Below are 72,089 nucleotides of genomic sequence, written 5' to 3' on the forward strand. Positions count from 1 at the left end.
TAAATGTAACCTTTGGCCCAAAACTAGTCGTTCATTTCCCACTGTAAATGTAAACCGTTTTTATATGCATGTAATTCGAAGTATCAAGACAGTATTAAACAAAGAACTACTATTAGCATGAAACAGTTATTAATTATTTCTATGGTGCTGCTTTCAAAGTGTTCAAACAAAACAAAAAGCTTTGGAATTGGACAATGAGAGAGCTATTTTTAATGATATAAACGACTCATTATTAATACGATTTTGTGGGCACTTTTATGCTGATCAATTGATATTACGGACTTGTAAAAATCAAATAATGTCAAAGTGCTGATCAAATGGAGATGGGGTTCAATTAGAGAGTAGCGATCATTTTTCAACCCTTATCGCAGGGTGGTGGTCAATTGGAGGTGGCAATCAACTAGAGGTGGCGTTCAATTAGAGGTTTTACGGTATGTTGATTTACTGTAAAGCAGCATTGAAGAGTGCCATATGGTAACTAGGTGAAAGCTTTCAAAATATAACTAAACAATGATGATTTGTAAGGAGAGAGAGCCAAACCAAGCACCCATTTTACAGCTGCGCAACTCCTTGCAGTTTTATCAATAATTGAATCAACTGTTTGTAAAGTAAATACTGCATCTGTGAACAATAACTTTTTCAATTAAACCTGAGATTTGGTTTTGCTTCGCTGCACAAAATTGAATACTAAAAAAGCCATTTATTTCTACCTAACCGACTTTAGCAGTTTCTTACAACAATAGCTTCTTTATCTGGTTGCGCAAAATTGAACATGAATAAAGCCATTTATTTCCAACTAACCGACTTTAGCCATTTCTCACTACAATAGCTTCTTTATAATATCATTAGTACCAGCAAAAGTATACATATATTTGTTATTGGCAATGAGGTAGGGTCCTGGCATTGAGCCAGGGTACTGCAGGAAAGTTGTTCGTAAAGCCTGGTTCAGAAGCCTTTGCAGCATTTCTGTTGCCACATAACAGCCAGACTTAAGTTACCAAGGGTAAGAAGGATTGACAAAAACAATGTTGCAAGGAGATGAAGATTAACTGTACTGATTGTAGATCCAGTATCTAATCTGTATATTACTCAAACCTAATGCATTTCAAACCAAATATGATGTACCCGCCTCCTAAAGAGGACATCGACAATGGTAGGAGACTGCATTGTTACATTCATTTTATTTTTAGAATATGTTCATATATTGGAAATTGCTTCAGAAAGCAAGATTCTCAAAATTTGTATTCCTACCAGTTTATACATATGCTAAGTGACAGAAATTGATATGTAACTGTATTAAGAAAACAAACACTTATCAAGCAGAGACAAATAGTTAAAGCAAACGTCTTTGAAATGCTACAGAATCGTCAAAAGTTAGCGAATGAAAAGTCTCATTCTCTTGATGAAAATAGTATTAGCAGACCTGCTGATATATGAGCAGCAGTCTGTCAGCGAGGCAATGCATATGCGATACTAACATACTGTAAATGCGCTACTTGGACAAGCCATGATCTTAGCAGGTGTATCTGCGAGTGCCCACCTTGCTAATGAAATCTGGACTGTCCTTGCCTTGTACTTACTGTATACAATCAATCCGCTCGCTCGTAAAATGCTGCAGCCATAAAAGCAAAACTAGCTGGCATCTGATATGTAATAAGCATCATTTATAATAAGTGTATAAATAAAATTTGCCGACCTTATTGAAACCTATCATTACATGTAAATGTGTGCACATCTCCAAAACAGGATATTATATTGAAAATGTTCAAAATTGAGTATAACTATCCGTTCAAGTCAAACTTAAACGAATCCGCAACATATTCAAGTGATTTAAGAAAGAGCTTAGGAAGATGGGAAATAGTTCACTATCTCACAAGGATCCTGATCTAGCGCGATCACCAAGTTAAATCAATCTTATGTTGGTAAGTTCTGTTGCGAGAATTTTCCGAGTAAAATTGAGCATACCACCTCCGAAATCTGACAATCAATTCGTCTGTACCAGCTAAATGGTTCATCCTCTTGCTGTACAACTTATTATTCCAAATACAGATGTCTCTCTCCACCTGCAACATACATGGTTACCAGTCAACAGTACCTGACTGATACTAACCACTAGTCAACAGCACCTGACCGATACTAACAACTAGTCAACAGCACCTGACTGATAGTAACCACTAGTCAACAGTACCTGACTGATACCAACCATTAGTCAACAGTACCTGACTGATACTAACTACTAGTCAACAGTACCTGACTGATACCAATCACTAGTCAACAGTGCCTGACTGATATTAATCACTAGTCAACAGTACCTGACTGATACCAACCATTAGTCAACAGTACCTGACTGATACCAACCACTAGTCAACAGTACCTGACTGATACTAACTACTAGTCAACAGTATCTGACTGATACCAACCACTAGTCAACAGTACCTGACTGATACTAACTACTAGTCAACAATATCTGACTGATACCAACCACTAGTCAACAGTACCTGACTGATACCAATCACTAGTCAACAATACTTGACTGATACTAACCACTAGTCAGCAGTACCTGACTGATACCAACTATTCATCAACAGTACTCGACTGATACCTCTTATAAAGTCGTATCCGCTGCGCTGTTTTCAATCTGTATATATGAGTACTCACCATGCATGCCTCTGTTCTTAATATCAGTAGAGCCCACAGTTTGCTTCTTATGCCACTAGGTCCAAGAGTCAGATGCACCAATCTTGTCTTGAATGGCTCAATAGGTACAGCGAATTGTAAGAGCAGGCCTGGTTTTGAACCATTTATTCTGAGATGAACAATCCCTGGTCCGATCTACAATCATTATAAACTATTTCTTATGCGGTAAAGTTGCTCCACAGATAAATGAGGCATTAAAAAATTGCAAGACTAGGCTATTGCCTATCAAGTGTCTCAATGTTTTATTTTAGTATTCTATATTATTTCTGACTAATTGTAAATCTACATCATGTTCCAGCGTATATTATTGCCATGAATTACCTTTCTTTGCATCATTTTACTTTGCTCACGTTAAATGTTTATTTTATCAACTTATTTCAGTTTACATGATATGAACAAATTTTATACAATCTTTTAAACAATTATTTGGAAAATATTATCGCTGGCTGCTTTAACAATCTTCCACCTAATATCCGTTTTCACAACAGAGAAAGCTATTTTAAACCCTATTTGTCAAACTATTTATTTGATATCAGTGGCTAACTGTTGCTTTTTTTCTTTTTTATTTTATGATCTTGCATGCCATAATTTAAAAGACATTTTTGTTTAAAATAAAGTCATTGCCAATAAATATATATATAAATATATTTATCCATATATTACTTTATTGACGATGACTTCATTTCAAACAGAAATGTCTTCCAAATTATGCCATACAAGAATAATAGAATAAAAAACAAAAAAGGCAATAGGGAGCCGATAGTATCAAATAAATGGTTTGACAAATAGGGTTTAAAATATCTTTCTCTGTTGTGAAAACGGATATTAGGTGGTGGATTGTTAAAGCAGCTGGCAATGATGTTTTCAAAATAATTGTCAGAGGTTTTATAAAATCTACATCATATCGTATCATGTAAGAATTATCATGGCTGACACATCAAATTTGAAAAACTAGACAGTTTGCTCAGCTAAAAAAGAGTTGTCTGTACCTGCTCAAAAGCTGCAGGGAGTTTTGTGCATGGTAATCTATATCCACAAAAGTATAAATCATGGCAAAGTGTCCCCTTTGCTAAATACCAGTCCTCTTTGCTAGCCATCCAGCTCGCATCCCCAAATATGTGTTGAACTTTTTTATCTTTGTTGTCTTTGTTGATGTCTCGGATGTCTGAACCTGTAAGTGAAGCGGAGAAGGAAGGTCAAGTTTATGCTAGATGCAAATTCAGTGTTTTAATAATAGTTTGAAGGAGCCTTTATAATAATTTTATCTTTGAGCTATGAAATAGATCAAAATTGATCTATCAAATTAATTTAGTGTTTTTCAAATAGTATTCTACTCGTACGCTGTCAGCCGCTTGAGAGATCATGTGCACTAAGTATCCTCACAACTATTCCATAATGCAGTGTGATGGTTAAGGGTTGACTTGCAACAAAATTCACATTACAGTTATTTGATATCAAAAGATTAACCATGTCTTACTTTGCGTTGTAGGTGCAAAACATGTGGAAATGTGATTAAAAGCTCTTAAAAGCTCAAAAACGAACAGAAAATCGCAGCCCCACGAGACCGCCGTAGTTTGGATTCCCTTTCCAAAATGGCTCAAATGTGATGTAGTTGTGAGAGATGGTTTCTGTTTACACCTTCATGCAATCTTATTCGTTGAAATATTTTTACAAATATACTTCACGCATTCAATAAAACTATGTCTATTGTTCTTACGCGTCAGTTTTATCGTCATCGTAATGCTGTCACTTTTAGCAGTGATATCTTATAACTTACCGTAAAAATTCATTAAACATTTTAACCTTACCTCGAAGGAGTACATATTTTTGTCTGACAATCATGATGAGCCTGTTGATCATCTGTGATAATCGAAAAGTGCTGCAAAAACTATTTTCGAAGTATTGGGTTACATGATCAGATTACGACTTGCCAATTAGACTAGGCCGAAACAAAACTGTAAAGTAGCGAGCATCTATTTTTGATACGGGGTCTTCGGTAAAACCTGAAGTGTTTGTCATAAACTAGTACTACGATAAGTTTTATATTGAGCTTTGTATTGGCCTTTCAATTCATGTAAGAATATGCGTGACAAGACAATAACCAAAATTCGTGGTTACGTCATCGAAATAAAGAGATTCTAATCTACGGCGGCTTTTCGTTTTTGAGCTTTTAAGAGCTTGTAATCACATTTCCACATACTTGGCAATTACAACACAACAGAGTAAGACATGGTGAATCTTTTGATACCAAATAACTGTAATGTGAATTTTGTTGCAAGTCAACCTTTAACGGGTGTATTTGGTAGTGCACAATGCTACTGGGCCATATATTCAAGTTAAAATCCTGTGCACGACATTTCATTTTATAACATTTGAACAAGGCTATGGATGGACACAGTTCTTATTTTAAAAATGAATTTTTACATGTTTATCTTTTGAGAGTTGTCATTTCTGAATAGTGAAACAAAATTCTCGAGTCCTATAATTTGTTCAACTGCATTTTAGAAAGCTAGTTTGGTGTAGACGACCATTGTCAGCCTAGTAGCAAGATTTGTTGTGAAAAACTCACTTACTGATAGGTCAGAATACACAACCACTTTACACGACAAGTCATCACAAAGCAATAAAATATCCTAGTCATATTCTTTTGAAGCGCTAATAGGTTTCTGGAAAAATTTCATAAGGAATTATTTCATGTCGATGTGTGTAATACCGGCTGGACAAAGTCATAATTCAACAAAAGATAAAGCCACTAGATTTGCTGCCTCGGTAGATATAAACATACATGTCAGGTAAGTTTTTAATAGCATCAATCAACTGAAGTATAGATCATAAAGATTATGTGCTAAAAAACTATAACATTGGAGCATAAAACTGGTAAAAATAAGCAAAATTAATTGAATAAACTAATTATTGCACAATTAAATGCCGAAGCTTTCGCTGCAATACCACTAGGTTCCAACATGGTGAGATTTCAAGAAAGCCTTGAAAAGTTTTTACTCATATGACAACTATTTGTAGTCTGACTTGTTGTATGTAACTTACAATGATGGAGTTGTAAGCCTCTTACTTAATCTATATAAATTACCATGATGGAGTTGTCAGCCTCTTACTTAATCTACATATATAACTTACCATGATGGGGTGGTCTGCCTCTTACTTAATGTATATAACTTACCATGATGGAGACTAGCATTATGAACTGGAAGGAAGTGTGCTATATCTGCTCCATTTTCTGGTATTTCCTGCAAAAGGTAAACTGGCAGATATAATTCATCAACGGATAAGTATATAAAACTTAATTGTATATTCGTTTACAACTCCTTGCATCATCAGCCTTTGTTTATTTTTGCTTATACCACAGTTTCTTTCTACACTCATTCATATTTTCAAATTTGTTGCTTTCATCCACTTATCATTATTTTCTTTAGCACTACATGTACTGGTAGTGTAGCAAATTTCGTTATGCTTTTAGGAAATGGAGGTTCAGTTACGTTGTAATAGATTGTTCAAAGAGTGCTGCAGACTACTGCAATTTCGAAGCTTGGAGAGGTTATTAATTTTCACTGCTGTTTATTGACACCGTGAAATCTAAAATAGTGTAATACATTGTGATTACATAATGCTTTAGATAGAATGGGGGTAAAAATACGTAATAATGAGTAATAAAAAGGTACACAACTGTTGACATAAAATATCGCTATAAAATCCATACCTTTAATTCTCTCTTTTCTTATAGGTTTAAATTGCAGCAACATTTAGAAAAGTAGGTAAAGTTGTAAATGAAGAATTTGTACCGACTGATATCCAGTGATATTTCAAACCTACTAACAGGCATTGACAGAGCGCGCCAAGGTGAGCGCGCTAATAAAATTTGACGGTGCAGACCGTACTCATTGGCTGACAGATCACGATACCACTCCCGCCAGCCAATCGCGCCCACGCAGCACAAGGGCTGTCAGCCGTGACCGCCAAACAGCCCGGCAACGAACAATGCCGCAAACTCAACACAGACAACCGGCCTCCAACAACACCAATTAGTGGTTGATCCCAGCCCATAGCTAATACGAACTTGCATAATTTATTGTATATTGCTAATCTACTAGTAACTAGAAAATAAGTGGAACAAGGGTGTTGCTGATTCAAAATTATACTATATTTATTACAGGTAGTCATACAGAGATGTGACAGTGGACTACATGTACTGGTAGTCATACAGAGATGTGACAGTGGACTACATGTACTGGTAGTCATACAGAGATGTAACAGTGGACTACATGTACTGGTAGTCATACAGAGATGTGGCAGTGGACTACATGTACTGGTAGTCATACAGAGATGTGACAGTGGACTACATGTACTGGTAGTCATACAGAGATGTAACAGTGGACTACATGTACTGGTAGTCATACAGAGATGTTACAGTTGACTACATGTACTGGTAGTCATACAGAGATGTGACAGTGGACTACATGTACTGGTAGTCATACAGAGATGTAACAGTGGACTACATGTACTGGTAGTCATACAGAGATGTTACAGTGGACTACATGTACTGGTAGTCATACAGAGATGTTACAGTGGACTACATGTACTGGTAGTCATACAGAGATGTGACAGTGAACTACATGTACTGGTAGTCATACAGAGATGTGGCAGTGGACTACATGTACTGGTAGTCATACAGAGATGTGACAGTGGACTACATGTACTGGTAGTCATACAGAGATGTGACAGTGAACTACATGTACTGGTAGTCATACAGAGATGTGGCAGTGGACTACATGTACTGGTAGTCATACAGAGATGTGACAGTGGACTACATGTACTGGTAGTCATACAGAGATGTGACAGTGGACTACGTGTACTGGTGGTCATACCGAGATGTGACAGTAGACTGTATGCTCAGATCTGCCATGGACTTTCCAACCAAGCTCAGTAATCTCTTCACACTCATTGGGAAGGTACTGCGGATCTCTATCCTCTGCATGGTACCACAGCATCACAACCTCATTCCTCTCCAGTACAGGCCAGCACTTTGTCTTTACAATGTCTGGTACTGCAAGCCGAGATTACTATGAGTATGTACATTATTGAATGGAGGGTACTGCAAGCAGAAGGCACTACGAGTATGTACATTATGAATGGAGGGTAGTGCAAGCAGAAGACACTACGAGTGTGTACGTTATGAATGGAGGGTAGTGGAAGCAGAAGACACTATGAGTATGTACATTATGAATGGAGGGTACTGCAAGCAGAAGGCACTACGAGTGTGTACATTATGAATGGAGAGTACTGCAAGCAGAAGGCACTACGAGTATGTACATTATGAATGGAGGGTAGTGCAAGCAGAAGGCACTACGAGTGTGTACATTATGAACGGAGGGTACTGCAAGCAGAAGGCACTACGAGTATGTACATTATGAATGGAGGGTACTTCAAGCAGAAGACACTACGAGTATGTACATTATGAATGGAGAGTACTGCAAGCAGAAGGCACTACGAGTGTGTACATTATGAATGGAGAGTACTGCAAGCAGAAGGCACTACGAGTGTGTACATTATGAATGGAGAGTACTGCAAGCAGAAAACACTACGAGTATGTACATTATAAACGGAGGGTACTGCAAGCAGAAGGCACTACGAGTATGTACATTATGAATGGAGGGTACTGCAAGCAGAAGGCACTACGAGTATGTACATTATGAATGGAGGGTACTGCAAGCAGAAGGCACTACGAGTATGTACATTATGAATGGAGGGTAGTGCAAGCAGAAGGCACTACGAGTATGTACATTATGAATGGAGAGTACTGCAAGCAGAAGGCACTATGAGTATGTACATTATGAATGGAGGGTACTGCAAGCAGAAGACACTATGAGTATGTACATTATGAATGGAGGGTACTGCAAGCAGAAGGCACTACGAGTGTGTACATTATGAATGGAGGGTACTGCAAGCCGACACGCACTCTGTGTGATCTACGAGCAGAGAAGTAATGGTTTGATTTGATACATACTCTTCTTCGCCCCGGGAATGTGAGAGCATTTTCCATCAATACCACTAAACTCCCACGCATGAAATGGACAGACTAAACAGCTTCCTTTCACTATTCCTCCTCGTGCCATATTTGCTCCAAGATGAGGACAAAATGCATCGACAGCATACACTTCTCCACTAGCGTCTCTAAAGACAGCGAGCTCCAGACCTACAATACAAACCATAATGAACAAACATTTGAATCCGTGTTATATAAAACCATGATGAGCAAGATGGATAGTTCCTTAAATTAGCTACTAAAACATCTTTAAAAAGCTGATTCCTAAAAATGTCGCCATAGGCTGACGCATGGGTGTGGCACAGAACTATAACCGTGACAGTTAAGCTTACAACCAGTCTTCTATTTGACACTTTCGTTTCTTGTGAGTTTAGCTGAATTAGGTTACTACTCAGCCGCTACCTCTGCCTATTCTGTTCTGAGCAAAATCACAGCAACCAACCAGCATGCAGACTCTTTTCGAAATTAACATTTCGAACTCTTGTTGAATGTACAAAGCAAAAAAGTTTTAATTTTTTAATTTCAATTGATTTGACATCTGAAATATTGGAAAATCAACGTACGACTTTAATTTGTATGAAAATATCTCTACACATGCTATCAGGGTGTAATAATCAGCTCTAACATTTCAAGTCCAATGGTATCCTCACTGCTGTTAACCCTTTCGCAGGTGAGTTTTTGAGCCTATATCAGCTCGCCACGGGTGAATTAATTTTTCAAAAAATGAAGATTTTGAAACTTTATTGAAATGATATTTTTTTGCTACACTATGGTTGTATGATAGGTTTGTATCATATAACAAGGCATAGTACAAACAGTTTTACACCCTTTGTGCCTATATGAGCTATTTAAACTACCCTTAAACATGTAAATTTTTAAGAAAATTGAAAAATTTGATTGTTTTTTGCGATAATGTTATATTGTTGTATCAAAAACATATTCTGTATTTATATTACAAATAAAGCATTTTACAAGATACCTCTGGTGGAACAAATACTGGCCCAATGCGACTGGTAAAATCATTGACATTGGGGCATTTGTCATTGGTAAGGTTTCTAATTACAGTCCAAACCACATCATTACTGATTGCATCTCTTCCACCATTCCTTGGCCCAACAACAAAAGCATGGTCATCACTAGACTCATCACTTATATCAAAGTCCATTAGATTCACATCAGAAAAATTTGAGTTACTGTCTGAGTCATCAACTATAGAATCTGCCAAAACAAACTGGGCCCTTCGAGTTGATCTAGCAGGTCGTTGGGAAGATGAAGTCATGATTATAAAATGTTTTTTGTGTTTTCAAAAGATCAATGATTGGATCTCACTAAGTAAAAAAGGCACAAACAAAGGGCATCGACAACGATCGTAAAGCAAAAATCATTTCGGGAAAAAAGGCTTAGTATCCTATCGAGTAAAAAAACATATCGATATTGATAACGATCGCCCAAAACGAGTTGAAATAAAAAGATACATGTCTAAAATGTAGTTATTCAAGTCCTCACATGTGTTCTTTTACTTTAAAAGTATTTAATTTGATAGAATAACGAACACAGACCAATAGCAAGTTCTTTTGTTCACATAAAAGCATAAAATTCGATTCGGGGAAAAGGCTTAGTATCTTACTGAATAAAAAAACATTGAATGACGTTTGATTACGATCGCCCCAAAACAAGTTGAAATGAAAAGATACATGGCTAAAATGTAGTTATTCAAGTCGCCGCATGTGTTTTTTCACTTTATAACGTATTTAAATGATTAGACAAATGAACACAGACCAGTAGTAAGTCTTAATACGTAGTGCGTATGATATGGACATTAATGTCGCACCACCCACTAGGATCGATATCGCAAAACGACATTAATGTCGCACCACCTGTAAAAGGGTTAAGGTATGACAATTATATAACTGGATATATACGAGATCATGTGTATAAGTCAAGTTTCCTTACTTATCATCTGCTATTATAACCAACTATGGTTAGTAAATCAAGTGTTATCTTCGCATGCCATCAAGGTGAGACAATCACCTATAATTTGTAAGGTTGGTGTTATTTTCTCATGTTAGCAACAGATGACAATTACTTATCTTGTGGCGCTAGCAAGATATGACAATTGGATATAACTTGCCATCCAAGGCTTGGGCTAGGCTAATAGATTCTTTCTTTTGTTAAAATAAGAAACACCAGAACTGTTTCCGAACAACGAGATCATGGATATCTAAGATGGCAACTCGTTCGAGCGATTGTTTTGCGATGCAGTTATGCTCACCGCAGGCTGTGACGTGTTTCACGTGCTCCTTGGCAAGGTCTGCGCTGGCTAACAGATAGAACCAGCCATTAGGTATGGCTGGAATGTCAGCTTCCATCATCTCACCATTCTTTTTTCTCACTCGGCCATAATGCTTGTTCTTCCGATGCTGGTTTAGGTGTGGAAAGTTGGGTACATATTCATGCATGGTGAAGAGCAAGCGGTAGAGCCAGCCAGATGCCTAAAAGAGTTAAATTAGTTGATAGTTTGAAAGAAAATAATTTGGTTTTGCAGAGTTGTCCTTTTCCCATGTGTATTATTACTGGATTGTTTCAGCATTTTCTATCAACAATTTTTGAAAGAGAAGACAAAACGACCCTTAAATGATTCTCTGTCTACTATAATAAGAACAGTGTCTACCTAAAACCACTTTCAGAATGTTACAAAAATGATTGCATTGAACAGGAACCAAATTCAGAGATTCTGTTTTGCAGTCAAGCATGCTATCAACTCCCCACTCAACCACAATTTGTAAATGAAATTCAGAAATAATTTGTGCATATAGGGTAGTTATTGCACATGAAGATTTTTTCAGGCGCACTGGACTCTCAGCGTACTAGTGTATGTAGTTCTCACATCTAAGTGTTAGAAGCAAAATGCCAACATTGAAAAAATGAATTTCAGTGTGTAGTAGAAAAATGCCCTGCGTTGCACGAGTAATAAAAAGAGTTTTTGTACACAATATTCACTTTCAATCAAAATACATGTAGGTATACAACATCTACTATTCTAACTTTTAAATAAAGATGTCTGTTTATTTCTGTGTACTGTGTTTATTTCTGTGTACTGTGTTTATTTACGTGTACTGTGTTTATTTACGTGTACTGTGTTTATTTACGTGTACTGTGTTTATTTACGTGTACTGTGTTTATTTATGTGTACTGTGTTTATTTACGTGTACTGTGTTTATTTACGTGTACTGTGTTTATTTACGTGTACTGTGTTTTTTTTACGTGTACTGTGTTTTATTTACGTGAACTGTGTTTATTTACGTGTACTGTGTTTATTTACGTGTACTGTGTTTATTTACGTGTACTGTGTTTATTTACGTGTACTGTGTTTATTTACGTGTACTGTGTTTATTTACGTGTACTGTGTTTATTTACGTGTACTGTGTTTATTTACGTGTACTGTGTTTATTTACGTGTACTGTGTTTATTTACGTGCACTGTGTTTATTTACGTGTACTGTGTTTATTTACGTGTACTGTGTTTATTTACAGGTACTGTGTTTATTTACGTGTACTGTATTTATTTCTGTGTACTGTGTTTATTTATGTGTAATTCATACTGTACCAGCCGCAGTGCCTACTACAGTTCTATACTGAATGCGATAGTCTTGTTGGCCATGCGGGTTTAAATAGCTTTTTGCATGTATGGGCACATATTTTCCTTTCAGTATCGCTTCAAGCATCATGCTAGCTAAAGTGTTAAGCTTGAAGTCATGAAAGACTGGCGGGTGTGATATGTGCACAATCTATTCCATAGTATAGCCCGTTGGACATCATAGTGAATTGGATAAATTGCCCTCCTGCAGAACTGGAAGTTCCAAGTTCAATCCAGTGCAAAGTAGATTTTTCATTCCTAAAACTTATCATTATAACTGGACACACGGACAAACAGACAAACATTGAGATTTATTTATGTTGTTGTTTTAGTGTATAATAAAATAATACCTCAAAGTTGAATAAGTGAATGATTTTTGATGAGTTTACGTTTTCTTGTTTGGCCTAAAATGTATCATAGTTAGGTCAGCACTATCTGTCAGAAGTCCCACATCAAATAGAAAAAGCGCAAAGTTGACAGACCAAGAGATAGGGAGACATTCTTGCTTATTCTAGGCGAAAAGAATTCCATAGTTCAAGACATTTGGAATTCCTATTTAGGGAGTAAAAAACTTATTAAACACTAATAATTGGTTAATCGCATTATGTGAGGTCTAATTGCTGTAAAACCTCTAATTGAACACCACGGCACTCTACTTTTCATCCTTATTATTTAGTGGAAGTCAAGTGAAAAAGGCGTCCAAATAGAGGCTGACGTTGTATTTCTCAATGGCCTCGTCAGAATTTTGTCGAAGCGAATGTTGCCTATATTTTGCCCTCTTCTTCCGATGAACCGATGTCAAATCTTTTGGATGCAACAAATCTGTTAACTTATCTCTAACTTATTAAAGATCTCTAAATAAAATATACATTGGGAAGAGAAACATCTCCACCAGTTGTTATCTATTGCTCGCAATTAATCTGCATAATCTATATTATAACTTGTGCCTTGCTTTGCACTTTGTTAGGGCTTTCAACTTTTTATTTATTCTACATGTAAATTTGAAGGCATGTCTTTATGTTAGACCGATATTTAACAATGTTGAATAAAAGCTCGTTGCACTCATATGTTTGCTACAGTTTGCAGCCAAAACTTGCCTTTTATGTGCAATAGAAAAGGAATCGGGAGCGTCGATCCATTGTAAGCTGTGTTAAGATAACCATAATGATGTTATTAAATATTATGCTATAAGTCTGGAAATTCATAAGTTATACAATGACAATCAATCAAATGCTACAAATACATATTCATGAACAAGTGGAATAGACGAACCATACTTATAATACATGCAGATACAAAAATTAACATTTTCAAAACAAAAATATTTGCATCGCTTGCTCGGATAGCTGCATTCTAATGGTTGATATCGATTTAATCAACGTCTTCTGGTTGACCAATACCTTCCACAATGTCTTCTGAACTGCTGAACTAAAAATATTAGCGTCCAAACAATTTTTTGTCTGAGTATAACATTTACACGTTGCATTTAGCACAAATGCAACGCATAAAAGTTTGCTCACTAAATGTAACCTTTGGCCCAAAACTAGCCGTTCTTTTCCCACTGTAAATGTAAACTGTTTTTACATGCATCGACATTGAAGTAGGAATGACCGCGTTAAACAAAGAACTCCTATTAGCACAAAATAGTTATTAATTATTTCTATGGTGCTGCTTTCAAACTTTTCAAAAAAACCGAACCGCCATAGAATTGGACAATGAGAGAGCTATTGTTTATTGATATAAATTATTCATTATTAATGCGATTTTGTGGGCACTTTTCTGCTGATCAATTGATATTACGAACTTATAAAAATCAAATAATGTCAAAGTGCTGGTCAAGTGACAGTGGCGCTCAATTAGAGAGGAACCTCTATTTTTCAACCCTTCTCTCAGGGTGGCTGTCAATTGGAGGTGGCAATCAAATAAAGGTGGCATTTAATTAGAGGTTTTATGTTGATGTTTTATGTTGAGGTTTTATGTATGTTGATATACTGTGAAACAGCAATGTAAGAAGAGAGAGCCAAACCAAGACCCCATTTTACAGTTACGCAGCAACTCCTTGCATAGTTTTATCAATAATTGAATCAACTGTTTGTAAAGTAAATACTGCATCTGTGAACAATAACTTTTTCAATTAAACCTGAGATTTGGTTTTGCCTCGCTGCACAAAATTGAATACTAAGAAAGCCATTTATTTCTACCTAACCGACTTTAGCAGTTTCTTACAACAATAGCTTCTTTATCTGGTTGCGCAAAATTGAACATGAATAAAGCCATTTATTTCCAACTAACCGACTTTAGCCATTTCTCACTACAATAGCTTCTTTATAATATCACTAGTACCAGCAAAAGTATACATATATTTGTTATTGGCACTGAGCTAGGGTCCCCTGCATTGAGTTAGGGTCCTGGCATTGAGTCAGGGTCCTGGCTCAATGCCAGGTCAACTTTCGTGAAGAGCCACAGGCAAAACCTTCCAGAAATCCGCTGTACAGGAGAAGGTCAGCATTTTCGAAACGGCATGGCGAGTGAGCATTTTTATGTATTATTAGCGATGCAGGTTCATGTGAACAGAAGCCTCCAAGTCTGGCAGCGGCGCAAGTGTTTTGCTGTGCAAGATTACCTCCATGGTCTCGCAGTTGATATGGGAACCAGGCTTAAAGCCTGGTTTATATGCAATTCACAGCACACGCAAAGGGCATAGTAGTGGCGTACAAAGTTCCTAGGAATCCTTGTGAACTCAGTGGTTGTGAAGTGTAGCAGGCTTTCTTTTCAATCTCATAAAAGACTTCATGACTTTCATGATATGACAAGTCTACAGCATAGCCAAGTACTACAGGGAAAATATTTCTACTTCTGGTGCTCAGAAGCTTCTTTTTTTGTTAACCAGATTTATGAAGAATACTACAGGCTCTGACCAGTGAGAACTTTTCAATCATGATTATGACTGGTTGAGTAAGGTGTAGCTGATGGCAAATTGCCAAGTTTAGTCAAATCTTTTCGCATGCCATCAATTGCTTTCAAATTTGACTTCATGAGTTAGAACCTTTTTATGTTGAAGCAGGTCCTATAAGGATGCCCTGTAATTTGTTTAGTTCCTAATACAGCCTGAAAACCACAAATTACTCATTTACCCCTTCACTGCCATCTATGTATAAATTTAGCTTTCAACCTACTGCCAGCCATTTACTGAAACATGTCGATTTGGCTGCATGATACGTTCATAATTTTTTTCAATTTAAAACTGTATTTAGAGCAATTTTGTTATATATTTTATGTAGCCAACATGTTAACAAAATTCAATGCAAAATATTCAATGTATCAATAGCCTACTGTGTGCATTGCTAAAGCTATGTGAAGCTATAACGTTCCTCTACAATGTTCCTTACTCTTACAAAACTATTACTTTCAAAGCTATCCAAGTCAGTGCTGTCACTTTTATTGTCCGAGTATTTAATTAAATCTGAATCTAAATAGGCTATAATGTCACCATTATAGGAGGTACACACTGAAGCCATATTACAGTTACAAAGTTTCATCAGTTTGATGGACAGAAAAAAAATGTTCGTTTTTGATTTGGAGTTTCCTGATCAAAGATTATAATTGCTTCACGAATATGGGTTAATTTTTCAGAAAATTATTCGGGCAACACTCGTAACGCCTTAGAAATACTTATGCTCGTTGGTTATGTTGACACGAATCACTAATACTCAGTTATTCCGCAACCACAGTGAATTTCGCATAAATTCGTTTACGGAAGTCGATCATAGAATTAGCATAAACTCGCAAACAGTAGTGAGAGAGTTAATAAATGTTATATGGCATGTAATACATGCATTATATAATAACATGTAAAATAAATGTAAAACAAACAAAGTTACATGTTAACAACTAAACTACTGTTATTCACTAGTGTTACATGCTACGAATTTTTTCGTATTTTTCATCTGCGTAGCATGTAACGGTTTCAAACGTCGAATCTTTAATTCTTGGAAGCGATTCAAACCTCCGATTCAAGGGGGTACTTTTGAAAACAACGTATTAACAACAAAGTACTGCGTATCATGTAAACATCAATATTCGTATTATTGCAGAAATCTTTGTGATCGGAGGTTGGATTTTCATCGTCTTCATTAGTGACGTCCTTACAGCATCCCTCCACAGCTCTGTGTTTAATGCACGTGTTTTAAAAATGTTATCTTCGAAATGAAAAAGATCAACTCCGAATTTGAAAGAAAAATTTCCTACTTGTTTTGACATTGACATTTGACCTTAGTCGCATTTTAATCTTGTTAGCCGCAATATAAAATATGTGCCTCGCTGTAGCTGAAAGCGCAACAGGCTAATATAGAAAACGCGGAGTTGTGACACAATTTCTTCGTAGCATGTAAAATCGTCAGCTAAGAACAATTGGGAGTTGTGGGACCACTCCTGCGTATCATGTAAATACGTCCTCCTCATTACTACGATCAAAACCACAATTTCGATGCTGAAAAATTCGTAGCATGTGATACTAATGATTGTTAAGGACACAAAAACAGAAATGTTAGACTTCAAAAGTTTATGTAATCAAAGATTTGTGGTATACCTTACTCTATCTTCCCCTAGGCGAAGTTTAACCAACTTTGCTTAGACATATTTTATGCTTTGTAAGGTTTTTCACATTTGATTCGTAATGTTCACTTTTCTTTTCGTATGCACATACGGAATAGCTGAGTTTCATGAAGCTTCAAATGTTGAACTTCAATTTTCAATATAACATTGTAAAATTCCTTCTAGGTCAAAGCGATCACAAGTAGAGAATAGATTGTGTGAGCTAGGCTGAAGGCTAGGACAAGATTAGCTCACTTTGGCAGCGCTGGTTTGCTTTGGCAGCTGAGTCATAGTGGCCATGCACTCAGAGGGTTCGCTCGAACTCAATGGGTAAGCAGAAACCACCATGACTCGTCGGCTGTCATGAAAGAGGAAGAGAGTATCTCACTCATCAAGCATCTATGCACAACGTTGTTTATCATGACACACTCATGAGGAAAAGGGATGTTTTTTGGCTAAGATGATGGGCAGTTATTTACTAATACTACGGAGATAGACCGTAGATTTACAGACTTGGTATTTGAATTACAATCCTATCCCAGAACACTGTTAACTTACGTTATCTTATGTATCTAAAGTTCTTAAATAGTATTTATTAAAGTTTCGATATAGCTTTCATCTCAACTAAAGATGTGCTTTAATTTAGATTCTAAACTAGGCTATTTTCTCAGGCTTCATCATCTAAAACAGCCTGTTACTAATGTCGTACAGTAAATCCTGATGCGATGACAGCAACTCCACATGCTTGACAACCACACTTGCGGTAATCAGCAATCACTAGCAATCCATCTGCAGCCAATTGACGCATAGAGAATCAAATAACTATTGATTGAGAGATAACACATTTCTGATTTTACTACCGCTATGGACAAGCATTGAGGTGTTATTGCTTTTGGGTGCAGAAATATCAGTGCTGTTGAAAGCAGGCAGCAGAAAATGGGTTGGTTTGAAGAAAGCTAGGTGAGGGAACATACAGCCATCTGTCATGTCATAGCAACCAAAGGGGAAATTCAATGAAGCAACGACCATGATAGAAAATGATATTTAAGATGATGCTATGTTCTACATCGAATGACAGCGTCACCATCTACAGATCGCTGTAGGTTTCTCAATAGCCTTCTTTAATCATAAAGCAATATAGCCTTTCATAACAATATAGCCAAATAGCAATCTAGACATATAACAATCCAGACATATTGTAACCTAGTCATATAGCAATATAACTCTTATAGCAGTGTAGCCATATAGCAATATATCCATATAGCAATATATCCATATAGCAATATAGCCATGTAGCAATATGGCCATATAACAATATAACCACATAGCAATCTAGCCATACAGCAATACATCCTTATAGCAATAAATCCAGATAGCAATCTAGCCAGATAGCAATCTAGACATATAACAATCCAGACATATTGTAACCTAGTCATATAGCAATATAACTCTTATAGCAGTGTAGCCATATAGCAATATATCCATATAGCAATATAGCCATGTAGCAATGTGGCCATATAACAATATAACCACATAGCAATCTAGCCATACAGCAATACATCCTTATAGCAATAAATCCAGATAGCAATCTAGCCAGATAGCAATCTAAACATATAGCAATCTAGACGTATAGAAACCTAGCCATATAGCAATATAACCCTTATAGCAATAGAGCTACATAGCAATATATTCATGTAGCAATATAGCCATCCAGCAATATATCAGATAGCAATATAGCCATACAGCATTTTAGCCATACAGCGATATAGCCATAGCAATACATGCCATAAATACAAACTATAAAATTCAAAGTCTTATACAGTATTATAGGCCTATAAATTGAAATAAGCAAATGAAAATTATTTGGTGTGATTATATCTGTATAGCTTGTTATCTTCAACCATTAAAAAAATATATGTTCAAATTTGGCCAACATAATCATTTAAAAACATAATTTTACAGCTGTTTGGTTTACATATTTGGAATCAAGACAAAAGGAAGATTAATATAATATATAATTTATGTCTATTAACTAAAGTTCTCATGAATAACAATGTTGTAAATTTTAGTTTTCCAGCAACAGGGTCTAGTTTATTTTGTACACCACTTTTAAGTGTTCGGCTGGATTTTCTACACATGCCATTAAAAAATGTGTGACAAATTATCAAAAAAATACCGTGAAAAAAGGCACTTAATAAAAATTTATTTAGTCCTATGCGTATCCATAAACTGGAGTTATCCTCTACTTGCAAGTTCTAGCGATACACGATTTGAGGACACAAATGAATCCAAATAAAACATTTTTAAAGATGAACTTGTACAAAATTTAGTAGATTTAATCAGAAAGTATCCGGAATATTCTATCTGTAATATTCTATCTGTAATATTCTATCTGTAATATTCTATCTGTAATATTCTATCTGTAATATTCTATCTGTAATATTCTATCTGTAATATTCTATCTGTAATATTCTATCTGTAATATTCTATCTGTAATATTCTATCTGTAATATTCTATCTGTAATATTCTATCTGTAATATTCTATCTGTAATATTCTATCTGTAATATTCTATCTGTAATATTCTATCTGTAATATTCTATCTGTAATATTCTATCTGTAATATTCTATCTGTAATATTCTATCTGTAATATTCTATCTGTAATATTCTATCTGTAATATTCTATCTGTAATATTCTATCTGTAATATTCTATCTGTAATATTCTATCTGTAATATTCTATCTGTAATATTCTATCTGTAATATTCTATCTGTAATATTCTATCTGTAATATTCTATCTGTAATATTCTATCTGTAATATTCTATCTGTAATATTCTATCTGTAATATTCTATCTGTAATATTCTATCTGTAATATTCTATCTGTAATATTCTATCTGTAATATTCTATCTGTAATATTCTATCTGTAATATTCTATCTGTAATATTCTATCTGTAATATTCTATCTGTAATATTCTATCTGTAATATTCTATCTGTAATATTCTATCTGTAATATTCTATCTGTAATATTCTATCTGTAATATTCTATCTGTAATATTCTATCTGTAATATTCTATCTGTAATATTCTATCTGTAATATTCTATCTGTAATATTCTATCTGTAATATTCTATCTGTAATATTCTATCTGTAATATTCTATCTGTAATATTCTATCTGTAATATTCTATCTGTAATATTCTATCTGTAATATTCTATCTGTAATATTCTATCTGTAATATTCTATCTGTAATATTCTATCTGTAATATTCTATCTGTAATATTCTATCTGTAATATTCTATCTGTAATATTCTATCTGTAATATTCTATCTGTAATATTCTATCTGTAATATTCTATCTGTAATATTCTATCTGTAATATTCTATCTGTAATATTCTATCTGTAATATTCTATCTGTAATATTCTATCTGTAATATTCTATCTGTAATATTCTATCTGTAATATTCTATCTGTAATATTCTATCTGTAATATTCTATCTGTAATATTCTATCTGTAATATTCTATCTGTAATATTCTATCTGTAATATTCTATCTGTAATATTCTATCTGTAATATTCTATCTGTAATATTCTATCTGTAATATTCTATCTGTAATATTCTATCTGTAATATTCTATCTGTAATATTCTATCTGTAATATTCTATCTGTAATATTCTATCTGTAATATTCTATCTGTAATATTCTATCTGTAATATTCTATCTGTAATATTCTATCTGTAATATTCTATCTGTAATATTCTATCTGTAATATTCTATCTGTAATATTCTATCTGTAATATTCTATCTGTAATATTCTATCTGTAATATTCTATCTGTAATATTCTATCTGTAATATTCTATCTGTAATATTCTATCTGTAATATTCTATCTGTAATATTCTATCTGTAATATTCTATCTGTAATATTCTATCTGTAATATTCTATCTGTAATATTCTATCTGTAATATTCTATCTGTAATATTCTATCTGTAATATTCTATCTGTAATATTCTATCTGTAATATTCTATCTGTAATATTCTATCTGTAATATTCTATCTGTAATATTCTATCTGTAATATTCTATCTGTAATATTCTATCTGTAATATTCTATCTGTAATATTCTATCTGTAATATTCTATCTGTAATATTCTATCTGTAATATTCTATCTGTAATATTCTATCGTTTGTGCTGTTTTTGATGTTTGAGGTGATCCGACTGTCAGGATGTTTTAAGATTGAAATCAACAAAACTTGATCACGGTTCAAACGATCGGATGAAAAATACGTGCAAAATGATGTTACTAATTGATATCGTCGCTATAGTTGATATCGACTGATTCCTAAAAGTTGCAGAAGTACGCGTCACTATTGTGTCAGTCTCTTCACAGATACGGACGTCATAATCACACGTCGCTTGATCTGAGCGTCGCTTGATCTGGGCGCTTTAATCGCAATGAAGTTTTAACAAATTTAATCTTGAAACATCCTGGCAATCAGATCACCTCAAACATAAAAAATAATCACAAATGATAGAAAAATACCGATACTTAAATATAAATAATAATTAAATAAATAATACTTAAATAATAAAAATAGTCGGTCGAAGTTTACCAAAGAGGCTTACTACTACTTACTACTACTACTTACTTCAGGGCAAATTCATGTTTAATATAAAAGTCCGTTATAATGTAAGAGTTCTATTATCATAGCTACAGACATTGAAATATATATATGTAAATATATACTCAAACCGTGACAATTGATGCGTGCACATCAATGCACACATGCACTTATCCATCATCAAAACATTCTCTTCAACTCGATGATCTACCCCAATCACTCATTTAGGGTGGTTAAAAGAAAGTTGGTTTTCTAACTTGCCTATGTTGGTTTTTTAATTTAGTTTGGTTGAAACTAATGCAATTTTCCTAAAACCGTTTAGGGGTTGCGATTGGAATCTGAACGCCTGCCTCTTGTGTAACCGATAGCAAATAGCCTATGCATAGGGAACACCTCACATATACGTAATAGCATACAACCTATGCATAGTGTTCTAAAACAGTATCATAACAAAATCGCAAGAAAATGCAAAAAATTGGTTTCTATATAAATCAAAAGGTGATCCACCATATAGTGTCAACGAATGCAACCATGTTCTTCTCTTCGATATAGTCACACCTCTAGCCTTGGTGATTAAGGAGGTGGGGGAGTGAAGGTAAAGGAGAGGGCGTGCAGACAGAGGTGTCGATAGAGAGACGGAGCTAGTCTAACGACACAGTCTACACTAACTTTATATTGAAACAACTTATGTATATCTTATCTTATGTTAGATAATTTTATATTCTTTGTTTGTAGTTCACTTTCTCGTTCAGTCTTTTTTCTTCTCATCACTTTCACTCGCTGTTTTACAATAACTACTCAGCTACCTCGGATATGTTTTAAAGAAATGACCTGGAATATTTTCCGATGCTTTTTAACAATTTAATACTTCAATTCTAACTAAAGCAATCCCTGTTTTACCACTCCACTATTCATCTTAGTCGTTTTACCACTCCACCATTCACCTTAGTCGTTTTACCACTCCACCATTCACCCTAGTCGTTTTACCACTCCACCATTCACCCTAGTCGTCTTACCACTCCACCATTCACCCTAGTCGTTTTACCACTCCACCATTCACCCTAGTCGTCTTACCACTCCACCATTCACCCTAGTCGTCTTACCACTCCACCATTCACCCTAGCCGTTTTACCACTCCACCATTCTCCCTAGTCGTCTTACCACTCCACCATTCACCCTCGTCATCTTACCGCTCCACCATTCACCCTCGTCGTCTTACCACTCCACCATTCACCTTAGTCGTTTTACCACTCCACCATTCACCCTAGTCGTCTTACCACTCCACCATTCACCCTAGTCGGTTTACCACTCCACCACTCTCACTAGTCGGTTTACCACTCCATCACTCTCACTAGTCGGTTTACCACTCTATCACTCTCACTAGTTGGTTTACCACTCTATCACTCTCACTAGTCGCTTTACTACTCCATCACTCTCACTAGTCGCTTTACCACTCCATCACTCTCACTAGTCGTCTTACCACTCCACCACTCTCACTAGTCGGTTTACCACTCCATCACTCTCACTAGTCGGTTTACCACTCCATCACTCTCACTAGTCATCTTATCACTTCACCACTCTCACTATAGTCGTTTTACCACTCCATCACTCTCACTAGTCGTTTTGGAATCTGGTTGTAAAACTCAAACTAAGCGGTGTGATGCCCCGTTTAATATTATTTTAGCATTGTCGACAAACCATGTGAGGGACAACTCCATAGTTAAACAAAGCTATGTGACAAAATTATACATACACGTACATGCACTGATTTACATAACTGCAGCTATAAACTGTGCATATTGCGTATCAGAATTCACTTCTGATATTGAGTCAAATATGCCCTCAAAGCCAACGCCATGTGTGGAACAATTTGTATGTCAAGGTTGCCATAACATATCATATCCCATGTCATAGGTTTGGTTCGACATGTATGTGTTTTAAAGCCTAAGTGTCAATACATCTATTGAAACCTTAGCATCAATATATCTTTATGAATCAATGGATAATCTTTATGCAAGTACTTGAAGCCAAGTTGCAAACAATATACAAAGTAACCAATTGACATGGTAACCAATTGACATGGTAACAAATTGACATTGTAACCCATTGACATGGTAACCCATTGACATGGTAACCAATTGACATGGTAACCAATTGACATGGTAACCAATTGACATGGTAACCAATTGACATTGTAACCAATTGACATAGTAACCAATTGACATAGTAACCAATTGACATTGTAACCAATTGACATTGTAACCAATTGGCATGGTAACCAATTGACATGGTAACCAATTGACATGGGAACCAATTGACATGGGAACCAGTTGACGTGGTAACCAATTGACGTGGTAACCAACTGACGTGGTAACCAACTGACATGGTAACCAATTGACATAGTAACCAATTGACATGGTTACCAATTGACATGGTAACCAATTGACATGGTAACCAATTGTCATGGTAACCAATTGACATGGTAACCAATTGACATGGTAACCAATTGACGTGGTAACCAATTGACATGGTAACCAATTGACATGGTAACCAATTGACATGGTAACCAATTGACGTGGTAACCAATTGACATGGTAACCAATTGACATGGTAACCAATTGACATGGTAACCAATTGACGTGGTAACCAATTGACATGGGAACCCATGGTTATTTATCCTATGTTTAAAGACAAGCTTACTATGAAAACCTTACTTTATATTTTTAAGAAACATGATTTGGTTTCAAACTGTTTTAAGCAAGTTGGTACAACGAATCTATCATTACTTGTGAGTGTTCTAAATAAATTTGGTAACCAATAGCAACTATGAGTGGTTTGTACATGTTTGTTATATACAGTTAAGTTGTTTATGAGACGGCAACACTGATAGGCGTTTTATTGCTCTTTTGTTGGAACAAGCTTACGTGCCACATGGCTCCTACTACATGGCTCCTACTACATGGCTCCTACTACATGGCTCCTACCACATGGCTCCTACTACATGGCTCCTACTACATGGCTCCTACCACATGGCTCCTACTACATAGCTCCTACTACATGGCTCCTACTACATGGCTCCTACTACATGGCTCTTACTACATAGCTCCTACTACATGGCTCCTACTACATGGCTCCTACCACATGGCTCCTACTACATAGCTCCTACTACATGGCTCCTACTACATGGCTCCTACTACATATATTATAACTATTTAAAATATACTGTTCAACCCGAGTTATGATTGCCCTATTGTATAGTTTTTGCCTCGTGATATAGAACACGATGTTTTGTCGTCCCCGCCACACGACATGTTTTTCGTCTTACGATGCCAACAGAAGTTTCTGACATCATAAGTTGTTCAGTTCTAGTAATTAAAATTTGGTGGTTGCTGTGCTGAATGCGTCAAAATAACAAGGATGCACATATGCTATTCACCGAAGTTCCTCTCTTGGAAGAATGCTCACTCTCTCTCAGTTCAGCGTTATTTGTTATAAGTTATAGTGAAAATGAAACCACAAAAATAGCAGTGATAAAATTCTAGATGATGACAAAATTAAAGTATAGTTTAGCAAACTGCATACCAAAACTTAGCTCTATGTATGTGTTTAATAAACTAATTTATTTAAATTAAATTCAACAGTTATGTTATACGTATGTCTCGAAGGTAAGAACTCCCTGCGATACGTACTGCAGTTAGTACATTGTAACATTACATTTTATTGCAGACCATAACCACTAAATACATTAAATACACTGAAGTTACTGTAGGTAACTATATATAGTTATCAAAGTTAATACACTATTTTTGTTATTAATTGTTAATATTTACAGTACTTGTATAAAACTTTGATGTTTTATACTGGGGAAACGACATGAACGTCTGTATCATGGGAACCGATACAGACCGATATCTATAAATTATGATATGAAACGATTATCTGAAGGGCATTTCTTTTGCTACAAAGATTGCTGATTTTTTGCAAAAAATTAAAATAGAGCAACCAGTCAGCAAGCGAATCGGCTTTCGAAATGAAGGAGTAAAACATTTATTTGATTCTGCGGCGGTCAGCAATCGTTTGACTGATTAATACAATAATAATTAACATAGTAGTAGTGATGTCAACTCACAAACATTTTGAATATATAGAGAAAATTCATGGTTATTGTAGCTCGGACAATGATAATGTTATATCCACTTGTGTTGTTGTTTTGGATGCATGTACTAGAAAAGTGCCTCATAATAGCAACTCCAGTACAAGTGACACCCGGGCTGCTAACTCTAATACACCTGCTACTACTGGGGATCAGAAATTGAAGCATATATAATCATACAAGCTTTGAATGGTTGAAAAAATGTTGCTGACTCTAGTGGTGACAAGCCTGCATCGCTCTACAATTTTCCCCTCTCACTCACAGGACCCAACTTGCACCACCTGCTGATACTCCACCATTAGAACAATTTGATTACCTCATTCTTCCTACTGAGCAAGATAGAAGATTATAGCAGCGGCATCTAACAAGTATTACGAGTATACACTGACAGGGAGTAGAGCTCGGCAACCACAGCCCAAACTGCTTTTATGGGAAAGTGCTACCGTGGAGCGATGAAGGGCAATTATTGGACTGCGTTTGAACAAGGGTTTGTGAAACGCTTCAAACGAAGCAGGCCCCTAACTTACTTTAATAGAAAGCATTACATCCAAAAACCATCTAGTAAATATTAGCTCAAGTCATGTATGTTCATATGATACCGACTTTATTGAATTGTCAACAAAACATTACACTACTTTCAGATTTGTTTTCAGAGACTTTTACGAGGCGAAAGGGTTCAAGAGTGTTTGCATTAGATAATTACTATGGGTTTGTATACTCCTCTATATGAAATTTTCGCCTTACGATGCCAACACTGGAACGAGTTAAAACCATATGGCTAGGGTCTACTGTATATTAAGTGTATATTATATATAATACATTATATATAATATATTATAATTATATATAATACTTTATATATAATACTTTATATATAATATGTTATATATAATATATTATATATAATATGCTATAATTATATAATATATTGTATATAATATATATTATAACGTAATATTATTAATATATTTTATGTAACATTATTATGTAAGATTTTGAATGTAAATTAGATATAATCCCACGACCAAACGAGCGGAGCGAATGTTTGAGAGTTTTATGATAAATGCATGTGCACACAACTAACGAAAATTATTCATCAACAGCGTTGCAAACCCTTGTACCGAAATCTCATCAACAAATTTAACTATTTTTGTGTAGAGTCGTTTAAGTATAGTAACGATACAAAACACATAAAAACATATTTAAATATGTTACCAAGTCTTTGAAAATTGTCGACATATTCCTAAACCTTACCCATCTGATCGGATTATACCCAAATAGACAGATTAATTTGGCTGAAAACCGTTACTAAAACTTGCCAAGCCTTGCTTTTATCAAAATTAAGACCGGCAAACGAACCGCCGAGCGACAGAGAATATAACCATTAAGTCGTGCACATTTCACCAGTCTATAGCTTTGGCGAATTGCCGAAGGTTTCTGTAATTAACGTAGAAGTATTGAAATTGTTTCTTTTTTGCCGATTTCAAAGTAACTGACATTTTGGAAGCTTTTGAGTACTTTGGTATTCTAACTGATGTCCAAAGCAGTGAAAGTAAAGGAAATGACGATATTTTTTTCTAACGATTCTTATGAGATTATTACAATATTTAATTATAAGTTTGGATGACTATTGAAGTGTTATAGTCACACTAACAACATCGATGATGAGCAGTATGTTACTGTTAATATTTTTTCTAAATAGTTTTGTTAAATAGATTTTCTAAAAATCTATACAAATATCACAACTTCTTGATATTGTTAGCTATGACGTTTTGAAATGTAAACAAAATTGTGCATTGGTTTTTTTATTATTTCTGTATTACTATATTAATAATATTGGTTATTCTAATAATATCAGTGCATTTTACTTCTAATATTGCATTTCTCCTATTGCAGGTGGAAAAATATAAACATATAATCTTTTCCTTTCATTATTGCTGTTTGTTGTATATAATAACACCCACACCCAGTACATTACAGCTACCATTGCAGTTATTCTATTGCACTGCAGTGCCATTTGACTGCTAATATTGCATTTCTCAACCATCAGTACCCTTTCTTTTTTCCAATATCACATGGTCGTGGGCTGTATGACAGAGGAATTTTTAGTATGTATTATATTATATATGTTGTATATATTATTTATAATATATATTAATATATATATTATGTCTATTATATCTATCTACTACTTTCATAATGTTTGTTGCAGTGATGGAGGTCGGTAGTAAGATTGATCGAGGTAAGTGCTACAGAGTAGGGAGAGCTGGAAGGGATATTGACAAAGCTATGCTTTTGAATGAGTGCTAACAGTATATTACACACAAAGCAGTGAGCAAAAAAAACTTCATGAAAACAAAAAATGCAAAAAGTGTTGCAGCTGTTGTTGCTTATCTATGACTATAGCTGTTAAGAGATTTCATTCTATTGTTTTTCCGTAAACTAGCGAGTCATTCGAGTTTACTAGCTTTGGGCCAAGTGCTCATCATGTTTATTGCAAAAAGATGAACCATTTTTTGGTATGTAAAATAATTTACTTTCATACATGGATGTAATCAATCCTTTAGTCGATCAATCTGCATAGGCAACCAATCTCTTAACATATAAACCTGCATAAACAGCAACAATCTAACAAAGTGGACAGGTTTAAAATCGCAGAAGTTGTCAAGCAGTAGGTTTCATGTAGGAAATCAATTTTCAAGATTCTGTTCATAACGATGAGGGCCTGCCTCCCTAAAGAGTCTGAGTGCCTCCTAAAGTGTTTTCACACGCCTACAGATTCAATATCTGTTTAAATAGCAATCATCGACAGCAGCTATATTCCAGTACACTGTCAACTGGGTGGATGACTGCTGATATTGACAAGTCAACTCTGAGGCTATCATACAAGTGAACTCTGAGGCTATCATACAAGCTCTCTTTAGACAGCTGAAGTGTCAATGATTTTTCAGAGTCGTGACTCCGACCTTTGTGCATTTTGGGTTGGTTTTTCAAACCCTTTTAAATTGCAGATATGCGAGTAAGAATTATATAGTTTTAAACCGGCTATTTATAAGAGTTGCTCTTTCCTGCAAATGTTACAGACTATTGTTATTCAGTGATAAGAAGAGAATGTATGTTTATTTGGTTTGCTGACCAGACCACAACCTTTTGAATGAATTATTATCTTAAGTAGGTGTTCAAGTGCGTGTCACAATGAATAACTATCTACATGTTTGTATTGATCAGCGGTCTTGACTCACCTTGCATATTTTATCATCGAGTTCAAAATTAGCTGAGAGGCAATGAAATGACGTGATGTTTAAAGCGATGCGTGCAGGGTCTCTACTCAAGCGCAACCAATTGTTACAGCCATGTTCCACTATATTAGGTTGTGCTGTTTCTTGGATAATTATGTTGGGACTCGCTTCTCATCACAAGAAGCTTCTAACAATAACTTGGCTTCCTTTGAGCCATTATTAGCTCTGCTTTGGCATACAACCGGACATTTCTAAATAAAGATCGCCCTTTGAAACAGTTCCAAGGTTCTATTTATACAGAGAGGCGTAATTACTGTCATATTACGAGGCATGCATATGATATATACAGCAGTGTGCATAAGCGAAATTCTATAACTTACCTTGACGACAGCGTACGTGATGAGAAACAGAAATAGTACATCTATCAGGGTCCGTAAACTAACACTGGTGTCTCCGATGTAATGGTGATGTGCGAACCACATATTTGACAGCATGGCACAGGTGGTAACTGAGAGAGGGTGGTGATCTAACTGCAGATGAACAAATGAACGATTGTTATTTATGTATGGGTTGAGTTGAACTCAACGCTTGCCGTGTGCCCATTGGAACAAAACGATCGCACGAGGTGGTGATAGGACCTACTGAAAGAAAACTAGACACGTTCAAAAAGTACAAGGTCACAAAGCGGTATCAATGTGTTTCACTATTTTTGTAGGTAGGATGAATATTTTGTTCACACCACATGAAACAATTTGTAATGAAGTGTTTTCTAGTGGTCATTTTTACATCTTCGTTTTATCAATTACTTTAGACCACATATTTGACGCTATTAAAGAACTATATATATTATATACTGTATATATATATCTATATACATGTATATATTTATTAAAATTGGTCGTATGTGTATTTGTGCTTCTGATTGTTCAACTATAGCTATTATTTTAGCATTGCGCCCACGCGTGGACGATACCCCGGTTAAGAAATATTTTGTGACCAAAGTATATGCAACACGATGCTTCTTCATCTTTATTCCGTTATGGCTATATACGTTATTAGAAGATATCAGTTGCTCGTCATGGCAAGTTCAGCATTATCCGGTATATCTGGTATCCGTTATAATAAAAACTATTCGAAAACGGATAAATGATAAAATTTCAGTTTCAAGTTTACTAAAATACATACTAAAACTTCCTTCAAGTATGTGGTTTGTAGACTAAATTCATTTAAGTTAGATTCAGTGTTTATGTTACTTATCTGTCTCGAAAGTAAAAACTCTCCACGTAGTACATTATTATGTTATATTATCTTGCAGATAATAACCACAAAATGCACTAAAGTCATTATAGGTGCCTATAGTTATCAAGGTTAACATAGTATTGACCAGGAGGTGATTGAATTAGATAATAGCTATGGGTTTCTTTAACAATCTATGTACGTCTATAGCCTACGATATTTTAGAAGAAAGTTAATATGCCAATTTTTGCATGCCTACACTGAAACGAACTGAAATCATGTAATTGTATACCAAATAATTTATGATTTTAATTGTTGCGAAATAGTCTATATTTAGTCATTACATGCTAATGATTTCACATATACATTTAAACACTTTCACATTTTTATTTTTCCTTCTAATTTATTTCAACGAAACACTTCTTTCAAGCTATGAAATTTTAAATTTACAGTTGTTTGAAAACTTTAACAGCTGTTTTATTTAATTTTAATTTAGTTGTCCTGCACAAAACCTTTTTCTCATGATATGAAGTTTGAAAGTTACGGTTGTTTGACAAAGTTTGAAAACCTTTACAGTTGTTTATATTTTCTCTCTTAATTTATTTCAAATACACAAAACACTTCTCTCATGATATGTAGTTTGAAAGTTAGAATGGCAAATGTTGTTATATGTTAAATACATATTAATTTTCTGTCCAAGGGCTTTTGTATTACCCGGGCAACACTGGGTAGCACAGCTAGTATATATATATATATATATATATATATATATATATATATATATATATATATATATATGTATATATATATACTCATGCTACAGACAGTATTGTTTCGGCTATTGAAGCCTCATCAGTGCAGCTCAGAGCTTTAGCAAGGGACACAAATCCCATTATCAATGAGAGTTGACTTCCTGCCATGAAACAACTAGGTTGCCTCACAGACTTTAAGAAAGTCAATGTGCTGACACCAGAGTGCTCAAATCACAAAAGTGATGAGCTTTGCACAAAGGCTAATAGTGCCGCACCTCTCACAGAGTGCTCAACCAAACCGAAGTAAGGGAGCATATACTATATATATATGCGCTGAATGAATTTATGTTATTTATCATCATATATAAGACCATTTTATATTATTCATACATATCAATAATATATAATGTATACATTATTCAATATATATGTATTATATTGAATATTCATTGTATACATTAAAAATGTATATAATTTTATATATATTACATATATTACATGTTATATATACTATGTACTATATATATAATATAAATTATATATGAAATTATATAAATTATATATAAAATATATATATTTCATTTATATTTTTAAATATATTTTATATAAACCGGTACATATATATATATATATATGTATATATATGTATCGGTATACATATATATAAAATTTAATGCCTAATTTAGTTTTGACAGCAATTTAGTTGTTTAGGTTTAATACAAATCTAATTAGATTAGTTGGCAGGCGAAAGCGAAGTTATGTAATGGAAGCAGTGTAATTAAGGTATGAAGAGTAACGTTGAGTTTCTTTGGCCCCCTCAGGGTAGATGTGAACATTACTGTTTGGTGATTCTATTAATTTGTGTCATTGTCCGGCATGGCCAATCCAAAGAAGGTTGTGTGCATGCCCGCTAATATATTAGTAGTAAACGTGGCTCGCTATACGAAACAGCAATGTGCTGAAATTATAATAATAAAATGCAATCCGCTACAGAAGCTGTTGTTTTGTATTTACAATTTCAGCCCTCAGCTGTACCTTTCTATTGTTTGCATTTTGTCGTTAAAATTCACTGCAATAAATACTCAAAACTTTTCGAGGTAATGTTTTAGGCCTAATCGCATTAGCTGCTGTGCATGAGCTGATAAATACCTTGCTTAGTTCTGAAACATACAATAGAAGCAAAGGCATCCACATACAGTATTCAAATGAATATTGCCATCAGCCGCTATGTTGTTATGTTTGTTGACTATCAACAAACAGAGTGTTTACACCATAGATATACAGTCAAACATGGATAACTCGTCCACGGATAGCTCGAAAACATGGTTAATTCGAACGGTTTCTTTGGTCCGTTCCCACGTAATGATAAATTGCTATAGATAACTCGAACTCAACACTGTTAATTCGAACTGTTTTTTTGCCCAACGGCTACCGAAACGGTTGTTATCGCTTTAGAAAATCACTTTATTCAAAGCCATAGAGGTAAACCTCATCTTTTCGTTATTCATAAGCGTTGTTATTACCACCATCGGCAAAATAATTTTGTCAACGAATTTTCTAAAGGTTTGGTGAAATTTGATTTATACTGCTATACGATTAATAGCACGGGCTTGCCGGGTCACGCGCGCAAGGATTTTCGTCATGCACATACAAAACAAAAACAGCATGTTGTTTTGTATGTGCGTGGCGAAAATCCTTGAGTGCGTGACCCGGCTAGCCCGTGACGAATAGTTTTCCGACGTTGATTCCGTGTTGAATCAACGTCGGAATGTTGAATGTTTAAAACGTCTTAAAAATTGTTTTTATTAAACGTATACGTTGTCTTAGCTAAAAAAAACTATTCATCGTTTGACCTAAACACAGAATACGTGTGTACATTCAATAAGTATCCATTCAAAAAGCGTGAGTGATATACAATGTACCGTTAAACCTCGTAAAACTTTTAATTGAACTGCCTCGGAGTGTTGCTCTTAACGAATCCCAGGTAAAGTAAAGGATTTTTCTTTGGTAACTTTTTCTTGAAGTTGCATAAACTTCAAGAAAAATTGGTAAAATTGATTGTGGGTAAAACGCTCAAAAGAAAAAGATGTCTTTTCTTTTGAGCATTTCAACAACGATCAAGTTTTGCCAATGTCAATCTAAAAAAACGTCCTGGCAATAACATCACCTCAAACAACAAACCAATCTCACGTGATAGAAAAATCTCTATACTTTTTGATAAAAACGTTTTAAACTTTACATTAGAAGCATTTAATTTGAAACAAACCATTTGTGCTTTTGATTTATATTATAGTTTGCATATGTACATGTATCTACTAATAAATAAGTAAATACATGGATTTGTGACAGTGCTCTGATAACTTGAACGCTCTGATAATTCGAACACTTTTGCTCGGACCCGTGAAGTTCGAGTTATCCATGTTTGACTGTATATACCATAGGTATATATATCTATGGTTTACACAGATATCTGATATCAGATATACTCCTCTAAAAGCAGAAACCAATTAGTTGCAGATGCAAAACATATCAGAATTTTTGGCTACCATATATGACAATTTAGGTAAGAGTTGTGCTTTGATTTGACTTTTAAAGGGTTATTTTAAAGGTTGACTTGCAACAAAATTCACATTACTGTTATTTGATATGAAAAGATTCACCATGTTTTACTCTGTTGTGTTGTAGGTGCAAAATATGTGGAAAGGTGATTACAAGCTTTTAAAAGCTCAAAAACGAACAGTTAATCGCAGCCACACGAGACCGCCGTAGTTTGGATTGTCTTTCCAAAACGGCTCAAATGTGACGTAGTTGTGAGAGATCGTTTCTGTTTACACATTCATGCAACCTTATTCGTCGAAGTATTTTCACAAATATACTTCGCGCATTCAATAAAACCATGTCTATTGTTCTTACGCGTCTGTTTTTTCATCATCGTAATGCTGTCACTTTTAGCACTGATATCCTATAACTTACCGTAAAAATTAATTTAATTTTTTACCCTTAGCTTTAAGGAGTACATATCACTGTCTGATAATCATGACGAGCCTGTTGGTCACCAGTGATAATCGAAAAGTGCTGCAGAAATTATTTGCGAAGTATTGAGTCACATGATCAGATTACGATTTGCCGATTAGACCAAACCGAAACAAAACTGTAAAGTAGCAAGGATCTATATTTGATACGGGGTCTTCGGTAAAACCCGAAGTGTTTGTCATAAACTAGTGCTACGATAAGTTTTATATTGAGCTTTGTATTGGCCTTTCAATTCACGTGAGAACATACGTGACAAGGCGATAACCAAATTTCATGGCTTCGTCATCGAAATAAAAAGATTCCAATCTACGGCGGCTTTTCGTTTTTGAGCTTTTAAGAGCTTGTAATCACAATTCCACATATTTGGCACCTACTACACAACAGAGTAAGACATGGTGAATCTTTTCATATCAAATAACAGTAATGTGAATTTTGTTGCAAGTCAACCTTTAAAATAACCCTTTAAAAGTCAAATCAAAGCACAACTCTTACCTAAATTGTCATATATGGTAGCCAAAAATTCTGATATGTTTTGCATCTGCAACTAATTGGTTTCTGCTTTTAGAGGAGTATATCTGATATCAGATATCTGTGTAAACCATAGATATATATACCTATGGTATATACAGTCAAACATGGATAACTCGAACTTCACGGGACCGAGCAAAAGTGTTCGAATTATCAGAGCGTTCAAGTTATCAGAGCACTGTCACAAATCCATGTATTTACTTATTTATTAGTAGATACATGTACATATGCAAACTATAATATAAATCAAAAGCACAAATGGTTTGTTTCAAATTAAATGCTTCTAATGTAAAGTTTAGGGCAACTGCAAATGGGAGTATTTTTGTTTGGTAATGTTGCTGACTCTCAATTATAGGTTATATAAAAATGGTGGGCGTGGCCTGTTTATTTGGAAACTAGCGAGCTCCCATATATGCTTCATTGGTCGCGGGACTCTGTGCACTATTATTACAGCTCTGCTACAACCCACCTTTAAAATGTCCACTGCATAAAGATCATGCAAATAAATTCTAATACAATAGGTGACAGACAATAAGTCAGTTAGGGTAGAAGGGCTAAGCAATAAATAACAAATGCATATCTGTTCAGATATGATAGCAAGACATAAGGAATAAATACTTTGAGATACTTCGATTTTATTGTATACATTATTTACTGGATAATTATCCGCTCCTGTATACATTATTTGCTGGATAATTATCCGCTCTTGTATACATTATTTACTAAATAACTATTCACTCCTGTACACATTATTTACTAGCAGTTGTTCTCACTGAGGGCGTGTCTAGTCGTGATAAAACACAAGTACAAATAAAATGCAAAAAAGTGTTTACAAGCTGCATGTACCTCCTCCTCGGTAAACATATTTAAAAGTTGTTTATAAAATGATAACTAGTGGCACGTTCATGTAGTTGCATGACATCTCACGGTGGTACAACGTTATAGAGTCGAGGCTTATTGTAAGCCAGTCAGTTGAGCTCGTCATGAGAGAGTTCGGTGTTTATCCAGTACTTACATTAAATACTATAAATTATTTCCCTACAATCTAATAGTAATAAGTTAAATTAATTTAAAGTAGTTTTTCACTTATTTAATAAAAATAAGTTTCTAGACTTTTTCAAACAGGTTATTATCCCAATCGTGCTAGGACAGGCTGACCTAACGTCATTGATTTTGATTACAGACTCTGCGACCCCTAAAGTATTCTACGACATTGTGTGCTGACACAGGTAGTTGGCAGGGGCAAGCAGACATACCTCTCGACTATTTCCCTCCAAAGGTAGACAAGTTTAACGCATTTGCTATTCACGGTTCTGGCTCCAACCGTCAGTACGAACAGCTCTATCATCAGATAGAGTTATCTGCTCAGCCAGACTTGTGAGTTCTGCAGTATCTACACTTCTCTATAATAGGAACTCTACTAGTTTATAATAGTAACTCTACTTCTCTATAATAGGAACTCTATGTCTCTATTATAGGAATTCTATGTCTCTATAATAGTAACTCTATAATAGTAACTCTATGTCTCTATTAAAGTAGCTCTACTGCTCTACAGCAGTAGCTTACTACATGATTATTATCACTATGTTCGTAGTCACAGACTAGAAGATTTTAAACCCATAGAGTTCTCAGCAATTATACCAAACAACATGTGCAGGAGTTATTCACCCATGCGGATGGCCAAGGTGAAGTAGCGCTCAGGAGGTGCAAGTCAAGTGATACTATGATTTATATGATAAACTGACCATAAATATGGAATAGTTGATGTTCGATCTACAAACATACCTTCACTGGCTGCTGTTATGTTCCTTGTTCATTAATTACTAGTAAATCACTGCTGCTATGTCCAATCTAATTTTAAATTTTATATATCTTTTCTAGTAATTTAGTGTTTTTAAAAAGAAAAAAGTATTTTTATAGGAAAAACTTTGTTTTTCTCCATTCCCCTCTTGCTCTCTCTATCGTAGGTAGTTGATCAAACACATGTAGATTGTTAGATATATTTTATGAGAAAAAGTTAAGCTGGTCTTGAACTACCTTGCTTGAATTTTTCGTCACATCTATTATTTAACTAAGTTTGTTTATTGCAAAGATGGATCATTGTTGCTTCAAAAATTAGCTATGAAGAGGTGGTTGGTAAATGCTTATATCAAGTAAGGTAAGATAACTCCTTGTGCCGTTGGTTAATCCGACTTTACTGTAGAAAGAACAACTCTGATCTAAGGCTACTAGCTTACACTTTCAATAAAGGAGTGATGCAGTTGGTCATGCCTTCTATATTTATATTTTGTTTTACTTTTATGTTTTGTTAATTTATGTTGCTGCTTTGCGACTAATGTGGTTCGCACCTTGTATCAGCAATTTAGCAGCTTTTAATTCTTCAGGTTGTGCTAAATGTTTCTTAGTTCTGAACCAACTCCCAGGGTACTCAAAGAACTTTCTGATTGTTCTAACTACCAGAAAATAATACAGTCAGTCAAGTTTCGCTAAAGCTATGAAAATAATCCTCCTTCAGCATCGCTCCGGCTATTGTTGTAGTCTTGCTAGTAGTATTATATGCTTATGGCGTATTTACTTGCTTAGATTCTGTCTGTATGTACAGACTTCTACCGACGTGTTAGTTTTCTCTACAGATGGTCAAGACAGATCTAGTCATGCTTTACATATGTCAGGGGTCATATGCTCATGTTCTCTCAGTGGGAATAAGCCGTGAGATGTTATGCCCTGCAAATAGCTAGTACTTTACTTTTAATTCTCACCAGTCATTGTGTCGAAAATAAATGTTACAGAAGAAATGTGGCATTCGGTAGAAAGTTCAACAAGTGACAGTGGGTATATGAGCATAGAATATGTTGGGGGTGTTTATGAGCATAGATTGTGTTGAATATGTGTCTATGAGCATAGAATGTCTTCTATAGTAGGGTGTGTCTATGAGAGCAGTGTAATATGTTAAGGAGGGTAAAATGTGTCCTGATGTGGTGGTGAAGATATGAAACACATGTAAACACTCTTTTGCTCAGATGATCAGCTTGATAAAGCCGAGTAACAACTGATTAGGCTGCTACCATTCCTTTTTTGTATTTGAAGAGGGGTGAGGGCCAAGTCAGTGAAGTGACTTTGTTGAGCAAGCTCCTTGAATGTGCATGGATAGCTCCTTGAAGGTCAGTGTAACCATGCTTTTCATTCAATGTAGTCCATTACACAATATGTGAATAGCTGGAATGGTGGGTGTTTTCTGGGTGAGTTTTGCCTCACACTTTCTCTATGTCTTATCCTTTTTATCTGTGTGTATGTCGTATGATGGTATCTATGTCATACCATGTATTCATCTATATTATATGATGATATCTATGTCATATGATGTATGAATCTATGTCATATGATGCATGTATCTATGTTATATGATGCATGTATCTATGTTATATGATGGTATCTATGTCATATGATGTATGCGTCTATGTCATATGATGTATGTATCTATGTCATATGATGAATGTATCTACGTCATGTGATGCATGCATCTATGTTATATGATGATATCTATGTCATATGATGTATGCGTCTATGTCATATGATGTATCTACATGTATATCATATGATGTATACAGTCAAACACGGATAACTCAAACTTCAAGGGACCGAGCAAAAGTGTTCGAGTTATTAGAGCGTTCAAGTTATCAGAACAGTCATAAGTGCACGTATTTATCAGTAGATACATGTACATATACAAACTATATATCAATCAAAAGCATAGATTGCTTGTTGCAAGTTAAAGGGTCTCTCGTGGGAAGTTTTAAATATTTTTAATCAGAAAGTATAGATACTTTTCTATCACTTGAGATTTGTTTGTTGCTTTAGGCGATGTGACTGCCAGGGCGTTCTCAGATTAAAATTGGCAAAACTTGATCGCGGTTAACACGCTCAGAAAAAATACATACATATTTTTCTACCGAGCGTTTTAACCAAAATCAATTTTGCAGATATTACAAAACTGCTTTACTATTAAAAACCCATTATCAATTTTGCCGATATTACTTTAAAGTTATCCAAATTTTACCTCACTTTTCTTGCTTTCGGTGGGCATTTTTGCAAACCTTTAGAAAAGTCGTTAATGAAAATATTTGCCGATGTTGGTAATAACGAGGCCTAAGAACTACTAAAAGTCGATGTTTATCTCTATGGCTTGGAATAAAGTGATATTCTAAAGCGTTAGTAACAACCGTCTCGGTAGCCGCTTGGAAAAAAACTGTTCGAGTTAACAGAGTTTCGGTCGAGTTATCTAAAGCCATTTATCATTGCGTGGGAACGGACCAAGCAAATCCATTCGAGTTAACCATGTGTTCGATGTATCCAAGGGCGATTTATCCGAGTTTCACTGTATATCTATGTCATATAATGCATGTATTTATGTCATATGATGTAAATATCTATGTCATATGATGCATGTATCTATGTTATATGATGGTATCTATGTTATATGATGTATGCATCTATGTTATATGATGTATGTATCTATGTCATATGATGGTATCTATGTCATATGATGTAAATATCTATGTTATATAATGGTATCCATGTTATATGATGTATGAATCTACATATGTTTTATGAGTTTTTTATACTAGCCTATAAGGAAGTGTTTGTTCTCATTAAAAAACTTCTACAATATTTAATTCCTTCTAATTGATTTAATTTGCTTTGAAACGTTTGCATCAATTCAAATGCAGTAACCCACCGTTACCCTAACAATCAAAACCCTGAAGCAGCATTACGTAAACAATCAGATTTTACTTGCTGAGCAAACTTGTACCAGTAAACATGTACATTCAGGCTCTTCTCCTTTGTTTTGTGATAATGTCATGCGATCACATGCTGATTCAAGTGATCATACCGATAGTTCGTGATTATATAGAGAGAAATGGTGGAGCTCTTACGATAGCTATTATCATCGTCCCACTGATTGAGAAGATACTGTAAGTCAGCTAATATCTATTATAATTACAATTAACAATTAAAATACTAAATTTTGTACCTGTACCCTGCATGTGAATACTCTTAATTGCATTATTATAGTAAATAGTTTACTTTCTGTAAGAACACAGGCTTGTGTATGATCGGATAGAATTTAACTCATGCAGAGCAGCTAGTTTCTCTTTGTGCGCAACACAACAGCTTCACCTAAAGTTATCTCATCTGGTTGATAACACTAATTATAATGCGTGTGATGTGAGAAGTACAACTCCAGCATTGTCAGAGCAGTGTAATCTTACCATATCTTTTATATCATAATTCAGGGCTGTATTTAATACTATGTCTATTAATGATGACAGCAGTAGTGATAGAGTCTGTTCTTCACATCTAAAGTAAAATGTACCATAACTAGTTTGTGCTGATTGACAGACAATCATTAATTACTCCACCATTATATTTACAGATTCTTTAACATCCCGGGTACAAAGGCTAAAGCTTCTACAGCTCCCAGAAGTAAACCCAAACAGCAAAGAAAAAAGAAATACCTTATCAAAAAGAAAGGTCAGGGTAAATGGAAAGGCTTTGCAATAAAATTCAGACTTCGGGTGAAGTTGGAAAAGATTGAACAATCACAACAAGACAACTCAAGCCTTGACCTAGAAGCTCGCGTGACAGTTATTGACGATAGCAACGTCTTGCCTTCTTGTAGCCAGGAAGCTGATCACCTTCAAACCAAATATGTTACATTGCAACAAGACAACTCAAGCCTTGACCTAGAAGCTCGCGTGACAGTTATTGACGATAGCAACATCTTGCCTTCTTGTAGCCAAAAAGCTGATCACCCTCAAACCAAATTTGTAACATTGGAACAAGACAACTCAAGCCTTGACCTAGAAGCTCGCGCGACAGTTATTGACGATAGCAACATCTTGCCTTCTTGTAGCCAGGAAGCTGATCACCCTCAAACCAAATATGTTACATTCAAACAAGACAACTCAAGCCTTGACCTAGAAGCTCGCGTGACAGTTATTGACGATAGCAACATCTTGCTTTCTTGTAGCCAGGAAGCTGATCACCCTCAAACCAAATATGTTTCATTGGAACAAGACAACTCAAGCCTTGACCTAGAAGCTCGCGTGACAGTTATTGACGATAGCAACCTCTTGCCTTGTTGTAGCCAGGAAGCTGATCACCCTCAAACCAAATATGTCACATTGGAACAAGACAACTCAAGCCTTGACCTAGAAGCTCGCGCGACAGTTATTGACGATAGCAACATCTTGCCTTCTTGTAGCCAGGAAGCTGATCACCCTCAAACCAAATATGTTTCATTGGAACAAGACAACTCAAGCCTTGACCTAGAAGCTCGCGCGACAGTTATTGACGATAGCAACATCTTGCCTTCTTGTAGCCAAAAAGCTGATCACCCTCAAACCAAATTTGTTACATTGGAACAAGACAACTCAAGCCTTGACCTAGAAGCTCGCGTGACAGTTATCGACGATAGCAACATCTTGCCTTCTTGTAGCCAGGAAGCTGATCACCTTCAAACCAAATATGTTACATTGGAACAAGACAACTCAAGCCTTGACCTAGAAGCTCGCGTGACAGTTATTGACGATAGCAACATATTGCCTTCTTGTAGCCAGGAAGCTGATCACCCTCAAACCAAATATGTTACATTGGAACAAGACAACTCAAGCCTTGACCTAGAAGCTCGCGCGACAGTTATTGACGATAGCAACATATTGCCTTCTTGTAGCCAGGAAGCTGATCACCCTCAAACCAAATATGTTACATTGGAACAAGACAACTCAAGCCTTGACCTAGAAGCTCGCGTGACAGTTATTGACGATAGCAACATCTTGCCTTCTTGTAGCCAGGAAGCTGATCACCCTCAAACCAAATATGTTACATTGGAACAAGACAACTCAAGCCTTGACCTCGAAGCTCGCGTGACAGTTATTGATGATAGCAACATCTTGCCTTCTTGTAGCCAGGAAGCTGATCACCCTCAAACCAAATATATTACATCGGACATGGACATTGGCAATATTGAGGTTTCCCCACCACAAAATCATTGCATAAGTAAGTGATTGTCATTAGTTAGCTTACTAAAATTTTCCATTGGCAGTCTGCCAGTCTAATAGCAAGTGGCAGGCAACTCTCATTACTTCTCATTGTTTATAAGCTGATTTTTAATACCCGGGCAACGCTGGGTAGCACAACTAGTATATATATATGAGTACAGTTCAAGATGCAATGAACATCCAGTAGACTGCACAATGAGAGACTTCCAGGCGCTCTGCTGTTGGTCACTCCTGCGGCGTCTTTTACAGCTCTTTATGACTGCTTAGCTTCGCCCTCAGTAGCAAGGTCGATACGGCAGCTGACCTTTGGCTGACCGAAAATGTTACCGGGAGCCGTGTTGTCTGTCGAGGCATGGCCTTGTCATGTCATCGATTGCTTCAGGGTCGGCTTCTCTTTTTGACCCGGCTCTGGTCTAGGCGATCGGTCACCACAGTATCATAAGAGAGATCTTTGATGATGTTAACAAGATCTCATGAAAAGGGAGAAGAATAAGAGCAGACTAACTACTCCTTATTTATTGTGTAAAAGTAAGTCCACTACAAGCAAAGACAGGTACAATTTATATTCCTAAAAGGATAATTGCACTCACCGGATGCGTTTCATAGACTTTTGTCATTAAACATAGTGTATTGAAATTGACAAAAATCTTGAGCATTGATGAGCCTCATTCTAGTCATTCATAAAGATCTCTGGCCATAGATTTCAATGACGCATCAATAGATGTGTAATTTCTGTCAATACATCCAACGCAGTTCTTACTTACATAAAGGTAAAAACAACCACAATTCACTTACATTTGTGCAGGGTATCTCATTGGAATCTAATTAGCACGAGTGTGTCCAATTGCCAACTCCCACACCTAAAGTACTTGATATAACCCTAGCGATAATAACTCATTTAGTAACACAGTTTTAAAGATAATATTTCTTCAGTTCCTACTCATCACCTCACAATACCAGACTCCTCCCTCACTCACTAATGAGGGATTCAATACGATGTCTGCTGATACCCTTGGCACAATTTAGCCTCAGGTCTAAGATATACCTGCATTTCATTTTTTGTTATAATTAGCAAACAAGTTAGTCCTAGAAAGAGTGAAGACAGAAACATAATTCGAGGGCTGACCATGACAGGATGCAAGTTGCTACAGTTTAAAGCGTATGCTCTTTTTTCAATTAATAACAAATTCATGGCATTTTTTACGTAATAGTTAAAATTGTGAATTCCCAAAAACAGTGTAACTTTACAATTTTATCAATGTAAAGAAGAAACCTTGAAAAAGTTAGATAATGCGTCTAAATGATGTTATAACACAAATGCTAAAAATGCACTGTTGCATTTTTTGCAATTCATTCTAAACTTAAAAGCATGTTTTTATTTTATATCTATATTTAACAGTGTTAAATAAAATATCATTGCACTCATTAATATGTTTGCTAAAGTTTGTTGCCAAAACTAGCTTGTACTGTGCAATAGAAAAAGAGTTATGAATGTATATCCATTGTAAGCCGTGTTAAAGGTTGACTTGCAACAAAGTTCACATTACAGTTATTTGATATGAAAAGATTTACCATGTCTTACTCTGTTGTGTTGTAGGTGCAAAATATGTGGAAATGTGATTACAAGCTCTTGAAAGCTCAAAAACGAACAGTTAATCGCAGCCACACAAGACCGCCATAGTTTGGATTCTCTTTCCAAAACGGCTCAACTGTGACGCAGCTGTGGTAGATGGTTTCTGTTTACACTTTCATGCAACCTTATTCATCGAAATATTTTCACAAATATACTTCACGCATTCAATAAAATCATGTCTATTGTTCTTACGCGTCTGTTTTATCGTCATTGTAATGCTGTCACTTTTAGCAGTGATATCGTATAACTTACCGTAAAAATTAGTTTAATTTTTCAGCCTTAATTTGAAGGAGTACATATCATTGTCTGATAATCATGACGAGCCTGTTGGTAACTTGTAATAATCGAAAAGTGCTGCAGAAATTATTTGCGAAGTATTGGGTCACATGATCAGATTACGACTTGCCGATTAGACCAAACCGAAACAAAACTGTAAAGTAGCAAGGATCTATATTTGATACGGGGTCTTCGGGAAAGCCCGAAGTGTTTGTCATAAACTAGTGCTACGATAAGTTTTATATTGAGCTTTTTATTGGCCTTTCAATTCACGTGAGAACATCATGTGACAAGACAATCATGTGACATCATAAATTTCATGACTACGTCAGAGAAATAAAGAGATTCCAATCTACAGCGGCTTTTCGTTTTTGAGCTTTTAAGAGCTTGTAATCACATTTCACATATTTGGCACCTACAACACAACAGAGTAAGACATGGTAAATCTTTTGATACTAAATAGCTGTTATGTGAATTTTGTTGCAAGTCAACCTTTAAGATAACCGCCAAAATGCTATTAAATAATATGCTATAAATCTGCAAATTCATAAGTTAATGTATATAATGATAATCGATAAAACTGTACAAATGTATACATATATTCACTAACAAGTGACATAAACCAAATGTCCTTTTATTACATGCAGAAACAAAAGTTAATGTTTTTGAAATAAAATATATTTGCATCGTTTGCTCCGATTGCCGCGTTTTGATTGGTGCTTTCGATGGAACGAACATCGTCGGGTTGTTCAGTACTTTCTACAATGTCTTCTGACCTCAACTCTTCTTCTGCACTGCTGAACTAGTCGATATTAATGCTCAAACAATTTTTTGGCAGAGCAAAACCTTTACGCAATACATTTGGCAACGCGTAAAAATTTTGCCAATGCAAAAGAAACGTTTTAAGGCAAATGCAATGCATAAAAGTTTTTCTCGCTACTCGTAATCTTTGTACCATCGTAAATGTAAACCGTTGTGATATACACTTTACTTCAAATTATCAAGAAAGCGTTAAACAAGAAACTACTATTATTCTGAGGCAGTTATTAATTATTTCTATGGTGTTGCTTTCAGAGCTTTAACAAAAATAAAACGATAAGCTTCAGTATAAGACACTGAAAAAATTTATTGCGTTCAATGTAAACGATTAATTATTAATACAATTTTATGGACACCTTTGTACTGATCAATAGATATTATGGGCTCTTAAAGATGAAATAATGTCAAAGTGGTAGTCAAAAGGAGGTGGCGCTCAATTAGAGAGCGGCACTCTATTTTTCAACCCTTATCGCAGGGTGGTGGTCAATTGAAGTTGTTGTTCAATTAGAGGTGGCGTTCAATTAGAGGTTTTACGGTATGTTGATTTACTGTAAAGCAGCACTGAAGAGTGCTATATGGTAACTAAGGAGAGAGAGCCAAATCAAGCTCCCATTTTACAGCTGCCAACTCCTCATGCAGTTTTCTCAATAATTGAATCAACTGTTTGTAAAGTAAATACTGCATCTGTTAACAATAAGTATTCCAATTGAACCTGAGATTTGGTTTTGCCTGACTGCACAAAATTGAATACTAAGAAAGCCATTTACAAGTATTTTTACCTAACCGACTTTAGCAGTTTCTTACAACAATAGCTTCTTTATCTGGTCGCGCAAAATTGAACATGAATAAAGCCATTTATTTCCAACTAACCGACTTTAGCCATTTCTCACTACAATAGCTTCTTTATAATTATTGGTACCAGCAAAAGTGTACATGTATTTATTATTGGAATTGAGCTAGGGTCCCCTGCATTGAGCTAGGGTCCTGGTATTGAGTTAGGGTCCTGCAGGAAAGTTGTTCGTAAAGCCTGGTTCAGAAGCCTTTGCAGCATTTCTGTTGCCACACAACAGCCAGACTTAGGTTACCAAGGGTGAGAAGGATTGACAAAAACAATGTTGCGAGGATATGAAGATTAACTGTACTGATTGTAGATCCAGTACCTAATCTGTATATTACTCAAACCTAATGCATTTCAAACCAAATATGATGTGCCTGCCTCTTAAAGAGGACATCGACAATGATAGGAGACTGCATTGTTATATTCATTTTATTTTCAGAATGTGTTCATATATTGGAAAATGCTTCAGAAAGCAAGATTCTCAAAATTTTTATTCCTACCAGTTTATACATATGCCAAGTGACAGAAATTGATATGTAACTGTATTAAGAAAACAAACACTTATCAAACAGAGACAAACGTCTTTGAGATGCTACAAAATCATCAAAAGTTAGCGAATGAAAAATCTCATTCTCTTGATGAAAATATGTAGTATTAGCAGACCTGCTAATATCTGAGCAGCAGTCTGTCAGCGAGGCAATGCATATGCAATACTAACATATTGTAAATGCGCTACTTGGACAAGCCACGATCTTAGCAGGTGTATCTGTGAGATATGTAATAAGCATCATTTATAATAAGTGTATAAATAAAATTTGCAGACTATGTTGAAACCTATCATTACATGTAAATGTGTGCACATCCCCAAAACAGGATATTATATTGAAAATGTTCAAAATTGAGTAAAACTATCCGTTCAAGTCAAACTTAAATGAATCCGCAACATATTCAAGTGATTTAAGAAAGAGCTTAGGAAGATGGGAAATAGTTCACTATCTCACAAGGAACCTGATCTAGCGCGATCACCAAGTTAAATCAATCCTATGTTGGTAAGTTTTGTTGCGAGAATTTTCTGAGTAAAATTGAGCATACCACCTCCGAAATCTGACAATCAACTCGTCTGTACCAGCTAAATGGTTCATCCTCTTGCTGTACAACTTATTATTCCAAATACAGATGTCTCTCTCCACCTGCAACATACATGGTTACCAGTCAACAGTACCTGACTGATACTAACCACTAGTCAACAGCACCTGACTGATACTAACAACTAGTCAACAGCACCTGACTGATAGTAACCACTAGTCAACAGTACCTGACTGATACCAACCATTAGTCAACAGTACCTGACTGATACTAACTACTAGTCAACAGTACCTGACTGATACCAATCACTAGTCAACAGTGCCTGACTGATACTAATCACTAGTCAACAGTATCTGACTGATACCAACCACTAGTCAACAGTACCTGACTGATACCAACCATTAGTCAGCAGTACCTGACTGATACCAACTATTCATCAACAGTACTCGACTGATACCTCTTATAAAGTCGTATCCGCTGCGCTGTTTTCAATCTGTATATATGAGTACTCACCATGCATGCCTCTGTTCTTAATATCAGTAGAGCCCACAGTTTGCTTTTTATGCCACTAGGTCCAAGAGTCAGATGCACCAATCTTGTCTTGAATGGCTCAATAGGTACAGCGAATTGTAAAAGCAGGCCTGGTTTTGAACTATTTATTCTGAGATGAACAATCCCTGGTCCGATCTACAATCATTATAAACTATTTCTTATGCGGTAAAGTTGCTCCACAGATAAATGAGGCATTAAAAAAATTGCAAGACTAGGCTATTGCCTATCAAGTGTCTCAATGTTTTATTTTAGTATTCTATATTATTTCTAAGTGTAAATCTACATCATGTTCCAGCGTATATTATTGCCATGAATTACCTTTCTTTGCATCATTTTACTTTGCTCACGTTAAATGTTTATTTTATCAACTTATTTCAGTTTACATGATATGAACAAATTTTATACAATCTTTTTAACAATTATTTTGAAAATATCATTGCCAGCTGCTTTAACAATCTTACATCTAATATCCGTTTTCACAACGGAGAAAGATATTTTAAACCCTATTTGTCAAACTATTTATTTGATATCAGTGGCTAATTGTTGCCTTTTTTCTTTTTTATTTTATGATCTTGCATGCCATAATTTAAAAGGCATTTTTGTTTGAAATGAAGTCATTGCCAATAAATATATATATAAATATTACTTTATTGACGATAACTTCATTTCAAACAAAAATGTCTTCCAAATTATGCCATACGAGAATAATAAAATAAAAAACAAAAAAGGCAATAGGGAGCTGATAGTATCAAACAAATGGTTTGACAAATAGGGTTTAAAAGATCTTTCTCTGTTGTGAAAACGGATACTAGGTGGAAGATTGTTAAAGCAGCTGGCAATGATATTTTCAAAATAATTGTCAGGTTTTATAAAATCGGTTCGTATCATGCAAGAATTATCACGGCTGACACCTCAAACTTGTAAAAACTAGACAGTTTGCTCAGCTAAAAAAGAGTTGTCTGTACCTGCTCAAAAGCTGCAGGGACTTTTGCGAACGGTAATCTATATCCATTAAGGTATAAATCATGGCAAAGTGTCCCCTTTGCTAGATACCAGTCCTCTTTGCTAGCCATCCAGCTCGCATCACCAAATATGTGTTGAACTTTTTTATCTTTGTTGTCTTTGTTGATGTCTCGCATGTCTGAACCTGTAAGTGAAGCGGAGAATGAAGGTCAAGTTTATGATGCAAATTCAGTGTTTTAATAATAGTTTGAAGGAGCTTTTATAATCTATCTTTGAGCTATGAAATAGATCAAAGATAATAGATAGATCAAAATTGATCTATCAAATTAATTGAGTGTTTTTCAAATAATATTCCACTCGTACGCTGTCAGCCCCTCGAGAGATCATCTGCACTAAGTATCCTCGCAATTATTCCACAATGCAGTGTGATGCTTAAAGGTTGACTTGCAACAAAATTCACATTACAGTTATTTGATATGAAAAGATTCACCATGTCTTACTCTGTCGTGTTGTAGGTGTAAAATATGTGGAAATGTGATTACAAGCTCTTAAAAGCTCAAAAACGAACAGAAAATCGCAGCCCCACGAGACCGCCGTAGTTTGGATTCTCTTTTCAAAACAGCTCAAATGCGATGTAGTTGTGAGAGATGGCTTCTGTTTACGCCTTCATGCAATTTTATTCGTTGAAATATTTTCACAAATATACTTCACGCATTCAATAAAACTATGTCTATTGTTCTTACGCGTCAGTTTTAGCGTCATCGTAATGCTGTCACTTTTAGCAGTGATATCTTATAACTTACCGTAAAAATTCATTAAACATTTTAACCCTACATCGAAGGCGTACATATTTTTGTCTGATAATCATGATGAGCCTGTTGGTCATCTGTGATAATCGAAGTATTGGGTCACATGATCAGATTACGACTTGCCAATTAGACTAGGCCGAAACAAAACTGTAAAGTAGCGAGCATCTATATTTGATACGGGGTCTTCGGTAAAACCCGAAGTGTTTGTCATAAACTAGTACTACGACAAGTTTTATATTGAGCTTTGTATTGGCCTTTCAATTCACGTGAGAACATACGTGACAAGACGATAACCAAAATTCGTGGTTACGTCATCGAAATAAAGAGATTCTAATCTACGGCGGCTTTTCGTCTTTGAGCTTTTAAGAGCTTGTAATCACGTTTCCACATACTTAGCACTTACAACACAACAGAGTAAGACATGGTGAATCTTTTGATACCAAATAACTGTAATGTGAATTTTGTTGCAAGTCAACCTTTAACGGGTGTATTTGGTAGTGTGCAATGCTACTGAGCCATATATTCGAGTTAAAATCCTGTGCACGACATTGCATTTTATAACATGTGAACAAGGCTATGGATGGACGGTTCTTATTTTAAAAATGAATTTTTACATGTTTATCTTTTGAGAGTTGTCATTTCTGAATAGTGAAACAAAATTCTCGAGTCCTATAATTTGCTCAACTGCATTTTAGAAAGCTAGTTTGGTGTAGACGACCATTGTCAGCTTAGTAGCAAGATTTGTTGTAAAACTCACTTACTGATAGGCCAGAATACACAACCACTTTGCACGACAAGTCATCACAAAGCAATAAAATATCCTAGTCATATTCTTTTGAAGCGCTAATCGGTTTCTGGAGAAATTTCATAAGGAATTCTCTCATGTCGATGTATGCAATACCAGCTGAACAAAGTCATAATTCAACAAAAGATAAGGCCACTAAATATGCTGCCACAGTAGATATAAACATACATGTCAGGTAAGTTTCTAATAGCATAGATCAACTGAAGTATAAATCATAAAGATTATGTGCTAAAAAACTATAACATTGGAGCATAAAACTGGTAAAAATAAACAAAATGAATTGAATAAACTAATTCTTGCACAATTAAATGCCGAAGCATCAGCTGCAATACCACTAGGTTCCAACATGGTGAGATTTCAACAAAGCCTTGAAAAGTTTTTACTCATATGACAACTATTTGTAGTCTGACTTGTTGTATGTAACTTACAATGATGGAGTTGTCAGCCTCTTACTTAATGTATTATATAACTTACCATGATGGAGACTAGCGTGATGAACTGGAAGGAAGTGTGCTATATCTGCTCCATTTTCTGGTATTTCCTGCAAAAGTTGAACTGGCAGATATAATTCATCAACGGATAAGTATATAAAATTCAATTGTATATTCGTTTACAACTCCTTGCATAATCAGCCTTTGTTTATTTTTGCTTATACCACAGTTTCTTTCTACACTCATTCATATTTTTCAAATTTGTTGCTTTCATCTACTTATCATTATTTTCTTTAGCACTACATGAACTGGTAGTCATACAGAGATGTGACAGTGGACTACATGTACTGGTAGTCATACAAAGATGTGACAGTGCACTACATGAACTGGTAGTCATACAGAGATGTGACAGTGGACTACATGCACTGGTAGTCATACAGAGATGTGACAGTGGACTACATGTACTGGTAATCATACAGAGATGTGACAGTGGACTACATGTACTGGTAGTCATACAGAGATGTGGCAGTGGACTACATGTACTGGTAGCCATACAGAGATGTGACAGAGAACTACATGTACTGGTAGTCATACAGAGATGTGACAGTGGACTACATGTACTGGTAGTCATACAGAGATGTGACAGTGGACTACATGTACTGGTAGTCATACAGAGATGTGACAGTGGACTACATGTACTGGTAGTCATACAGAGATGTGACAGTGGACTACATGTACTGGTAGTCATACAGAGATGTGACAGTGGACTACATGTACTGGAAGTCATACAGAGATGTTACAGTGGACTACATGTATTTGTAGTCATACAAAGATGTGACAGTGGACTACATGTACTGTTAGTCATACCGAAATGTGACAGTAGATTACATGTACTGTTAGTCATACCGAGATGTGACAGTAGACTGTATGCTCAGATCTGCCGTGGACTTTCCAACCAAGCTCAGTAATCTCTTCACACTCATTGGGAAGGTACTGTGGATCTCTATCCTCTGCATCGTACCACAGCATCACAACCTCATTCCTCTCCAGTACAGGCCAGCACTTTGTCTTTACAATTTCTGGTACTGCAAGCCGAGATTACTATGAGTATGTACATTATGAATGGAGGGTACTGCAAACAGAAGGCACTACGAGTATGTACATTATGAATGGAGGGTACTGCAAGCAGAAGGCACTATGAGTATGTACATTATGAATGGAGGGTACTGCAAGCAGAAGGCACTATGAGTATGTGTATTATGAATGGAGGGTACTGCAAGCAGAAGGCACTATGAGTATGTACATTATGAATGGAGGGTACTGCAAGCAGAAGGCACTATGAGTATGTGTATTATGAATGGAGGGTACTGCAAGCAGAAGGCACTACGAGTATGTACATTATGAATGGAGGGTACTGCAAGCAGAAGGCACTACGAGTATGTATATTATGAATGGAGGGTACTGCAAGCAGAAGGCACTACGAGTATGTACATTATGAATGGAGGGTACTGCAAGCAGAAGGCACTACGAGTATGTACATTATGAATGGAGGGTACTGCAAGCAGAAGGCACTACGAGTATGTACATTATGAATGGAGGGTACTGCAAGCAGAAGGCACTACGAGTATGTATATTATGAATGGAGGGTACTGCAAGCAGAAGGCACTACGAGTATGTACATTATGAATGGAGGGTACTGCAAGCAGAAGGCACTACGAGTATGTACATTATGAATGGAGGGTACTGCAAGCAGAAGGCACTACGAGTATGTACATTATGAATGGAGGGTACTGCAAGCAGAAGGCACTATGAGTATGTACATTATGAATGGCGGGTACTGCAAGCAGAAGGCACTATGAGTACGTACATTATGAATGGAGGGTACTGCAAGCAGAAGGCACTATGAGTATGTACATTATGAATGGAGGGTACTGCAAGCAGAAGGCACTACGAGTGTGTACATTATGAATGGAGGGTACTGCAAGCAGAAGGCACTATGAGTATGTACATTATGAATGGAGGGTACTGCAAGCAGAAGGCACTATGAGTGTGTATATTATGAATGGGGGGTACAGCAAGCAGAAGGCACTATGAGTATGTACATTATGAATGGAGGGTACTGCAAGCCGACACGCACTCTGTGTGATCTACGAGCAGAGAAGTAATGGTTTGATTTGATACATACTCTTCTTCGCCCCGGGAATGTGAGAGCATTTTCCATCAATACCACTAAACTCCCACGCATGAAATGGACAGACTAAACAGCTTCCTTTCACTATTCCTCCTCGTGCCATATTTGCTCCAAGATGAGGGCAAAACGCATCCACAGCATACACTTCTCCAAAAGCATCTCTAAAGACAGCGAGCTCCAGACCTACAATACAAACCATAATGAACAAACATTTGAATCCGTGTTATATAAAACCATGATGAGCAAGATGGATAGTTTCCTAAATTAGCTACTAAAACATCTTTAAAAAGCTGATTCCTAAAAATGTCGCAATAGATGGACACATGAGTGTGGTACAGAACTATAACCGTGACAGTTAAGCTTACAGCCAGTCTTCTATTTGACACTTTCGTTTCATGTGACTTTAGCTGAATTAGGTTACTACTCAGCCGTTACCTCTGCCTATTCTGTTCTGAGCAAAATCACAGCAACCAACCAGCATGCAGACTCCTTTCGAAGTTTACATTTCGAACTCTTGTTGAATGTACAAAGCAAAAAAGTTTTATTAATTTTTTAATTTTAGTTGATTTCACATCTGAGATATTTGAAAATCAACGTACGACTTTAATTTGTATAAAAAATATCTCTACACATGCTATCAGGGTGTAACAATCAGCTCTAACATTTTAAGTCCAATGGTATCCTCACTGCTGTTAAGGTATGACAATTATATAACTGGATATATACGAGATCATGTGTATAAGTCAAGTTTCCTTACTTATCATCTGCTATTATAACCAACTATGGTTAGTAAATCAAGTGTTATCTTCACATGCCATCAAGGTGAGACAATCACCTATAATTTGTAAGGTTGGTGTTATTTTCTCATGTTAGCAACATATGACAATTACTTATCTTGTGACGCTGGCATGATATGACAATTGGATATAACTTGCCATCCAAGGCTTGGGCTAGGCTAATAGATTCTTTCTTTTGTTAAAATAAGAAACACCAGAACTGTTTCCGAAGAACGAGATCATGGATATCTAAGATGGCAACTCGTTCGAGCGATTGTTTTGCGATGCAGTTATGCTCACCGCAGGCTGTGACGTGTTTCACGTGCTCCTTGGCAAGGTCTACGCTGGCTAACAGATAGAACCAGCCATTAGGTATGGCTGGAATGTCGGCTTCCATCATCTCACCATTCTTTTTTCTCACTCGGCCATAATGCTTGTTCTTCCGATGCTGGTTTAGGTGTGGAAAGTTGGGTACATATTCATGCATGGTGAAGAGCAAGCGGTAGAGCCAGCCAGATGCCTAAAAGAGTTAAATTAGTTGATAGCTTGAGAGAAAATAATTTGGTTTTGCAGAGTTGTCCTCTTCCCATGTGTATTATTACTGGATTGTTTCAGCATTTTCTATCAACAATTTTTGAAAGAGAGGACAAAACGACCCTTAAATGATTCTCTGTCTACTATAATAAGAACAGTGTCTACCCAAAACCACTTTCAGAATGTTACAAAAATGATTGCATTTAACAGGAACCAAATTCAGAGATTCTGTTTTGCAGTCAAGCATGTTATCAACTCCCCACTCAACCACAATTTGTAAATGAAATTCAGAAATAATTTTTGCATATAGGGTAGTTATTGCACATGGTGATTTTTTCAAGCGCACTGGACTCTCAGCGTACTAGTGTATGTAGTTCTCACATCTAAGTGTTAGAAGCAAAATGCCAACATTCAAAAAATGAATTTCAGTGTGTAGTAGATAAATGCCCTGCGTTGCACGAGTAATAAAAAGAGTTTTTGTACACAATATTCACTTTCAATCAACATACATGTAGGTATACAACATCTACTATTCTAACTTTTAAATAAAGATGTCTGTTTATTTCTGTGTACTGTGTTTATTTCTGTGTACTGTGTTTATTTACGTGTACTGTGTTTATTTCTGTGTACTGTGCTTATTTCTGTGTACTGTGTTTATTTACGTGTACTGTGTTTATTTACGTGTACTGTGTTTATTTACGTGTACTGTGTTTATTTACGTGTACTGTGTTTATTTACGTGTACTGTGTATATTCCTGTGTAATTCATACTGTACCGGCCGCAAAGCCTACTACAGCTCTATACTGAATGCGATAGTCTTGTTGGTCATGTGGGTTTAAACAGCTTTTTTCATGTATGGGCTCCTATTTTTTTTTCAGTATCGCTTCACGCATCATGCTAGCTAAAGCGCTAAGCCTGAAGTCATGAAAGACTGGCGGGTGTGATATGTGCACAATCTACTCCATAGTATAGCCCGTTGGACATCGTAGTGAATTGGATTAATTGCCCTCCTGCAGAACTGGAAGTTCCAAGTTCAATCCAGTGCAAAGTAGATTTTTCATTCCTAAAACTTATCATTATAACTGGACACACGGACAAACAGACAAACATTGAGATTTATTTATGTTGTTGTTTTAGTGTATAATAAAATAATACCTCAAAGTTAAATAAGTGAATGATTTTTGATGAGTTTACATTTTCTTGTATCATAGTTAGGTCAGCCCTATCTGTCAGCGGTCCCACATCAAATAGAAAAAGCGCAAACTTGACAGACCAAGAGATGGAAGACATTTTTGCTTATTCTAGGCGAAAAGAATTTCATAGTTCAAGACATTTGGAATTCCTATTTAGGGAGTAAAAAACTTATTAAACACTAATAATTGGTTAATCGAATTCTGTGAGGGGTAATTACTGTAAAACCTCTAATTGAACGCCATGGCACTCTATTTTTCATCCTTATTATTCCGTGGAAGTCAACCGAAAAAGGCGTCCAAATAGAGGCTGACGTTGTATTTTTCGATTGGCTCATCAGAATTTTGGTGAAGCGAATGTTGCCTATATTTTGCCTTCTTCTTCCGATGAACCGATGTCAAATCTTTTGGATGCAACAAATCTGCTAACTTATCTCTAACTTGTTAAAAATCTCTAAATAAAATATACATTGGAAAGCCAAAAAATATCTCTACCAGTTGTTATCTATTGCTTGCAATTAATCTGCATAATCTAATGTATATTATAACTTGTGCCTTGCTTTGCACTTTGTTAGGGTTTTCGACTTTTTATTTATTCTACATGCAAATTTGAAGGCATGTTTTTATGTTAGACCGATATTTAACAATGTTGAATAAAAGCTCGTTGCACTCATATGTTTGCTACAGTTTGCAGCCAAATTGCCTTTTATGTGCAATAGAAAAGGAATCGGGAGCGTCGATCCATTGTAAGCTGTGTTAAGATAACCGTAACGATGTTATTAAATATTATGCTATAAATCTGGAAATGTATAAGTTATACAATGACAATCTATCAAATGCTACAAATACATATTCATGAACAAGTCGAATAGACGAACCATACTTATAATACATGCAGATACAAAAATTAACATTTTCAAAACAAAAATATTTGCATCGCTTGCTCGGATAGCTGCATTCTAATGGTTGATATCGATTTAATCAACGTCTTCTGGTTGACCAATACCTTCCACAATGTCTTCTGAACTGCTGAACTAAAAATATTAGCGTCCAAACAATTTTTTGTCTGAGTATAACTTTTACACGTTGCATTTAGCACAAATGCAACGCATAAAAGTTTGCTCACTAAATGTAGCCTTTGGCCCAAAACTAGCCGTTCATTTCCCACTGTAAATGTAAACTGTTTCTACATGCATCGACATTGAAGTAGCAATGACCACGTTAAACAAAGAACTCCTATTAGCACAAAATAGTTATTAATTATTTCTATGGTGCTGCTTTCAAACATTTCAAAAAAACCGAAACGCCATGGAATTGGACAACGAGAGAGCTATTTTTTATTGATATAAATGATTCATTATTAATGCGATTTTGTGGGCACTTTTCTGCTGATCAATTGATATTACGGACTTGTAAAAATCAAATAATGTCAAAGTGCTGGTCAAATGGAGGTGGCGCTCAATTAGAGAGGAACGCTCTATTTTTCAACCCATCTCTCAGGGTGGTGGTCAATTGGAGGTGGCAATCAAATAGAGGTGGCGTTTAATTAGAGGTTTTATGTTGATGTTTTATGTTGATGTTTTATGTTGAGGTTTTATGTATGTTGGTATACTGTGAAACATCAATATAAGAAGAGAGAGCCAAACCAAGCCCCCATTTTACAGTTGCCAACTCCTTGCACAGTTTTATCAATAATTGAATCAACTGTTTGTAAAGTAAATACTGCATCTGTTAACAATAACTTTTCAATTAAACCTGAGATTTGGTTTTGCCTCGCTGCACAAAATTGAATACTAAGAAAGCCATTTATTTCTACCTAACCGACTTTAGCAGTTTCTAACAACAATAGCTTCTTTATTTGGTTGCACAAAGTTGAACATGAAGAAAACCATTTATTTCCAACTAACAGACTTTAGCCATTTCTTACAACAATAGCTTCTTTATAATATTATTAGTACCAGCAAAAGTATACATGTATACTGGGAAATCCTGGGAATCCTTGTGAACTCAGTGGTTGTGAAGTGTAGTAGGCTTTCTTTTCAATCTCATAAAAGACTTCATGACTTTCATAAAGTGATATGACCAGTCTACAGCATAGCCAAGTGCCACAGGGAAAATATTCCTTCTTCTGGTGCTCAGAAGCTTGTTTTTTGTTAACCAGATTTATGAAGAATACTATTTATCAGGCTCTGACCAGTGAGAACTTTTCAATAATGATTCTGACTGGTCGAGTAAGGTGTAGCTGATGGCAAAATGCCAAGTTCAGACAAATCTTTTCGCATGCCATCGATTGCTTTTAAAATTGACTTTATGAGTTAGAACCTTTTTATGTTGAAGCAGGTCCTATAAGGATGCCCTGTAATTTGTTTAATTCCTAATACAGCCTGAAAACCACAAATTACTCATTTACCCCTTCACTGCCATCTATGTATAAATTTAGCTTTCAGCCTACTGCCAGCCATTTGCTGAAAAATGTCGATTTGGCTGCATGATACGTTCATAATTTTTTTCAATTTTAAAGGGGTATTTAGAGCAATTTTGTTAAATATTTTATGTAGCCAACATGTTAACAAAATTCAATGCAAAATATTCAATGTATCAATAGCCTACTACGTGCATTGCAAAAGCTATGTGAAGCTATAACATTCCTCTACAATGTTCCTTACTCTTACAAAACTATTACTTTCAAAGCTATCAAAGTCAGTGCTGTCACTTTCATTGTCCGAGTATTTAATTAAATCTGAATCGGCTATAATGTCATCATTATAGGAGGTACACGCTGAAGCCATATTACAATTACCAAGTTTCATCAGTTTGATCGACAGAAAAAAAATGTTCGTTTTTGACTTGGAATTTCCTGATCAAAGATTATAATTGCTTCACGAATGTCAGTTAATTTTTCAGAAAATTATTCGGGCAACACTCCTAACGCCTTAGAAATACTAATGCTCGTTGATTATGTTGACACGAATTATTAATACTCAGTTATCCCGCAACCACAGTAAATTTCGCATAAAATCGTTTACGGAAGTCAATCATAGAATTCGGATAAACTCGCACACAGTAGTGAAAGAGTTAATAAATGTTATATGGCATGTAATACATGCATTATATAATAACATGTAAAATAAATGTAAAACAAACAAAGTTACATGTTAACAACTAAACTGCTGTTAATCACTATGTTTCCATGGTGCGCAGTACTGCGAAGCAGTCCTCTCCGAAGCCGAGGGGATTGTACGTTTCCATGCTGCGCAGTGGTTTTCAGCAAATCCCGCAATTTAGCCAGAGAAGAGAAATTGTATAAATCGAATCGCCTGATGGAGAAATAGAATCAATCACGGATACCGAACGTCATAAACGGTCTTTTTATGATTCTGTCGTCATTATACTTTTATTTACAATACACATTCACAAGGTTTTACAAACCTTAACACACTTTTTACATAGTAATGTATTTTTAATAAGTATTTTCAAGTAATATATTATTTAAACGTTTATTTAGGACTCGCCACCTATTTTTCGAAAAGTGTTGGCGTCGATAACAAAGCCCAGGAAAGTAATCACCTCATCATCCTCGTGAATGCAGACCATAATTAAATTTAGGTGAAAGAAGATCGGAAGCATAGTAAAAAAACAAGATTAGCAGGACAACCTTTGTACTAGTTTATGGCCCTCGAAGAATCCGTCTCCACGGCATGAGAGCTATGCGCAGCCACTGCGCAGTCGCTGTTTCCTTGCTGCTAATTTGCACTGGCTTCGCACTGATCAGTGTGCAGTGATTTCAGTGCGAAGACGCCGTTTCCATGATTCGGAGATAGCGCAACTCCGAAGCACTGCGCATCATGGAAACATAGTGAATCACTAGTGTTACATGCTACGAATTTTTCTCGTATTTTTCATCTTCGTAGCATGTAAATGGTTTAAAATGTTGACTCTTCAATTCTTCAAAGCGATTCAAACCTCCATTTTAAGGGAGTATTTTTGAAAACATCGTAACAGCAACGAAATACTGCGTATCATGTAAACATCGATATTCGTATTATTGCACAAATCTTTGTGATCGGAGGTTGGATTTTCATCGTCTTCATTAGTGACGTCCTTACATCATCCCTACACAGCTCTGTGTTTAATGCACGTGTTTTAAAAATGTTATCTTCAAAATAAAAAATATTAACTCCGAATTTGAAAGAAAAATTTCCTACTTGTTTTGACATTTGACCTTCGACGCATTTTAATCTTTTTAGCCGCAATATAAAATATGCTCCCCGCTGTAGCTAAAAGCGCAACAGGCTAATATAGAAAACGCGGAGTTGTGCCACAATTTCTTCGTAGCATGTAAAATCGTCAGCTAAGAACAATTGGGAGTTGTGGGACCACTCCTGCGTATCATGTAAATACGCCCTCCTCATTACTACGATCAAAACCACAATTTCGAAGCTCAAAAATTCGTAGCATGTGATACTAATGATTGTTAAGGACACAAGAACAGAAATGTTAGACTCCAAAAATTTATGTAATCAAAGATTTGTGGTATACCTTACTCTATCTTCCCCTAAGCGAAGTTTAACGAACTTAGCGTACACATATTTTATGCTTTGTAAGGTTTTTCACATTTGATTCGTAATGTTCACTTTTCTTTTCGTATGCGCATACGGAATAGCTGAGTTTCATGAAGCTTCAAATGTTGAAATTCAATTTTCAATATAACATTGTAAAATTCCTTCTAGGTCAAAGCGATCGCAAGTAGAGAATAGATTGTGTGAGCTAGGCTGAAGACTAGGACAAGACTAGCTCACTTTGGCAGCGCTGGTTTGCTTTGGCAGCTGAGTCATAGTGGCCATGCACTCAGAGGGTTCGCTCGAACTCAATGGGTAAGCAGAAACCACCATGACTCTTCGGCTGTTATGAAAGAGGAAGAAGTATCTCACTCATCAAGCATCTATGCACAACGTTGTTTATCATGACACACTCATGAGGAAAAGGGATGATGTTTTTTGGCTAAGATGATGGGCAGTTATTTACTAATACTACGGAGATAGACCATAGATTTACAGACTTGGTATTTGAATAACAATCTGAGAACACTGTTATCTTACGTTATCTCATGTATCTCATGTATCTAAAGTTCTTAAAGAGTATATATTAAAGTTTCGATATCTCAAAGATTCAATTTATTAAAGATTCATCTCAACTAAAGATGTGCTTTAATTTAGATTCTAAACTAGGCTATTTTCTCAGGCTTCATCATCTAAAACAGCCAGTTACTAATGTTGTACAGTAAATCCTGATGCGATGACAGCAACTCCACATGCTTGACAACCACACTTGCGGTATCAGCAGTCACTAGCAATCCATCTGCAGCCAATTGACGCATAGAGAATCAAATAACTATTGATTGAGAGATAACACATTTCTGATTTTACTACCGCTATGGACAAGCGTTGAGGTGTTATTGCTTTTGGGTGCAGAAATATCAGTGCTGTTGAAAGCAGGCAGCAGAAAATGGGTTGGTTTGAAGAAAGCTAGGTGAGGGAACATCCAGCCATCTGTCGTGTCATAGCAACCAAAGGGGAAATTCAATGAAGCAACGACCATGATAGAAAATGATATTTAAGATGATGCTATATTCTACATCGAATGACAGCATCACCATTTACAGATCGCTGTAGGTTTCTCAATAGCCCTCTTCAATCATAAAGCAATATAGCCTTTCATAACAATATAGCCAGATAGCAATGTAGACATATAACAATCCAGACATTGTAACCTAGTCATATAGCAATATAACTCTTATAGCAGTGTAGCCATGTAGCAATATATCCATATAGCAATATAGCCATGTAGCAATGTGGCCATATAACAATATAACCAATCTAGCCATACAGCAATACATCCTTATAGCAGTATAGCCAGATAGCAATCTAAACATATAGCAATCTAGACATATAGAAACCTAGTCATATAGCAATATAACCCTTATAGCAATAGAGCCACATAGCAATATATTCATGTAGCAATATAGCCATCCAGCAATATAGTCAGATAGCAATATAGCCGTACAGCATTTTAGCCATATGGCGATATAGCCATAGCAATACATGCCATAAATACAAACTATAAAATTCAAAGTCTTATACAGTATTATAGGCCTATAAATTGAAATAAGCAAATGAAAATTATTTGGTTTGATCATATGTGTATAGATTCTTATCGTCAACCATTAAAAAATATATGTTCAAATTTGGCCAACATAATCATTTAAAAACATAATTTTACAGCTGTTTGGTTTACATATTTGAAATCAAGACAAAAGGAAGATTAATATAATATATAATTTATGTCTATTAACTAAAGTTCTCATGAATAACAATGTTGTAAATTTTAGTTTTCCAGCAACAGGGTCTAGTTTATTTTGCACACCACTTTTGAGTGTTCGGCTGGATTTTCTACACATGCCATTAAAAATGTGTGACAAATTATCAAAAAAATATGTACCGTGAAAAAAGGCACTTAATAAAAATTTATTTAGTCCTATGCGTATCCATAAACTGGAGTTATCCTCCACTTGCAAGTTCTAGCGATACGCGATTTGAGGTCACAAATGAATCCAAATAAAACATTTTTAAAGATGAACTTGTACAAAATTTAGTAGATTTAATCAGAAAGTATCTGTAATATTCTATCTGTAATATTCTATCTGTAATATTTTATCTGTAATATTCTATCTGTAATATTCTATCTGTAATATTCTATCTGTAATATTCTATCTGTAATATTCTATCTGTAATATTCTATCTGTAATATTCTATCTGTAATATTCTATCTGTAATATTCTATCTGTAATATTCTATCTGTAATATTCTATCTGTAATATTCTATCTGTAATATTCTATCTGTAATATTCTATCTGTAATATTCTATCTGTAATATTCTATCTGTAATATTCTATCTGTAATATTCTATCTGTAATATTCTATCTGTAATATTCTATCTGTAATATTCTATCTGTAATATTCTATCTGTAATATTCTATCTGTAATATTCTATCTGTAATATTCTATCTGTAATATTCTATCTGTAATATTCTATCTGTAATATTCTATCTGTAATATTCTATCTGTAATATTCTATCTGTAATATTCTATCTGTAATATTCTATCTGTAATATTCTATCTGTAATATTCTATCTGTAATATTCTATCTGTAATATTCTATCTGTAATATTCTATCTGTAATATTCTATCTGTAATATTCTATCTGTAATATTCTATCTGTAATATTCTATCTGTAATATTCTATCTGTAATATTCTATCTGTAATATTCTATCTGTAATATTCTATCTGTAATATTCTATCTGTAATATTCTATCTGTAATATTCTATCTGTAATATTCTATCTGTAATATTCTATCTGTAATATTCTATCTGTAATATTCTATCTGTAATATTCTATCTGTAATATTCTATCTGTAATATTCTATCTGTAATATTCTATCTGTAATATTCTATCTGTAATATTCTATCTGTAATATTCTATCTGTAATATTCTATCTGTAATATTCTATCTGTAATATTCTATCTGTAATATTCTATCTGTAATATTCTATCTGTAATATTTTATCTGTAATATTCTATCTGTAATATTCTATCTGTAATATTCTATCTGTAATATTCTATCTGTAATATTCTATCTGTAATATTCTATCTGTAATATTCTATCTGTAATATTCTATCTGTAATATTCTATCTGTAATATTCTATCTGTAATATTCTATCTGTAATATTCTATCTGTAATATTCTATCTGTAATATTCTATCTGTAATATTCTATCTGTAATATTCTATCTGTAATATTTTATCTGTAATATTCTATCTGTAATATTCTATCTGTAATATTCTATCTGTAATATTCTATCTGTAATATTCTATCTGTAATATTCTATCTGTAATATTTTATCTGTAATATTCTATCTGTAATATTCTATCTGTAATATTCTATCTGTAATATTCTATCTGTAATATTCTATCTGTAATATTCTATCTGTAATATTCTATCTGTAATATTTTATCTGTAATATTCTATCTGTAATATTCTATCTGTAATATTCTATCTGTAATATTCTATCTGTAATATTCTATCTGTAATATTTTATCTGTAATATTCTATCTGTAATATTCTATCTGTAATATTTTATCTGTAATATTCTATCTGTAATATTCTATCTGTAATATTCTATCTGTAATATTCTATCTGTAATATTCTATCTGTAATATTTTATCTGTAATATTCTATCTGTAATATTCTATCTGTAATATTCTATCTGTAATATTCTATCTGTAATATTCTATCTGTAATATTCTATCTGTAATATTCTATCTGTAATATTCTATCTGTAATATTCTATCTGTAATATTCTATCTGTAATATTTTATCTGTAATATTCTATCTGTAATATTCTATCTGTAATATTCTATCTGTAATATTCTATCTGTAATATTCTATCTGTAATATTTTATCTGTAATATTCTATCTGTAATATTCTATCTGTAATATTCTATCGTTTCTGCTGTTTTTGATGTTTGAGGTGATCTGACTGCCAGGATGTTTGAGGTGATCTGACTGCCAGGATGTTTGAGGTGATCTGACTGCCAGGATGTTTGAGGTGATCTGACTGCCAGGATGTTTGAGGTGATCTGACTGTCAGGATGTTTGAGGTGATCTGACTGCCAGGATGTTTGAGGTGATCTGACTGCCAGGATGTTTGAGGTGATCTGACTGCCAGGATGTTTGAGGTGATCTGACTGCCAGGATGTTTGAGGTGATCTGACTGTCAGGATGTTTGAGGTGATCTGACTGCCAGGATGTTTGAGGTGATCTGACTGCCAGGATGTTTGAGGTGATCTGACTGTCAGGATGTTTGAGGTGATCTGACTGCCAGGATGTTTGAGGTGATCTGACTGCCAGGATGTTTGAGGTGATCTGACTGCCAGGATGTTTGAGGTGATCTGACTGCCAGGATGTTTGAGGTGATCTGACTGCCAGGATGTTTGAGGTGATCCGACTGTCAGGATGTTTGAGGTGATCCGACTGTCAGGATGTTTTAAGATTGAAATCAACAAAACTTGATCACGGTTCAAACGATCGGATGAAAAATACGTGCAAAATAATGTTACTAATTGATATTGTCGCTATAGTTGATATCGACTGATTCCTAGAAGATGCTGAAGTACGCGTCACTATTGTGTCAGTCTCTTCACAGATACGGACGTCATAATCACACGTCGCTTGATCTGAGCGTCGCTTGATCTGGGCGTTTTAATCGCAATTAAGTTTTAACAAATTTAATCTTGAAACATCCTGGCAATCAGATCACCTCAAACATCAAAAATAATCACAAATGATAGAAAAATACCGATACTTTCTGTCGAAATTTACCAAAGAGGTTTACTACTACTTACTACTACTACTTACTTCAGGGCAAATTCATGTTTAATATAAAAGTCCGTTATGATGTAAGAGTTTGGTTATCTTAGCTAGAGACATTGAAATATATATATTTAAATATATACTCAAACCGTGACAATTGATGCGTGCACATCAATGCACACATGCACTTATCCATCATCAAAACATTCTCTTCGACTCAATGATCCCCAATCACTCATTTAGGGTGGTTAGAAGAAAGTTGGTTTTCTAACTTGCCTATGTTGGTTTTTTAATTTAGTTTGGTTGAAACTAATGCAATTTTCCTAAAACGTTAAGGGGTTGCGATTGGAATCTGAACGCTTCGCCTCTTGTGTAACCGATACCAAACAGCCTATGCATAGGGAACACCTCACGTGTACGTAATAGCATACAACCTATGCATAGTGTTCTAAAACAGTATCATAACAAAATCGCAAAAAAATGCAAAAAAATTGGTTTCTATATAAATCAAAAGGTGATTCACCATATAGTGTCAATGAATGCAACCATGTTCTTCTCTTCGATATAGCCACACCTCTAGCCTTGGTGATTAAGGAGGTGGGGGAGTGAAGGTAAAGGAGAGGGCGTGCAGACAGAGGTGTCGATAGAGAGACGGAGCTAGTCTAACGACACAGACTATACTAACCTTATATTGAAACAACTTATGTATATCTTATCTTATGTTAGATAATTTTATATTCTTTGTTTGTAGTTCACTTTCTCGTTCAGTCTTTTTTCTTCTCATCACTTTCACTCGCTGTTTTACAATAATTACTCAGCTACTCGGATATGTCTTAAAGAAATGACCTGGAATATTTTCCGATGCTTTTTAACGATTTAATACTTCAATTCTAACTAAAGCAATCCCTGTTTTACCACTCCACTATTCACCCTAGTCGTTTTACCACTCCACCATTCACCTTAGTCGTTTTACCACTCCACCATTCACCTTAGTCGTTTTACCACTCCACCATTCACCTTAGTCGTTTTACCACTCCACTATTCACCCTAGTCATTTTACCACTCCACCACTCTCACTAGTCGCTTTACCACTCCATCACTCTCACTAGTCGCTTTACCACTCCATCACTCTCACTAGTCGGTTTACCACTCCATCACTCTCACTAATCATCTTACCACTCCACCACTCTCACTATAGTCGTTTTACCACTTCATCACTCTCACTAGTCGGTTTACCACTCCATCCCTCTCACTAGTCGTTTTGGAATCTGGTTGTAAAACTCAAACTAAGCGATGTGATGCCCCGTTTAATATTATTTTAGCATTGTCGACAAACCATGTGAGGGACAACTCCATAGCTAAACAAAGCTATGTGACAGAATTATACATACACCTACATGCACTGATTTACATAACTACAGCTATAAACTGTGCATATTGCGTATCAGAATTCACTTCTGATATTGAGTCAAATATGCCCTCAAAGCCAACGCCATGTGTGGAACAATTTGTATGTCAAGGTTCCCATAACATATCATATCCCATTTCATAGGTTTGGTTCAACATGTATGTGTTTTAAAGCCTAAGTGTCAATACATCTATTGAAACCTTAGCATCAATATATCTTTATGAATCATGGATAATCTTTATGAAAGTACTTGAAGCCAAGTTGCAAACAATATACAAAGTAACCAATTGACACGGTAACCAATCGACATGGTAACCAATTGACATGGTAACCAATTGACATGGTAACCAATTGACATTGTAACCAATTGACATGGTAACCAATTGACATAGTAACCAATTGACATAGTAACCAATTGACATAGTAATTACCAATTGACACAGTAACCAATTGACATGGTAACCAATTGACATGGTAACCAATTGACATGGTAACCAAGTGACATGGTAACCAATTGACACGGTAACCAATTGACATGGTAATCAATTGACATTGTAATCAATTGACATTGTAATCAATTGACATAGTAATCAATTGACATTGTAACCAATTGTCATGCTAACCAACTGACATGGTAACCAACTGACATGGTAACCAACTGACATGGTAACCAACTGACATGGTAACCAACTGACATGGTAACCAACTGACATGGTAACCAACTGACATGGTAACCAATTGACATGGGAACCCAAGGTTATTTATCCTATGTTTAAAGACTAGCTTACCATGAAAACCTTACTTTATATTTTTAAGAACCATGATTTGGTTTCAAACTGTTTTAAGCAAGTTGTTACAACGAAGCTATCATTACTTGTGAGTGTTCTAAATAAATTTGTTAACCGTTGTATAGCAACTATGAGTGGTTTGTACATGTTTGTTATATACAGTTAAGTTGTTTATGAGACGGCAACACTGATAGGCGTTTTATTGCTCTTCTGTTGGAACAAGCTTGCGGGCCACATGGCTCCTACTACATGGCTCCCCAGCACAGCAAAAGGGTCAATTTAGGTGTATTTAGCAAAGACTATCAACATTTAGTTGTGTTTTCATTTTTAACTTGACTAAAAATAGAAATCCTGCTCCTTTGTAAGCTTTACATTTAAAGACGGTTTATCAAAAGACTACAAGGAACTAAACACTTATAAACTTACAATATTTTTCATATATATTATAACTATTTAAAATATGCTGTTTAACCCGAGTTATGATTACCCTATTGTATAGTTTTTTGCCTCGTGATATAGAACACGATGTTTTGTCGTCCCCGCCACACGACATGTTTTTCGTCTTACGATGCCAACAGAAGTTTCTGACATCATAAGTTGTTCTGTTCTAGTAATTAAAATTTGGTGGTTGCTGTGCTGAATGCGTCAAAATAACAAGGATGCACATATGCTATTCACCGAAGTTCCTCTCTTGGAAGAATGCTCACTCTCTCTCAGTTCAGCGTTATTTGTTATAAGTTATAGTGAAAATGAAACCACAAAAATAGCAGTGATAAAATTCTAGATGATGACAAAATTAAAGTATAGTTTAGCAAACTGCATACCAAAACTTAGCTGTATGCATGTGTTTAATAAGCTAATTTATTTAAATTAAATTCAACAGTTATGTTATACGTATGTCTCGAAGGTAAGAACTCCCTGCGATACGTACGGCAGTTAGTACATTGTAACATTACATTTTATTGCAGACCATAACCACTAAATACATTAAATACACTGAAGTTACTGTAGGTAACTATATATAGTTATCAAGGTTAATACACCATTTTGTTATTAATTGTTAATATTTACAGTACTTGTATAAAACTTTGATGTTTTATACTGGGGAAACGACATGAACGTCTGTATCATGGGAACCGATACAGACCGATATCTATAAATTATGATATGAAACGATTATCTGAAGGGCATTTCTTTTGCTACAAAGATTGCTGATTTTTTGCAAAAATTTAAAATAGAGCAACCAGTCAGCAAGCGAATCGGCTTTCGAAATGAAGGAGTAAAACATTTATTTGATTCTGCGGCGGTCAGCAATCGTTTGACTGATTAATACAATAATAATTAACATAATAGTAGTGATGTCAACTCACAAAACTTTGAATATATAGAGAAAATTCATGGTTATTGTAGCTCGGACAATGATAATGTTATATCCACTTGTGCTGTTGTTTTGGATACATGTACTAGAAAAGTGCTTCATAATAGCAACTCCAGTACAAGTGACACCCGGGCTGCTAACTCTAATACACCTCTACTACTGGGGATCAGAAGATGAAGCATGTATAATCATACAAGCTTTTAATGGTTGAAAAAATGTTGCTGACTCTAGTGGTGACAAGCCTGCATCGCTCTACAATTTTCCCCTCTCACTCACAGGACCCAACTTGCACCACCTGCTGATACTCCACCATTAGAACAATTTGATTACCTCATTCTTCCTACTGAGCAAGATAGAAGATTATAGCAGCGGCATCTAACAAGTATTACGAGTATACACTGACAGGGAGTGGAGCTCGGCAACCACAGCCCAAACTGCTTTTATGGGAAAGTGCTACCGTGGAGCGATGAAGGGCAATTATTGGACTGCGTTTGAACAAGGGTTTGTGAAAAGCTTCAAACGAAGCAGGCCCCTAACTTACTTTAATAGAAAGCATTACATCCAAAAACCATCTAGTAAATATTAGCTCAAGTCATGTATGTTCATATGATACCGACTTTATTGAATTGTCAACAAAACATTACACTACTTTCAGATTTGTTTTCAGAGACTTTTACAAGGCGAAAGGGTTCAAGAGTGTTTGCATTAGATAATTACTATGGGTTTGTATACTCCTCTATATGAAATTTTCGCCTTACGATGCCAACACTGGAACGAGTTAAAACCATATGGCTAGGGTCTACTGTATATTAAGTGTATATTATATATAATACATTATATATAATATATTATAATTATATATAATACTTTATATATAATACTTTATATATAATATGTTATATATAATATATTATATATAATATGCTATAATTATATAATATATTGTATATAATATATATTATAAAGTAATATTATTAATATATTTTATGTAACATTATTATATAAGATTTTTAATGTAAATTAGATATAATCCCACGACCAAACGAGCGGAGCGAATGTTTGAGAGTTTTATGATAAATGCATGTGCACACAACTCACAAAAATTATTCATCAACAGCGTTGCAAACCCTTGTACCGAAATCTCATCAACAAATTTAACCATTTTTGTGTAGAGTCGTTTAAGTATAGTAACGATACAAAACACATAAAAACATATTTAAATATGTTACCAAGTCTTTGAAAATTGTCGACATATTCCTAAACCTTACCCATCTGATCGGATTATACACAAATAGACAGATTAATTTGGCTGAAAATCGTTATTAAAACTTGCCAAGCCTTGCTTTTATCAAAATTAAGACCGGCAAACGAACCGCCGAGCGACAGAGAATAGAACCATTAAGTCGTGCGCATTTTACGAAAGAATAACGTGCACATTTCACTAGTCTATAGCTTTGGCGAATTGCCGAAGGTTTCTGTAATTAACGTAGAAGTATTGAAATTGTTTCTTTTTTGCCGATTTCAAAGTAACTGACATTTTGGAAACTTTTGAGTACTTTGGTATTCTAACTGATGTCCAAAGCAGTGAAAGTAAAGGAAATGACGATATTTTTTTCTAACGATTCTTATGAGATTATTACAATATTTAATTATAAGTTTGGATGACTATTGAAGTGTTATAGTCACACTAACGACATCGATGATGAGCAGTATGTTACTGTTAATATTTTTTCTAAATAGTTTTGTTAAATAGATTTTCTAAAAATCTATACAAATATCACAACTTCTTGATATTGTTAGCTATGACGTTTCGAAATGTAAACAAAATTGTGCATTGGTTTTCTATTATTACTGTATTACTATATTAATAATATTGGTTATTCTAATAATATCAGTGCATTTTACTTCTAATATTGCATTTCTTCTATTGCAGGGGAGAGATATAAACATATAATCTTTTCCTTTCATTATTGTTGTTTGTTGTATATAATAACACCCACACCCAGTACATTACAGCTACCATTGCAGTTATTCTATTGCACTGCAGTGCCATTTGACTGCTAATATTGCATTTCTCAACCATCAGTACCCTTTCTTTTTTCCAATATCACTTTGGTCGTAGGCTGTATGACAGAGGAATTTCTAGTATGTAATATATTATATATGTTGTATATATTATTTATAATATATATTAATATATATATTATGTCTATTATATCTATCTACTACTTTCATAATGTTTGTTGCAGTGATGGAGGTCGGTAGTAAGATTGATCGAGGTAAGTGCTACAGAGTAGGGAGAGCTGGAAGGAATATTGACAAAGCTATGCTTTTGAATGAGTGCTAACAGTATATTACACACAAAGCAGTGAGCAAAAAAAACTTCATGAAAACAAAAAATGCAAAAAGTGTTGCAGCTGCTGTTGCTTATTTATGGCTATAGCTGTTAAGAGATTTCATTCTATTGTTTTTCCGTAAACTAGCGAGTCATTCGAGTTTACTAGCTTTGTTCCAAGTGCTCATCATGTTTATTGCAAAAAGATGAACCATTTTTTGGTATGTAAAATAATTTACTTTCATACATGGATGTAATCAATCCTTTAGTCGATCAATCTGCATAGGCAACCAATCCCTTAACATATAAACCTGCATAAACAGCAACAATCTAACAAAGTGGACAGGTTTAAAATCGCAGAAGTTGTCAAGCAGTAGGTTTCATGTAGGAAATCAATTTTCAGGATTCTGTTCATAACGATGAGGGCCTGCCTCCCTAAAGAGTCTGAGTGCCTCCTAAAGTGTTTTCACACGCCTACAGATTCAATATCTGTTTAAATAGCAATCATCGACAGCAGCTATATTCCAGTACACTGTCAACTGGGTGGATGACTGCTGATATTGACAAGTCAACTCTGAGGCTATCATACAAGTGAACTCTGAGGCTATCATACAAGCTCTCTTTAGACAGCTGAAGTGTCAATGATTTTTCAGAGTCGTGACTCCGACCTTTGTGCATTTTGGGTTGGTTTTTCAAACCCTTTTAAATTGCAGATATGTGAGTAAGAATTATATAGTTTTAAACCGGCTATTTATAAGAGTTGCTCTTTCCTGCAAATGTTACAGACTATTGTTATTCAGTGATAAGAAGAGAATGTATGTTTATTTGGTTTGCTGACCAGACCACAACCTTTTGAATGAATTATTATCTTAAGTAGGTGTTCAAGTGCGTGTCACAATGAATAACTATCTACATGTTTGTATTGATCAGCGGTCTTGACTCACCTTGCATATTTTATCATCGAGTTCAAAATTAGCTGAGAGGCAATGAAATGACGTGATGTTTAAAGCGGTGCGTGCAGGGTCTCTACTCAAGCGCAACCAATTGTTACAGCCATGTTCCACTATATTAGGTTGTGCTGTTTCTTGGATAATTATGTTGGGACTCGCTTCTCATCACAAGAAGCTTCTAACAATAACTTGGCTTCCTTTGAGCCATTATTAGCTCTGCTTTGGCATACAACCGGACATTTCTAAATAAAGATCGCCCTTTGAAGCAGTTCCAAGGTTCTATTTATACAGAGAGGCGTAATTACTGTCATATTACGAGGCATGCATATGATATATACAGCAGTGTGCATAAGCGAAATTCTATAACTTACCTTGACGACAGCGTACGTGATGAGAAACAGAAATAGTACATCTATCAGGGTCCGTAAACTAACACTGGTGTCTCCGATGTAATGGTGATGTGCGAACCACATATTTGACAGCATGGCACTGGTGGTAACTGAGAGAGGGTGGTGATCTAACTGCAGATGAACAAATGAACGATTGTTATTTATGTATGGGTTGAGTTGAACTCAACGCTTGCCGTGTGCCCATTGGAACAAAACAATCGCACGAGGTGGTGATAAGACCTACTGAAAGAAAACTAGACACGTTCAAAAAGTACAAGGTCACAAAGCGGTATCAATGTGTTTCACTGTTTTTGTAGGTAGGATGAATAGAGATTATGCAAATGAAATGGATGCATGCTTAGGAGTCCCTCCAAGGTGACAATGTAGATTCGCAGAGATTGTGAAAGACTTGTTAATTGGCTTAGCGGTGAGAGATTACTACAGCAAAAACTGAAAAGTAACAACTAGACAATTAGATATGAATTGATAACCTGTGAAGAAGGACTATGTTTTGTTTAAAAACTATCCAGTAGCTGATTGACTATACATTTTTCCAAGTAGGTAGTAGGCTAATATACAGAAATACCAGACCTAAGCGATACATATAATATGCGGTATTATGAAAGAGTGAGCCAGGATTTATCAAAGTACATGTCCATTAAAATAACTTTACCTATTAGTAGTTTCTGAGTGTTGCTCTTACACAATGACAGATTACATAAATTGATGGCTTAGTTTGGAATGATATTCACTCACCTAGACGCACCGCAGCATGACTGAAGGAATTAGCCTTCTAACTCAAAACAGATTTGAGTTGAAGAATTGTCCTCAATCCACTAGCCTATCAATTTCATAGGCTATACAAGCGCCGATTAAGTATTTATAGGGAGCTTAAGGAG

The 72,089-nt window shown here is 35.3% G+C and overlaps 2 protein-coding genes across 3 annotated transcripts; both read right to left on the bottom strand.

Annotated features, from left to right (window-relative positions):
• Window positions 1-1,174: 1,174 nt before the first annotated feature.
• Window positions 1,175-29,511, bottom strand: LOC137406020 (cholesterol 7-desaturase nvd-like). Of its 2 annotated transcripts, none has more exons than XM_068092530.1 (8): window positions 29,380-29,511; window positions 11,028-11,247; window positions 8,717-8,905; window positions 7,578-7,756; window positions 5,876-5,942; window positions 3,687-3,868; window positions 2,659-2,832; window positions 1,175-2,063 (listed from the first exon to the last, which is right to left on the bottom strand). In XM_068092530.1, exons 1-8 carry the CDS (start codon window positions 29,491-29,493, stop codon window positions 1,896-1,898), a joined length of 1,293 nt encoding a protein of 430 aa, XP_067948631.1. In that variant the 5' UTR covers window positions 29,494-29,511; the 3' UTR covers window positions 1,175-1,895. The 2 variants fall into 2 exon arrangements, with proteins under 2 accessions (XP_067948631.1, XP_067948632.1); XM_068092531.1 differs by lacking the exon at window positions 29,380-29,511 and adding an exon at window positions 13,792-13,878.
• A 16,436-nt stretch (window positions 29,512-45,947) lies between these two features.
• On the bottom strand, window positions 45,948-71,323 carry LOC137406238 (cholesterol 7-desaturase nvd-like). The gene is made up of 8 exons (XM_068092775.1): window positions 71,173-71,323; window positions 53,089-53,308; window positions 52,007-52,195; window positions 50,728-50,906; window positions 49,865-49,931; window positions 47,779-47,960; window positions 46,775-46,948; window positions 45,948-46,365 (listed from the first exon to the last, which is right to left on the bottom strand). Exons 1-8 carry the CDS (start codon window positions 71,284-71,286, stop codon window positions 46,198-46,200), a joined length of 1,293 nt encoding a protein of 430 aa, XP_067948876.1. The 5' UTR covers window positions 71,287-71,323; the 3' UTR covers window positions 45,948-46,197.
• Window positions 71,324-72,089: the final 766 nt, after the last annotated feature.

Source organism: Watersipora subatra, chromosome 10 (assembly GCF_963576615.1).
Source record: "Watersipora subatra chromosome 10, tzWatSuba1.1, whole genome shotgun sequence".
Classification (NCBI taxonomy): Eukaryota; Metazoa; Bryozoa; class Gymnolaemata; order Cheilostomatida; family Watersiporidae; genus Watersipora; species Watersipora subatra.

What these genes read in the sequence shown, in the direction of transcription:
- LOC137406020 (XM_068092530.1), bottom strand. Translation starts at nt 29,493, where the DNA reads ATGCTGTCAAATATGTGGTTCGCACATCACCATTACATCGGAGACACC. An exon ending in TAATGCTAGTCTCCATCATG is followed by an intron (nt 3,869 to 5,875) that starts GTAAGTTATATA and finishes CTTCACTTACAG; the next exon opens with GTTCAGACATCCGAGACATC. An exon ending in TCCCTGCAGCTTTTGAGCAG is followed by an intron (nt 2,833 to 3,686) that starts GTACAGACAACT and finishes TAATGATTGTAG; the next exon opens with ATCGGACCAGGGATTGTTCA.
- LOC137406238 (XM_068092775.1), bottom strand. Translation starts at nt 71,286, where the DNA reads ATGCTGTCAAATATGTGGTTCGCACATCACCATTACATCGGAGACACC. An exon ending in TCACGTACGCTGTCGTCAAG is followed by an intron (nt 53,309 to 71,172) that starts GTAAGTTATAGA and finishes TAACTCTTTTAG; the next exon opens with GCATCTGGCTGGCTCTACCG. An exon ending in CAGTCTACTGTCACATCTCG is followed by an intron (nt 49,932 to 50,727) that starts GTATGACTAACA and finishes CAACTTTTGCAG; the next exon opens with GAAATACCAGAAAATGGAGC.